Here is a 72,089-nt window from a genome sequence, read left to right on the forward strand (position 1 = left end):
GCTCCTAAAGGAGTCTGGATGTTCAGCCAAAAGCAGCAGCAAGAGGAATCAACTGTTTTGTTTTGTTGTTCCTGACGCCTGCTGCTACTGCCACTGGATTTCTCTATTCTTCTTTGTGATGCTGAGTGGAACAAAACGGGCCCAGAAAGGTGGCTTTTTATTCCGAGGCTCTCCGGAAGTCACGTCTTTCCCAAGACGTTCCTTTCTCAGTTGTCAGCGTCAGGGCGGGCGTCCTCCTTGCCCGGGGCCTGGCTCCCCCGTTGTGGGAGCTCACTTTCCACTGCACCTGCGGCTCTCAGGCCCGTGGCTGCCGTTTGCCCCCATCATTAAATGATCTGCTCTTTTTTATTTGCCTTCACAGGACGATTATATTTTAAACCTTCAATTATTTAATAACAATCACCTGCCTCACTCGTGTTTATCTTTATTCCTTAGATTCACTGAAGGTACTGACAGAGGAACTGGACACTTCCGGTATGGAAAAGGGAGGCATCATGGACAGCTTTTTTTCCCCTTTTTCCTGATTTTTACCCTTTTCTTAATCTGTGCTCCGTGATGTGAGTCTCAGCAGGATTTCATAATCTGAATTATTATTCGATGTGCTAAATATAAGTGCTACCTTTCCATCAGTTTTAAGAGCAGTTTTTTACATCTAAGTTCTTTTTCCTAACTTAATGTTCTCCTCATAAAGAGAACTCATTAGCGCTTAGCCATACTTCTGAATTTGGGGAGCTGCTAGGACAGATCAAAGGCATTTTTGTGAGACCTGGAGCCATCCTGTCCCTGCTGTTTCTGCTCAGAGCATGAGACGTCTATTTAAAGGAGCACACACGGCTTCCAGCAAACCAGGGGAAGTGTAATTAGGAATAAAAGCAGCTACAGCGAGTTCCTCCCCAGGCCGCTGGGAACTGCAGGCTCGTTGGAGACCCAGGAACTGCCTGGCAGACCCTTAGGGCTTCAGCACTGGGGGTGCTGCCTGGGACCTGACGAGCCCCAAAACCACTTCTAAGAAGCAGGGCCTGGAATGGGGCACAGTATGCAGGAAAGAAAGCAAGTGCAGGGGAGGCGCTTCACCTCTGAGTCCTTAAACCAAAGACCTAGTTTTTGTACGACTTAGTTTTACACCTGGAAATGTTGACGATGACATCGTCTTCTCCCTTTCTCCTGAAATGTCGTAAGAAAGAATTAAATCACATATGGAAGGGGGGATGTGGGGGCCCAGAAATTAAGGCACGATAGAAGCCCTTCTCTGCTGGGCGTCCACTGCACCCCAGTCTCCACACGCAGAAACTGCGCCCCAGAACCCCAGGTCTGTGCTCCCAGCTCCTCAGGCCAAAAATTTTACTCCGCCTTGTTTCCTCCTGAATACTGCGTGCGACCCACTGGTAAGGGTCATCCGCCTGGCCCTCAGCTACGCCCAGGAGCCGGAGCCCTCACCGCCGCCCCTGCTTGCCTGGACAGGCCCCCACGCTGCGTGCCCCCGACCCTCAGCCCAGCAGCCACGGGGCTCGGTGGCCCAAACCCTGCAGCGCCGCCCTCTCTCCAGGGAAGCACAGAGGCCCGGCGGAGGCAAACGCGGGTCAGGGGGTCCCCTGGGGCCGGCCGCTCCAGCCTCAGCTTCCGCCTGTCCCCCAGCCTGGACGCGGGGCTCCCGCCTCCTCTTCCAGGGTTGGCGGAGGTGGCCCCTTCTCCGGAGGCCTTCCAGGGACCCCGAGGACATGGCCACCGCCCCCACCCTGGGGGAGCTCGCGATCGGCTCTGTCACCTTCCTGCAGCACTCACCACCTTTCAGCGCCGCATAGTTCACTCCAGCCTGCGAGCCTCTGGAAAGGCCCACGAGCGAGCCGGGAGGCCAGGTGCTGCTCTCTGCTCAGCTCCCGGAGCAGGAGCTGCGAGCAGCGGCGTTGACGGAGCGGTCAGTGGCCCAGGGGCACCAAGATGACTGTCCCCCGGGTGGGGGCAGGACTCCCAAGGGGACGCAGGGAGATGCCTGCGGGGGCATCTGTCCAAGGACGACTTAGATGCGTTTGCTCCGAGCGCATCGGTTCGGAAGGCTTCGGGAGCCAAGGAGCATCAGCTTCCCCTTCCTGCCCAAAAGCCCTTCCCTCCCGGCCTTTCCTGGGTGTTGGCTGGAAGTCGATGGAACTGAAACCACACCAAATTAACAGCTTTATCCTGCCTTATACCTAATACTTATACCTAAAGTATCTAGTATATACGTATATATATACATTACATGTATGGATACTTTATCTTTTAAATTTGACTAAAATGATATTGAGACAGTGCCTCATAGGTACACTTACACAAATTCACTTATTCTCATTTAGTGAAAAAAGAAACAAAAACCGAGAAAGAGAAGCAAGAGAAGAGCGACTCGGGCGTGTGGCTCGCTGTCCGCTGCGGCCCTCGGGTGGACCGGCCCCCTCGCCCCCTCGGCTGCCGGGGCGCCTTCTGCCCGCACGGCTCCTCGTGCTAACGCGGCGTTCTTCCTAGCCCTGGGCCTCTTCACAGTCTTACCTCAGGGCCCAACCGAAGAAGCAGCCATTGGTTTCAGTTCCAAAGAAGGTTTCCGCTGGCTCGGTTTCTTGAGACACAGGGGGCGCGTCACTCTCCCTCACTGCGCTTTTGTAAGGAATTTTCAAGAGTAATTTTCTCGGTGTGTTGACTGCTTCATTCTCCGGCTTTAGAACCTCACGCCGTAAGAACCTGCCCTCGATGTTCCAAGAGGAGCCCCAGAGATGCTTCTTGCTTGTTGGAGATGAAGGCCCGAGGCCCTGCGGAGTGGACTGGACTTACTGCTGGTACAGCCAAGGACGGAGAGGGAGGTTCTAACGCGGCGTCTACGGTGGAAACGGTCACCTGCTGTCCTTGACCTCCACTGAGAACAGAAAATCAGGAGATGGGTTTAAAATGTGGCAAGGAGGGTTATTTCAGATGCAGAAAATTTTCCCTGTTTTGTGGACCCTGAATAGTTTCTAGAGAGAGGTTATAGTCTTCTCATGAAAACTTTTCTTTTTAACCCCCTTTTGTTTGAGGTAGTTTATTACCAGCATTTCTCAAGGATATTAAGAGGGGCTACTTAAAGTAAAAATTCCTTCACGAAGTACATTTCAAAATCATTTGGAGGGGTGTTGACATAGACGTATGAAGATGGGTGGTTAACTATACAGATCCGAACGGCCCTGCGGGGCACCGTTTACAGCTCTGTAGCTCACCTCTTCCCGTAGGAGCAGCCACCCTGCAGCGGAGCTCCCCGCTGTGCCTTACAGCGCCACCTGAGCAAGGCTTCCTCCAGAGCCTTTTCCCTCAAAGCTGTAGAATTTCTAGTCAGGCAACAGTAAGCACAAGGTACGAACAGAAACAGATTCTTAGACCTTTCGTCCTCATGCTGGTTTCTAAGTGGTAGAAACACTATTTTCAGCTCTGAAGGCAGAAGCGAGGACTGGAGTTGAACGGGTTGGGGTTTACCTCCCCAGTAACTGTGTCTGCAAAGCCCTGTGAGGGAAAACAGCGCACTGTGAGCCGCCGGGCCCAAGAGGACCTGCTGCACGGGCAGGAGCACGGAGCTCCACAGGCAGGAGCACGGAGCTCCACAGGCAAGGAGCACAGCGCTCCACAGACAGGAGCACGGAGCGCCACAGGCAGGGAGCACGGAGCTCCACAGGCAGGGAGCACGGAGCTGCACAGGCAGGAGCACGGAGCTCCACAGGCAGGGAGCACGGAGCTCCACAGGCAGGAGCACGGAGCTGCACAGGCAGGAGCACAGCCCTGCACAGGCAGGAGCATGGAGCTGCACAGGCAGGAGTACAGCACTCCACAGTTAGGGAGCACGACCCCGCACAAGCAGGGAGCACGGCGCTACACAGTTAGGAAGCACAGCACTCCACATTTGGGAGCACGGCGCTCCATGGTTAGGGAGCACAGCACTCCACAGTTGGTAGCACAGCACTCTCACGACTGCCCCCACTTCGGACTCCAGCTGCAAGGTCGGGGCGTCCAGGCCGCCCTCACTTCCGACCAACTGGCACAGACTCGGGGATCCCCGCAGACTCTGTCATGCTCAGTAATTCTCTAGAGTGACTCAAAGAACTCAGGAAAGTGCTCCACCCACACTTGAAATTTTATTTTTTTTTAAAAGGACAGAAATTGGAACCAGCCAAAGCAGGACCCACAGGATGAGCCTGGGAGGGTCCCAGACACGAAGCTTCCCTCATCTCAGAGACGCCCCCCACACACACATCGTGACCGCCCCACGGCGTACTGCTGACAAAGCCAGCTCCCCGGGCTTTCTGGGAGGCTCCTGAGCAGGCGTGACTCGCCCACTCAGTGCCCGTGGCTGAAGCCAGCTCCTTCCTCCTGGCTGGCTGTCCCCTTGCTCAGAGCCCCCACCCTCGACCCACAGGGTCAGCCAGACGCCCCGGGTCAGCTCCTCAGTGTAAAACACCCGGGGGGAAGGGGAGGCTGGGCCCCAGGAAGCTCACACGCCCTGCCCTTGGGAAATTCCAGAGCTTTCCAGGCGGGCCCCAGGGGCCCTAGCAAAGGCTCTTGGGGTCAGGTGAATTCCTCACGACCCAGGCACAGAGGCTCAGCTCTTGGAGAGTGTGGTTGCCCTAGAAAAGTTTGCTCATCGTATGTTAAGTGAATGTGTCCCCCAGCAGAGCCAAAGCGCCACCTTACGTAACTCTCCACAAAATGGTCGTTTTCCTTGTCTCTCTAGTAAGTTTTCAAGTTATGTGTGACTCTTTGGGGAGTGTAAGTCGCACAACTGGACGTGTGTCTTGGGAGGAAAGTCATCTATTCACCTGTTTGCTAATTAAAAATGAGACACGAAAGTAAACGGGAAGAACAGAACCACAGCACGCGGCCTTGACTGCGGGACAACGCCCGTAATTCACCAGGGCTGCTTGGTTTCCAGGGCGAACCAGCAGGGATTCCTTTACTCGCTCTTTGGGAGGCCAGCACCGGAAACCCGGGGTGGCAGGACCGCCTCCCCCGAGGCCTGCAGCCCGGGGCTTGCGGGCAGTGCGCAGCTCGGCTCTGCCGCCGTCACACGGCCGCCTGCCCAGGAGGGTGTTCCAAGATCCGGCTGGTAAGACGAGGGCAGACTGAGCCAGGCGGGCCTTCCCCGGTGTGACGGAGTCCCTGTAGGCTGAGGAGGACCAAACACAGGGACAGGAGGGGACGGCGGCCACGGGCAGGAGTCGGCTCAGCAGGGTGCCGATCGCCGGTCACCACCCGAGTGACGCCCTAGGGTGGCCGGCCAGCAGCCGAAGGCCCTCAGCAGGAGCCCAGGCTCTGGAGAAGCCCCGTGAGCTCTTCCAATCCCGCTGCCAAATTCCCATCAGGGAAATACAAGTAGACTAGGGAGATGGAAAAGAACAGCGGCATGCATGGCAGGGGACGCGTGGAGATGGAGGTGACGCGGTTTTTCATTTGTCTGTTTTTTTGTGTAGTATCATTATTATAGGAATAATGAAAATGCTCTAATAACGATTGAAGTGGTGAACACACAGCTATGTAATTATGCCAAATACCACTGATTGTGCACCTTGGATGGATTTATGCTTTATTAATATGTATCAAGAAGACTAGTTTGTTAAAAAATTCCTATCAGGGGTGTGTTCTTCAGTATGAGGCTGTTAGAAAATAATCTCATGTTGGTGCAGTGAGCAGTGACCCCGGTAAGCGGCTGGCTGGAGAGAAGGGGCAGGGCCAGGACCCGCTGTGGCCGCGGCAGCCCCAGCAGCCTTAGCGTCCCCAGCAGCCTTAGCGTCCCCAGCAGCCTCAGCGTCCAAGCCCGAGCGCCATGGTCCTGAGCCCCTGCGCTTCGCAGGCCTCTGAGCCCACCTGCTTGGAACGGGGGCTCCTGCGAATGGCTCCAGTACCCCGAGATGGTCCTGCATGCCGAGGCGTGCGGAGAGTCGAGACCTAGGGGGGCTTCCTGAGCGCACAAGAGCAGGTGGTGAAGAGTCTTGTACTTGCTTGCTAGTGAACGCTTGTACTTCTGAGTTCATTTTACCCAAAACTTGCTTTCACTGTTACAACCCATCTGGCTCTAATCACCAAAGGCCACCAGAATTGACAGAGGACCTTGCAGTCTCTAAGCAGCCAATTCGGCTGAGGTTAATTTCTAAAACCAGCACTCTAGTGTTTGGTATCAAAAGGTGGCCCAAGTTGGGAAACGAATGTGGCTCAACCAACTGGGCTACTGTCTACTATATAGGAGTCCAGGGTTCGATGCCCAGGGCCTCCTGGTGAGGGCAAGCTGGCCCATGTGGCAAGCTGGCCCACGCGGAGTGCTGGCCCACATGAGAATGCCGCCCCATGCGGGAATGCCGCCCCATGCAGGAGTGCTGGCCGACGCAGAGAGCTGGTGCAGCAAGATGACGCAACAAGAGACACAGAGGAGAGAAAATAAGAAGGTGTAGCAAAACAGGGAGCTGAGGTGGCACAAGACAGTAATAGCCTCTCTCCCACTCCGGAAGGTCCCAGGATCAGTTCCCAGAGCCACCTAATGAGAATACAACAAACACAGAAGAACACAGCGAATGAATACAGAGAACAGCCACTGGGGAATCGGGGGGGGGGGGAGAAATAAATAAAATAAATCTTAAAAAAAAAAGTGGCCCAAGGAGAGAAATCTTTTTAATGTTAGCCTCACTGGGATCGCTGGAAAATGCTAGTCATCTAAATCTATCACAGTTCCTTATTACATTAGTAACTTTGACTAGTGGACTCTAATCATCTCTATATAGCTATATATATATGGGTACTTAAATGACGAGGTCTTTTTTTTTTTTTGGTAATAATTTAGTGCCAAATGTTGCTGGAAAACCAGTCCTACCCTCTGTTTTTAGCCAAAAACACTTGTTTCTACCATCTTGAAGGAATTTCTAGGAAAAAATCACTCCCAATTATGGTCTTTGGATTGAATTTTCACTCTGTCTTTTCCACTTTTTCAAGGCTCAAATGGCTCATATAAAGTTTCCTCTCTCTTGGATACACCGTAGAGATTTGGGCTGATGCCATTCAATGGAAAGCAGTCCCTTTATGGATGTATGTCCCACGTCTTGGCGCATGTAATGTGACTATTTGCTGCACTTGGAAAAATACAGGTTTGGTGCCATTTTTAAACACAGGGCTTTTTTTTCTATTCTTTGCTACTTTTCATTCGTCAGTTACAGTTGACCACATAAATGGTGAAAGTAGGCCATTTGGATGTACACTCAGTTCTGAAGGAAGCAAAATATTCCGTCAAGTAAGATACCTGGGAAAGTTTTAAATAACTCTTAAGACGAAAATAATCCACCAAGCTTTTTATCATCATATGCTTCAGAAGTGTGAAATTGGGTCTTATCCAAGAGAAGCAGCATATTTTTTTTATTTCTCTCCGCCCCCCCCCCACCCTGGTTGTCTGCTCTCTGTGTCCATGTGCTGTGTGTGTTATTCTTTGTCCGCTTCTGTTGTTGTCAGTGGCACAGGAATCTGTGTTTCTTTTTGTTGCGTCATCTTGCTGTGTCAGCTCTCCGTGTGTGTGGCACCATTCCTGGGCAGGCTGCACTTTCTTTCGCACTGGGCGGCTCTCCTTATGGGGCACACTCCTTGCACGTGGGGCTCCCCTACGCAGGGGACACCCCTGCGTGGCCTGGCACTCCTTGCGCGCATCAGCACTGCACGTGGGCCAGCTCCACACGGGTCAAGGAGGCCCGGGGTTTGAACTGCAGACCTACCATGTGGTAGGTGGACGCCCTATCCATTGGGCCAACTCTGCTTCCCTAGCATATTTTGATTTTAGAAGATTTTTTCCTTTGCATGAATACAAGGTGGGTAACAGGAGCCAACACTACTGGTAAACAGTAGCTGCTACAGAAGCTGTTATGCGAGTAAATTTTCCTCTTTCTTTTTAGCTGCTAAGATAGAAGCTTACTGAATTTATTGTTATTTTTGTATGTCATGAAGTACACCAAAAAGTTCTCAGCCTATTTGTGTGATGAAGCATAAGGAACATGTGGCTACCTTCAGGAAAAATGGCTCTAAAATACTTGGATCTTCTCCAAGTGAAACTGTAGATTACTTTTGGCTTTTTTTCCTTATTGATTTTGTATTACAGAGCAAGGCTACCGTCTTCTATGTGATGATCAATAGCAAATAGGAGAAGAAAAAACCACATCTTACCATTTTATACATACTCTGATTCTGGCCTGCCTTCACCTGCTCATTCATGCCTCTTGGGGAACAAGTTTTGAATTGGCTGGAGGAAGAAGGGCGGGTTTAATTTCCTCACTTAAATTTTATAAGGGATTTTTGAGCTCATGAAAATGATGAAATGATATCGCCAGCCTGGGCCAAGCAGAGCGTATTCAGGTTGATGTCTGCCTGCCCCCACCCTGCATCTTGTGGCCGCGGTGGTGGCCCCTGCTCTGAAGGGGGAGCAGGCAAGGAGAGGAGGGGACAGCCAGAGCTGGCCCCCACCTGTGGTCACCTAAAGCACCAGGGCGCCCTGCTCTCCCCTCACTGCTCATCCAGCCGCGTGGCTGTGCCCTTGGGGACGAGCAGCCCTGGCCACGCTCCGCCCCTCAGGGACCCTCACGGGGTGCTTGAGAGCAGAAGCCGGCACCCTGGCGGCTCAGGAGGCTGCTTCTCTGTGTCCTCCCAGCAGACGTGGAAAATCCAGCCCAGCAACGCGTGCTCCAAGGAAGAAGTTCCATCACACTCTGTCTGCGCAGGGTTGCCAGGGGATGCAGGAGGGAGCAACACCTGTGGGTTTTTAATACTTTTTTTTTTTTAAAGATACTTAGATTATACGAATGCTACATTAAAAATAAAGGATTCCCATATGCCCTGCTCCCAACTCCTCCCACACTTTCCCACATTAGCAGCATCCTTCATTAGTGTGGTCCGTTTGTAACAATTGGTGAACACATTTTGGAGCATTGCCACTAAGCATAGATTATAGTTTACATTGTAGTTTACACCCTCTCCCGCACAATTTTGTAGGTTATGGTAGGATATGTAATAGCTTGTATCTGTTATTGCAGTGTCACTCAAGACAATTCCCAAGTCCCAAAAATGTCCCCATATTACACCTGTTTTTCTCTCTCCCTCCCCTCAGAACCCCTAGTGGCCACTGCCTCCACATCAATGATAAAAGTTCTTCCATTGCTAGAATCACAATAAGTCTATAGTAGAATTCCAGTAAGTTTACTTTAGTCCATATTTCATTCCCCATCCTGAGGATTCTGGGATGGTGATGTCCACTCCACCTTTAACTGAGAGGGGGCTGTGATCCCATAAGGCTGATGGACGGGACTCTCTTGCTTGGAGTTGTAGGTTTTCTCGGTTCCTTGGGATGGCCATTGTCCATCATCATTTTCTTGTTAGTTGTCCTGGGTAAGTCCAATGAACTGGAGAGTATGTCAACACCTACATTTTTAACTTGTCTTCCAGCTGAAGCACAAAAAGTAATTTTCTTGAAGTGGGCTTGCTGCAGAGGCCAGCGCTATGACCTCACAATTTTGAGAAAAGAGTTTTATTGCAAGGTCGACCAGGAAGGAGACAGGAGGCAGGGCCCAACTCTGTCTCCCCAGTCTGAGAGTTAAGGGGGATTTTATGGCATTGGGAGGTGAGAGGTGGAGACAGAAGAGGGGCATAGCCCAGTTGGTCAGTTGTGGTGTTGTCCATACATGGTGGAGTGGAGGCGAGGCCGGAGCTTCCTTATTGAAAGATCTCACACCTGACTTGCTCCCCGTGTCTCCTTATTCTTGTAATCTTGGTTCCAAGAGAGGTGACCTCTGTCCTGGTGTTTCAAAATTCATCCAAAGGACAAGACTCAGAGTTTCTGCAGATGCTCAGGTTATATGCTCTGCGGTTAAGCTCAAATACCTGCAAAACAAGCTCAGAGAAGGTTTTAGTTATAAGAAGAGAGCCTGGTAAACAGGCTTTGGTCTGATCCTGTGTCTTTGTTGTAGTAATAAGCCATGTGTGACTCCTCCCTTCACCCGGGGCAGCAGGCTCCTGAATTCTGTCCCACCTGTGGGTTCACTCAGTTGACCAGTCGAGTAATGGATGCCCTGAGGAGCTCTACTAGTGGGTGGTTTAATTCTCACCCCTATTCCCTTTCCTCTTGTACTCAGAAATAAGTCCGTTTCCATTGGTCACATTTCCTAAAAACAAAATTAGTCTTTGAAAATTAAAGCACTTATGTTGGAAAATATCCCAAAGTCTCTCCTTCTGGTCCCTCTACTGTGACTAAGTTTCCTCTAAACTTATTTTGCTGAAATAGCTATACATTATTTAACAAAACTGAGCTGTCCTTGAGTTTTTATTGTCCTAATTCAGCCATGTCTTTGTTCTTGACACTACAGGAACATTTATTCATTTTTCAAACAAGTTTTTTCATTCCCAGTATTCTGCTTATAAATTCACTTGTATTATGAAGAAATTATCTTCTTAAATATTTTAAATCTACCTTAGCTGATTGAGAGGGGAAAAAAACAGTACATGAACAAATGAATTTTGGGTTAAAGAATCACTTGGGAATATTATTGTTCTCAAATTAACTGCATGTTTTCTAAATAGTTTGCCATGGTCTTAGGTGGAATATTTATAAAACAAAGTGCACAGTTCTGCCTCTGGCCTTTTCAGATGGTCACTCCCAATGGGGGTGGAGGCCTCTGCTTGTCCCAGCTCAGGTTCCCTCGCAGGCCCCGTGGCCCATGTCCCAGGGTAGCAGGATGACTGGCAGGGCTTTTGGAGCTGGGCCATCGCCACGAGCCCAGCAGCACGGAGCCCCCAGCCCACGTGTCTCGTTCATGGTCGAGGGCCCTAGGGGGTGGGAAGGCCAGCGGGCCCCCAGGGTAACCAACGATGGACCCTCGCCGCCTGGGCCAGGACTGTCCTGCCCCTGCAAGAAGGACCCTCTAGCCGCCCCCGTGGCCTTCAGGCAACGGTGACCCCATGGCATCAAGACCTCGTGGTCGGTCTTCCCCAAGCCTCGTCCTTTCATGTCTTCCTCCCACACTTCATCTCCAGAAGCACCAAATGGCTCTTAACTGCTATGGGGCTTGTGACACCCTCCTGCCTTGTATTTTCAGTACCCTGTGCCTAGACACCCCCTAGCCATGACCCCCCCCCCCAATATTCTCTGCCTTGTACCAGGTATTCATTTTTCAAACCTAGACCATGACCTCCACCAGGAAGCCCTCCACCCTCTCCCACACAGTGTTCTCTCTTGCCTGGCACATTTATTCATTTATTCATTTGCTCAAGAAATGTTTGAGTGCCCACTAAGCACCAGACACCGAGCCGAGCGCAGGCTCTGCACCAATGAGCACAATGACAAGCTGCCTGCCCTCTGCAGCTTACAGTCCGGTGGAGACGATGCTGGCGGGGTGGACAACGTGCCATCACAGTCATCTGTGAAGGAGCAGGACGGCGCCGGGAGCCCAACGAGCTCAGCAAAGGGGCCGGGGAGCACGAGGCACTGTGGGCTTTGGTCCGCACGTGGTCCCTGGAGGGGCTGAGGTGGCGCTCACCCAGCTGCTTATCCCTGTGCAGATCCTGCCAGCACAGGTCTTGGCGCATGAGGAGGGACTCGGGGTCTGTGCCTCGGGATGGAAGTGCTCCCACCCCACGGCTGCTGAAGCACCTGCTCAGGGTCCTTTCAAGGAGAGCCCCCAGTACAGGGGACGGCATGGCCCAGGCTCAGATCAGGCAACCGGAGATGCCGGGCAGCCCCTTCGTGACCAGCAGGAGGGCAGGAGCGGGTGGGTGAGCCAGCCTCCAGGGCCTGGGCTGTGATTAACAAGGGGACTGCCCTGCATTCTCTTTGGAAATCTCTTCAGGAAGACACATGCAACATTTGTGAAAAGTATTATAGTTTTTGAAAAGAGCCAAAAGAAATATTAAACTCTTTCTAAATTATAAGAGCCCTCCTTTAAAAAGAGAACATCAGCCACTAAATAACAGTTTCAGGGTAAATGAACAATGCCCAGCAAGACACTACTAAGGATTTATTTTCAATTTTAGCAGGAAATATTTGCTCTTGACTTTACAGGATTCTTATTAAGTTTCTGAACTGAAAGCTACTTTGTAAGCCCATAGAATAATCTAAATTACAAAGATAGCTAGCAACTTTTACATGAAATTAAGTTGCTCTTTTTTCACTTTTTTCAATTTTCACAGGCCATCGGACTATGTCTTATTGCATCCATTTGAGTTGAAGCCTTGTTATCCTAGCTTTTCTTTTTCTATCATCTTCCTTTTACTTAAAGGATATGATTATTTTAGGTAAAAAATTGATATCAATTCTTACAGAACCATTAATTAAGAGAAACTGTCCAAATTAGAATTGCTTATATGGAATCACTTTTAGAAATTTTATTACTCTATGTTGTAGTAAGTTAAACAAAGATTTTACTAAAATCCAGGTAATGTAAGAGGAGGGTTGAGAAGGACTACTGAGGCTTAATGTATGTAGAAGTGTTAATAAACCTGAGTAAAAGTGTGGAAATGGATAGAGTTGATGGTAACACGTTATAGTGAGTAGCAGCTGGTTTATAAAAGTGATTGTGGCTGAAAAGTGTAGTCCTGGGATGTAAATGTCAACTAACAGAAAGCTAGAGAATAATCCAGGGACTGAACTGCTGGAGTCAACGGACCCAAAGGGTATCAGGAATGAAAGACAAAGAGAGATTGGAATCTGGGGATCTGCAAGCATTGAAGCCTCAAGCTCATCAAGCAAGTTTATTAATATCAGGGGCTTCTTTAGATACCCCAAGCAACCGTGAGAACCAGCAACTATTCTAGCTAACTATTCCCATAACTTCATTAATGAAAACACAGTACACAGTGGATACGATAGTAACTAAAGCCCAAGATGTTCTATTATGTTACTGAAACAAGTATACTCATAAATCTTGTTGCCCAGGTTACTTGAGATATCAAGTCTGGGTTCTGCTGGAATGTTATGTTTCCCAGAGAGATTAGCCACCTGCACGTACATCTCCAGGGACAGCATGACCCAGTGGTCAGAAAGTAACTTGCTACCATGGAAACAGCATGCCTTTGTTTCCCACATTTCCCCCTTTTTGTTTTAGTCAGGGTGACTGTGCCTGTCTTAGGTTGCCCTCCTCTGAGAGTCTTACCCGTCATTGACTACCAGCCTAGCACTCTGACCATGGGGAATTATATCAGGGTTTTAGCAAGTACCAAATTATTAGCTTGTCCCATCGCATCAACATAGTGCAGTCTTCGACATACTTCTCGTCCCAGGCAAGCAACAATGAGCAACAAGATTAATACACAAAATCCTATTCCTAATGCTGATAAAAAATGTTGAGACTTCCACCAATCTACTGGATTAAACTTATTAAAATGAGAAATCATTAAAGATATCTTTATCATCAGCTACATCAATTTAATTATGAGACATTTCTAATATTCTTTTTTGTAATTCTTCTATTTCTAATGCCATATTACCTTTATGACCTATCAAATGATTTTTAATCTTTTCCCAATCAAACATAGAATTATTATAAGCAACTGGAGTAATGCAAAAGTTACTTTCATTCCAATCACATTTCAATCCCCTAAGTAAGTTTAAGTTATATACTTGATCTCCAAGATGTAAAACCGCTGATTCTAAATCATTAACTCTACTGTTTAATTCTCCATCAATATATTCTTGACTATGCCATAAGTCACTAGCATTCTTACACCAAGCATGCACGTATTGTTGAGTCTGCATCATCTCATGCAACGCCACTGTAGCTGTAGTAGCAGCTGCAATGACACCAATCAGTCCTAGTATGTCAGCTATTAGCAGTACCACAAATCACTTCAAGCACTTCAGGATTTCTCGAACCATATGGAACAGCAGTTGACTCTCAGGTGACAATTGCCAAATTCGGTTCAGTCACACTGGAATCCACACTCCCCACCACTTTTGAGCCATTGTAATGAAATCTCCATTCTGTAAAATGTTCTCAGACAAACAGGTAGGCAAAGCCCCACTTTTATAAAATAGAGCATTCTCAGTTATAGTTAATTTTCCAACCACAAACACATAAGGATCTCTTACACACACCTGAAGATGATGAATTTGATTTAAATGCAGATATTGACCATTCTATTATTCCCAATCCATTCTATAGTAGGAGCTATTCCTAGAAAAATGTTCCACAAATACTTTTGTTTATGTATAGATGTAATATTACACCATGGAGAAGGGATCCATTTCCCTTTCTGTTTCTAAATATTATTTTTAGTAAAAATTATTTTTTGTTGTCCTTTACTATTTAGACCATGCCAAATAAATCTGTCATTATATTCAGTGGGACTCCCCATAGGGGCACTTTCCCATACTATTCCAAAAGAATCATTAAAAATGACAGATCTTCTTCCTATATGGCACTCTTGCCATCCTTCTTTATCCCTACTGTTTTGTTTTGGTTTTTTTTGCGGACAATCATAAGTAGGATTTTTGGTCATGATTAAACTGTAAGAGGGAGATAAAGTCACAATAAACTGAGTATTATTATTTTTGAAGATAATTATGGCCCAATTTTTAACATACATACAAGAAGGATGGTTACCAATGCATAAGGGTCAATAATCAAACGGTAATACAAGATTATAGATTCTTTGTCTATTCTCATAGGGTTTAATTGGCAATTGATCATCAATTGGTCCAGGGAATATATGGGTCTTATTCAGATATATATGAAAGAATGGATCTTTCCTGGTTAACACTCTAAGTAATGGGGAGTTAGGTATATAGGCCCAGTAAGTATAATTACCAGCAGCTTCCTCATTACTCACGATCACCATCATCAGAAGCTGCATGAGACCCCATCTCTTCATTCTGGGGTTTAATCCTCTTCACAGGTAACCAAATTTGTTCTACATTTTCTGAAATGACAAGAGCATAGCCTCACCCCCACACTTTGATCCTGCCTTTTTTCCATTCATTACTTAAAATATCTTTCCAGAATATTGGTTGGTCTTTATTTCTAATGTCCACTGTAGATGTTTGACATTTTCCAAAGTGACATTCCGTAGGTGTCAATGAATTATAAACATTAAGAAAATTTAAAGTAAACAAAGCTTTTGCCAATTGATCTTTTGGTGTTATAATACCATCATCTCCCCCTTTTTTGTTTTAAAAGCGTAGTTTTTAGGGTATAATGGCTGTGTTTAACTATGGTTTGACCTGTAGGATTGTAAGGAATTTAAAGATTTAGCAAGATTTAAAACAAAGTGATAGCAACACAGCTGGATATTAACTTCTTGCAACAAACTAGCAGTGTTGGAGATTGCTGCATACTGCAGTGTTGTTATTTTAATCTATGATAAGAGGTTGTTTCTATGACACATACTCTTTTGTAATAATTAAAACCATAATTAACCACATTGTACTTCTCTTTAATATTATGCTGAAATATTGGTAACTTTATACACTCTTAAGCATTCATAGGAACATTTTACTTATACAACTTTAATTAACAGAGGGTTAAAGGAAAGAAGAAACTTGTTAATTTTATAGCACTTTTAAACACCTTCTATTCGACTTATAACATATTAAATGAACTTAACTATTACTTTAATTTTTCTTTCAAGGTAAAAGAACAAATCTCTTATAATTAGTTTGGAATAAAACGCTACTTTTCAGGATTTGATTTTGAGAAAGCAGTTTTGAACATTATGTTCCTTTAAAAGAGATAAGACGTTTCCTTTTTTGAACACTGAGGAAATGATAAGGTTAAAGCATAAAAAGCTATTTTGATAAAACAGACTTTTTTTGTATACTGATTATTCAGGATAAAAACTTTTACCAAAACAGATTAATGATTTGAGAGGCTTTAAGAACAAAATTTTAACTTTGCATTAGTGTACTGCTTAATACTAAACCTTTTAAAATTTTATAGATAGACCCATCAAATTTTACTTAACTTTAATCATAAAAATTTCTTTTCCATGAACCTCTACACTTTCAGTATTCACCTAGGTTTTGTTCCACACTCTACTCTTTCCCAATAATCAGTCATTTTGTCTTAGGACAAAATCATCTGTTTCCTTAATAATAAAAACACATTCCATATAGCCCACATACTAAGTTATCAGGCAAACTTCTTACAACATATAATACCATCAACACTAAACAAGCTTGTTAAAATAATAAACTTTTCTTCACTTTAAATACTTAGTAGCATGCAATATTAGAAACAGTCCCCTAGAAGCAAGTTGGCAGGGGAAGCTGGCTGCTGATGAGTTTTCCTGTTATAAAATTACCTTTTATTATTATTATTATTATTAATTCAGGTTTGTTTAATAATGACTTTTTGGAATTAGCCATTTAAACACTTTAATTTAAACAATGCTTCATAAAACTTCTTATAATTATTTATAACCATATAGACTATAATTATATTATTTTAAGACAAATTTTACCTTCACAGAACACTTTTCCTTACTTAAAGTTACTACAATACTTTCTATAACTTGCCACATGCATTTAAGTTCCAAGAGTTTATGAAAATTAGCCATCCTACTTTAGGACAAAACAAACTTTTTAGAAAAAACTTTTTAAATTTCAGTCAGCATTTCCACAAACTTTTAACCATCCTTAATATTCATTTAAGTTTTACATCCTTCATTTTATCCTGTGAAGAAAAATAAGCTATTCATTTCCATCTAGGCAAGAATAACTTTTTATAAAAAGACTTATAGTAATTTTGTTAATCAAGACTTACAATTTTTATCATTGTAGAGATCTTATTAACATTTAAACTTAAGTATTAATATAGGCACTTATTTAATTTTTGGCCATTTGAATAGAGCTCTTTTTTAAAAATTTTTATTAATTTATATTACCACCCGCAGGTATCAAAATATACACTGACATTGAATGAACCGACAGACACAAAACAATTACAACATGTTAACAGAAACATACAGTTTGCAATTAACTCATAATTCTTATTTTCTTGGTATAGCTGTTTTTAAGTTCTCCATTGTATCACATTTTAGAGCTTACTTTTTAAGATTTCTTCTGGAATCCATGTTGCCTGTAACATGCAAGCTTGTACTTGGAAACATTTTCATTAGTTATCGGAAATCAGTTAAGAGAACTTGAGCAGCATAAATGTAGTTAAGCTCTTCTTTAGCAGTTTAGACAGACCGTTAACACACATTTTGGGATTACTATTCTGTAAGACTATATTGAGACTTGAAGTTCAGGAGTAAACTATTGATTTAAAACTGAAAATTCCTTTTTAAACCTTGATAAAAATTTTGTACTAATTTTATTATCTTGGTTAATAAGCCCAATCAGAATTAGCATGGAAACATGGTTTAACTCTATTACCCCCCACTAGCCCACAGCTACATTGTCATGTAGACAGCAGGGGGTTTGCAGAGTTGCTGCCAGAACAGTTTCCTTATCTTAGTTAACACTTTAACAGAGAGTTTTCTTACAAGCCTGATTTCACTAATGAGGACTTTATTTAGTATTTTTGCCCGTTTTAAATCTTTCAATAGTTTAAGAGATATTGGTTCAAGATGGAACTCAACACCCCCTTGCAAATTATTTGTATCTGATGGTATCGCATGTAATGTTACGGGGAAAGCAGATAATAATTGTTTAGTGAGGGATGAAACGGGGGTCCCTGTTATGGGATGAGTGGAGTCCCTGTTATGGGACAAGTGGGGTCCCGTCGTGGGACGAGCGGGGTCCCTGTTGTGGGACGAGTGGGGTCCCGTTGTGTGACGAGAGGGGTCCCTGGTGTGGGGAAGAAAGCCTCGTACGGCCACTGAGGCTTCCCTCGGGGGCTCCGAAGGCGTGGAGGGCGCACGACCCAGGAAGGAGTCGCGGAGACAGGCTGATGGCACAAGTCTGGTTTATTGCGGAAGGGGACACAGCTTTATAGGGTTAGGGACTGCGTGGAGGGATTTGATAGGTGCGGGCGGGTACTGCTTCCTGATAGGTGATTGTAAGCAGTTGCTAGGCAGAGGGCTGGCTGAGAGGTTTGGAATAGGGGAGGGGAAAGGGGGAGTGAGAGCTGGCCGGATGTTGGGCTAGGCGGGAGATAAAAAGGGGGAGGGCAGCGCCGGCCAGCCACTAGCAGCAAAGGCCTAGTCAGGCGTAGTCACCTTATCTAGGCCCAGTGGGCAGAGGTGGTATCACTTCTTGTCGCACTGTTTGCTACTGTGGCAAGCCGGGCGCCCTTCCTCCCACAGTTTAACATAAGGCAAAGCATTGGCAATATCTGAAAACATTTCTAATTTAGGCTTAGTAACAGAAGGCAATTCAGTAAGTGCAGAGGGTTGTACTGGCTACACAGAAGATATTTCATTAGGACACTTCCCTGAGCTTTTATTGATGAAAGGGTTAATATCAGGATGAGGGGGAAAACCTGATGGTTCCCCATTTGTCTCAAGTTCCTGTTCTTGTTCCAATTTACTTTCTTTCATTTCAAATTTACTTATGGGCTTAGAAAATATAGTAATTTCATCTTTCTCTCCTTCTTTAGACTGTAAAGGAGCTAAGGCTGCTGCAGTTTGTTGTCCTAAAGCCCACACTGACAGGGGTATAGTTTTTCTTTTTTGGTATGCTCTAAGTGGCGCCTTCATTACTTGTTTCCACTGTTTAAGATTTAAAAGATTTTTCCCTTGTGACTGAAACCAATAACAGTGTTTTTGTACTAGAGCAAAAAAGTTGAAGTAAATTAGCAGTTTTTACTGAGACTCCGACAGTATTTAGGAGAGTTTTTAGTACCTATGAATATTCTTCCAGCCGTCCTGGTTGATTACCCATACCCTGATGCTAGCGGAAAACAGGATTAATTAAAATTCTTACCACTGTATGGTCAGACTCGAATCACCCTTTGACGGATGCCTCAACCTTTCAGGAAGGTTTTCAGTTCCGCGTTCCCGATACTGTTGTGGAAGAATCTCTGCTGCAGTCACTGCTTCAGGCCCCACGTTGGGTGCCAGAGGTTGGAGTTGACGGACCCAAAGGGTATCAGGAATGAAAGACAAAGAGAGACTGGGATCAGGGGATCTGCGAGCATTGAAGCCTCAAGCTCATCAGACAAGTTTATTAATATCAGGGGCTTCTTTAGATACCCCAAGCAACCGTGAGAACCAGCAACTATTCTAGCTAACTATTCCCATAACTTCATTAATGAAAACACAGTACACAGTGGATAAGATAGTAACTAAAGCCCAAGATGTTCTATTATGTTATTGAAACAAGTATACTCATAAATCTTGTTGCCCAGGTTACTTGAGATATCAAGTCTGGGTTCTGCTGGAATGTTATGTTTCCCAGAGAGATTTGCCACCTGCATGTACATCTCCAGGGACAGCATGACCCAGTGGTCAGAAAGTAACTTGCTACCATGGAAACAGCATGCCTTTGTTTCCCACACTGAACAACACAGTGAACCCAGAGGTGGGTGAGAATTCTGGTTGACGGTACTGATCCAAGAGTGTCCTTGGTGAGCTAGAGCAGATGTACATCACTATTGCAGGGTGGTGGGAATGTGGAGGAGCATGGGAATAATACAACCAAGGTGACTTATGGACAATGGGTAACACTAATAATGTAATACTCATGCATCTATGCCAAAGATGTACTGTGTTAATAATGGGGCATGTGGAAAAAGTGTGCCAAATGTATGCTATGGACCATGGTTAGTGATAATAGTCTGATGATATTACTTCATAATCTGTAACAAATATTCTACCATAGTGCGGTGTGTTGTTGAAGGGGTGTTCTGTGGGAATTCTTCACATGTGCATGATTGTTTGTAAGTTCACAACCTCTGTAATAAAAATACATTTAATAATAATAGGGTGGGTTGGAGGAAAAATACACCAAATATAAGATATGGACTATATCAATAGTAGTAATATTTTGACAATGCTCTTACATAGTTTGTAAAAAATGTTTCACAGCATTGCAACTTGGTGGGATGGTGTAGGGGACCTCTGTATGATGTCATGCATGCTTGCTTTGTAAGTTCACAACTTTTACTATATACTTATTATTTATGTATGTTCATGTCTGAATGATATACTTCAATAAAAAATATTTTTTTTTAAAACCCAGGTGACGAATATCCCAAGCTGTTTAAAATCTTTTACTTTATATATTTAATGTATTTGTAGTTTGTGTTGGGGAGGCTTACTTGTATTTTTTAAATTATTTTATTACTTTACAATTATTGATAGTAATATGCAATTCTAAATGTTCACAGGAAACATTAAAAATTGAAATATGGAAAGCACAATCATATTTTCTTGCTAAAATTTTTTGTAAAAGAAAAAATAATGCCATCTAATACATTAAGGTCTGTTTTAAATAGGCCCTTCTTCAAATGCATTTATGCCATATACAAACATGGAAACACAAACTAATTTTTACAGTGGCCATTACAACACATTATTAGTAATAAACAATTTTTTCTGCTCATTATCCATGACAGGAAAACATGTACAAGTTAACATCGCCAATATCAGAGATGGGTGGCTTTTCAAATTTAATGAATTATTTAATGTTTTTTTTATTGCAAAACCTCGTGGCACAGGTAGCTGCTTACTGGCTTCATCTGAAGGGGCAAGGGGGCTCTCCAGCCCCATCGACGCCTCCTGAGCGCACTTGCCCCTGGCACGTGGTATCCTTGGGAGCGCGTCTGCCCCTGGCACGCGTGTCCTTGGGAGCACATCTGCCCCTGCACGCGTGTCCTTGGGCTCAGCTCACCTCCCCGGGGCCAGTTCCTGCCCACTTGGAGTGGTAGGGACAGCAGTTCGACCTCCCTGAGCCCTGGGGACCGTCCAGCTGCTCCACTCCTGTGCCAGGCGCTGGGCAGCACATCTGGGGGACCACACCCAGGCCAGGGTCCTGGTCGCGGATGCCCTGCGGATCGGGGTCCCAGTGGCCGTAGGGGCCCAAGTGGGCGCTTGGGCAAGCGCGGCCTTTCTCCTAGGTGCTGTGGACAGCGCGGGGGGAGGCCTGGCCTGACGCAGCCCTCCGGGAGAGCTGGGATGGGGGTGCGCGAGCCGAGCCCACACTGACGCCCCCTCTTACATTTCAGAGGCTGGAGCACAAGGAGGTGCTGGCAGGCCTGCTGCTCCTGGCCATCCCCTTCGTCCCGGCCAGCAACCTCTTCTTCAGGGTGGGCTTCGTGGTGGCCAAGAGGGTCCTTTACATGCCCAGGTAACGCCGCCCGCGGGCCCTTGGCGCGACTGCCCCTCCAGCCTGACCGTTCCGGGACGTTCCGTGGGTGTGTGGCGATCACGTCTGTGGGGCCATGGTGGCCACGACCAGCCTCCATGGCCACGGCCATGGGGTCGAGCTGTGGGCCTGTCCTGGTCACCGCAGGCAGCCCCGGTGGGAGGGTCCTGGGCTAGCAACTGGGCGTCTGCACCAGTCGTGCCCCTCACTCCCCCAGACTGCGCGCCGCGGGGCCAGGGGTGTCAGGGCGCAGTTGTTAGCTGTGCTGGGGGTGAGACCGGGGACCCTCCCACCGTCTCCCTTATTTGTCCTTTTTTTTAAAAGGTTTTTAAAAATTTATTTCTCTCCCCCCTCCCCCATTGTCTGCTCTCTCTGTCCATTCGCTATGTGTTCTTCTGTATCCACTTCCATTCTTGTCAGCGGCACAAGGAATCTGTGTTTTTTAATTGCGTCATCTTGTTGTGTCAGCTCTCCGTGTGCGGCACCATTCCTGGGCAGGCTGCACTTTCTTTTGCACTGGGCAGCTCTCCTTATGGGGCGCACTCCTTGCACATGGGGCTCCCCTACGCGGGGGACACCCCTGCGTAGCACGGCACTCCTTGCGCGCATCAGCACTGCACATGGGCCAGCTCCACACTGGTCAAAGAGGCCCGGAGTTTGAACCATGGACCTCCTATGTGGTAGGCGGACGCCCTAACTGCTAGGCCAAGTCCACTTACCATATTTGTCTTTCTTTTGTCTTTAAAAATGGGAACCCAAGAAAATTTGTTCTCAAGAAAAACTGGTTTAAAATTTACACAGTGCCTTCTGGCTTGTGTGATTCCATGTCCTTTAGGTCTGAATATTTGAACTGTGCTTGAGCGAGGGATTTCACACGTGCCTTAAGGTACCTTCCCGTCAGGCCTTGCAGCAGCAGCACAGGTTGTTGTTTAAAAAACAGTGGCAGGTGCCCCCACCTGGAGAAAGCTCTCCTTTAGGAGAAGACACGCTGGAAAGGGGATTAAACTAAAGACATCATTCAGTCTGAGACTGGCACGATCGCCTGGCTAGGTAAGCTTAGTGTTAATTCACCCCTCTGACGTGCGGACGCGCTTTCCCAGACGCCGCCCATGAATGATGCGCAGCCCTGCCTCGGGCCCTCAGTGTCAGCTGTCCCTCGGAAAATTCCACACACGCCAGCACCCCGAGACTACGGCTAAACCATACATATTCCCTTGTCATTAAAAACGATAGCCCGTTATTCACCGGCCCTCGCCGACACACGGGCACGTGCTGAGCGCCGGGCTCGCGCTGCGGACACCTGCCGCGTGCTGGCTGGAGCGGGCCGGGGCTGGGTGAAGAAAACCAGCACTATTTTGAGAAACCGTGCCGCCTGTCCAGAGAAAACCCTTAGGAATGGAAGGCTGTGAACGCCCTCGTCGCCCCTGAAGGCGGGTGTCTCGGCGAAGGCGCCCTGCTGAATGGCGCGGGGCTGCGGGAGCGCCTGCGCCGAGGGAGGCCAGGGGCACCCGGCGGGGTGCTCGGCGGCCCCCGCGCGCCTCTCGCAGCGTCCCGGGGCTGCCGGGCCGAGGACCGCGGGCCGGGCGGCGCGGCGGGAAGGAGCGCGGGGCCCCCGCTCGGAGGCCGGGGCGTGGGCAGGGCCCCGCGCTCCCTGCGCGGTGGAGGCCGCAGGCCCCCGCCCTCTCCTCACGGGAGGCTCCCGCTCCTGGGTTAGCGGCCCGCTCGGCGCTCCGTCTCGCTGAACTACCCTGCGACAACCCTCTTTCCAAACAAGGTATTCGTCCCACGTCTCGGGTGAGGACCTCAGGCCACCCTTTGCGGGGGGCCCGACTCAACCCAGAAAACGAGGCCCGCGCCTTAGAGCAGCCATTTTGGCTTCCGCTTCTTCATCTGTAGATGGGGCGGCCCGAGGGGAAAATGGGACGAACCGCGCGCAGGGCGGGCGGGGCCTGCGCGGGCCGGGAGGCAGCGGGAGGCGCCAGGCTGGCCTCGCGGGCGGGGGGGCCCGGAGCGCGGTGAGCCGGGCCGAGGACCCCAGGGAGCTTCCTAAGCCTCAGAGGGGGAGTAGATCCCAAGCTGGCCGCGGTGGGCGAGCCCAGGAGGGGCCGTGAGCCCCGGCGGGAGGCCGTCCCCTCGCTCCCTGAGGGCCCGGCACCCGTCCCCCGGGGTCCGCTTCAGCCGCTCAGACGCGTGGCTTCGCGCGGCCGCGGCGTGGGGTGGCGGCTGGTGGCTCTGTTCCCTCAGGGTGCTCGCGCGCAGGCCCGGGGGTCGGGGAGACCCGGCTGGGGCCGAATTCCAGCCGCTGCGTTGCAGCAAGAGGCCGTCCAGGCCGGGGCGTTTTCCCCCGAGGACCAGGCGGCTGCCCCGGGCGGGAAGCCCACCCGGAAGGCCCAGGGCCGGCCTGGCGCCTCGCGGGCGCCTCACGCTGCCTGCGTCGGGGCGCCGTGCGCGGCGTGGGCACGCCGAGGGGCCCTGGGGGCGCCGTGCGCGGCGTGGGCACGCCGAGGGGCGGCGTGGGCACGCCGAGGGGCCCCGGGGGCGCCGTGCGCGGCGTGGGCACGCCGAGGGGCGGCGTGGGCACGCCGAGGGGCCCCGGGGGCGCCGTGCGCGGCGTGGGCACGCCGAGGGGCGGCGTGGGCACGCCGAGGGGCCCCGGGGGCGCCGTGCGCGGCGTGGGCACGCCGAGGGGCCCCGGGGGCGCCGTGCGCGGCGTGGGCACGCCGAGGGGCCCCGGGGGCGCCGTGCGCGGCGTGGGCACGCCGAGGGGCGGCGTGGGCACGCCGAGGGGCCCCGGGGGCGCGGGAGCGGTGGGAAGCCCGGCGGGAGCGGCGGCCTGGCCGGGAGCAGCCCGGGCTTAGCACTGGGCTAGTTACAAAGCCGAGAAGGCGTGCGGTTGGGGTTTGTTGGGGTTTTTTGACATTTTTCCAGCCTAAGCTAGACCAGCGTAAACGAAGCGAAAGTGCCCAGAGCCCTGCTGCCCCGGCTTGCCCTTCGTTCCTCTTAAGGAGTCACAGGCTCCGACCGCGCCCGGCTGCCTTACGCTCGGCGGTTAAAACAACTACTGAGTTAACATAATGGCGCCAACTTTCCCCCAGAGAATAAGAAAAATTAAGAGTAAGAAGAGGTCCCCGGCCCGGGGGGACACCCTCTACCTCTGCGGCGGGCGCTTCTTTCTGCCTCTTCTCCGCTGAACGCCTGTCAGCGAGCGCAGACGTCCCCCGAGGGTGACTTCTGGGGGGTAGAAGTCCAACGCTGCTGCTACGACTGTGCACCTTTAGGTTTTCTGTCACACTGGGACCATCCCAGGGCGTATGGGAGAGAGCTGGACTTAATGGCTAAGGTGTGGGAGCCTTGTTCAAATCCCTGCTCAGCTTTGTGACTTTGGAAAAAACACTTAGCCTCTCTGTGCTTCAGTTTCTTCAGCTTTAAAATGGTAACAATAACACCAGTTCTAATTGATAGAATTAAGTGGGTGAATCCATGCAAATGTTAGGCTTTGCCCAGAGCTTGCTTTATAACATGCAGTTTGTACAATCTAGCTCCTACAGGTGCAAAAACTATGAGCCACGATGAAGCAGTATCCAAAATGCCGAGGGAAGCAAATCCTTCCCTTTCTTCTCAGCCTCTGGCCAAACACTACTATTTTTTTTTTTAATTTTATAAGTTTTGTCACTTGTTATTTGAGGATGCCCCCTGGTCAACGGTTCAAAAATTTATATGTATCTAGTATATTTAAATGAGAAATATATGTTTTTATCAAACTGTGTTTCCTTTTCAGTTTTTAATTGTTTATATTTTCAGTTATTAAATGTACAAAATAAAGTTTAGAATTGTTTTAAAAAGAAGACTTTTTAAACATCGAAGATACAGTTAGGAGAAGTTGGTTTTCTTTTACAGTTCTACAGCAAAGCAGTGTAAGAAAGGTAAATTAAAACCTAAGGTGAAAGGAAGATTTTAATCATAATGGAGACTCTGAAGTCGCTGTAATTATACGTTTGAAATCCAACAAAATAATGTATGACCTTTACTTTTCCTATGGAGTGAAATGTCAAACATATTTCAATTAAAACCCTTGGGAGTATTAACCAAGGACATCCAGAAAACAAACACAGAAGCCTGGCCCTGCAGAGAAAAGTAGCCTCAGAAGTTACAGACACATGGAATATTTTGCACTTATCTCATTTTTCCCCCCACAAACCGCTCATTATTTTTCATTATGAATAAGGTTAGCAGGAGTTACAGAATACAATGGAAAGGCAGTGTGTCCTTGGGATTTTGCCCACTTCTGCTTGGCTATTACATCACTTCCTCCTGCCATCATACAACAGTGTTCTACTCTGTTCAAGGACCATTTGCCTATTCTTCATTTGAAACATAAATTAGAGTAACTGTGCTAACCAAGCAAGAGCTAAAGGATGGATTCCTATAAGAAGCTTTTCGTATCAGTACAGGAGTAAGTGCACTGGGGATCTTCCAGTCTATTTCTCGGCAAACTACCTCTTACAACTTAAGACAGTACCCAAAAAGTTAGCCGCCGAAAACTCCCCGAAGAACACGAGAGTTGCAAGTTCCAAAGGGAAAGAACAAAGTCTCCTGCTTTCACTGGGAGCAGAACAGGCTTAACCTGTATTAAACACTCATATTTCCTGGGATGATGCAGTTTCTCAAAAAGTTACAGCTCTGTCTCGAATTGGTGGGATTATGCTGATTTTTGCATTCTTAAAATGTTCTATTTGGCAAGCAGAGAATGCCATTTAAGCTTCTTGGGCACAGAACAGATATATTTGGGCTCTAACAATGACTAAACATTTAACAATTTTGCATGGCATTCCTGTAAGGAGAAAACAAGCACTAATTATACCTGAAAAATATAGGATGAAAGGAAATGTTTCGGTATTTTATTTTTCACTCCTAAAGTCTATTTTTTGTCAGATACAAACAGAAAAGCAAGGCAGACTTCAAGGCATTTGGGGAACGGCTTTAAATTGAGGATGATTCACTGACAGTTGATTTTAAATGATTAGGGTATTTGGTACTTTGAGCTTATCTCCAGTGAACTAATAATAAATGTTGTTTCATCAGCTTTGCTTTTGCAAGAAGCATGTCTCTTGGGAAATGAAAAACAAAGCAGTTAATATACTACATAGTGACTTGGTGAAATATTTTATTCTCTCTGACCAGGCTCAAAGCACTGGCTAGTTTGAAAGTATCCTCGATATTAAGTGGCAGCCCCAACACTTGTTGGCGTCTTTTGAAATGATAATTGTCACTCTTTATCAATAGAGAGAAGTACCAGATCTGTCTGTCATTTTAATGATTGTCCTAGGTGGCTGGGAGATCGTCCTTATTTTGATAGTGCTAATATTCTATGAAAGTCGCTGAGGGAAGAATTCCTTCCCCTCCCAGGACCTCAGTCCCACCCGCCCTTCAGAATGGCTGTTATTTTCCATATTTGCACACAGCAAGAAAGGCAGTAGTGGGGAAGTGCAGGCTAAAGTGTGTAAAATCAGTTCCAATACTCACCTGCAAATTGTAATGACCATGTGGATTCCCAAAGCGGCATTTGAACCATATGTATTACCAGCCCAATGTTATTGGCACTTACACACGACATGACTGTTCTGCTTCTTTTAATCTTTTGTCTCATCTTTGCAGAATTACCCCTTCCCACTCCTCTTTTGCACAGCTCTTTCCATGTATTTGTGCGGTGTGGAAAAACCTTCCCTGGAAAAATATTGCATCTCAGCTCTGGTCGAGTTTAAAACTTGACTCATGGAAAATAAAAAGGCAGAGCTTCAGTCCTCGACACCACATTGTGAGATTTACTTTGCTGTGCGAGACGGCTCCGTCCTGCTCCCAGGCAGCTCTGTGCCGGGGTCACATGTGACGGGGAGTCAAAGAGGCCCTGGGGGAGCTGCCATCGGCCGTCCGGTGCCACCTTCCACTGCAGGTGGTGAGACCCCCGGCAGCTCAGCTCTCCTGCTTAAGAACTCCCACAAACCACCTCTTCCAGCTGGCCCAGAGAGAGACGGTGACCCTGCCCGAAAAAGTGCGGAAGCAGCTCTTTCAGCGAATGTCTGGTTGACTAATTTTTTTAATTACTTAAAAGCAGGGAATTGTAAAGCACACGATGGATAACAATGAATATTTCACTGAACCTAAAACATTCGAATTAGTTCCTATTTTAGAGTCAGGCCAATGCCTTTTAACAAGAGCCCACCGATTAAAACCATTCTCCCCTAAACCGTACTCCAAGTGCACCCTCTATGACAGTGGTGTTCGCTGATGTGTCCCCGTGGCCGGGCTATGGTGTCCGGCGTTCAGTTGCTGCCCTGGGTGTTGCGTGGTGTTCTCTGGATGGGGCGAGCCTCTGCCATCGTGGACTAAGTGAAGGAGCTCTTTCCATCAGTGGGTGGGCCTAGGCCGACCGATCGGAGACCTCGAGAGCCAAAATCTGAGGACTCCAGACAAGACAGCCTGCCTCGAAACACCCCCTGCGCCCCTGAGCTGCCTCCGGCCGGCTTCCCAAAGAAACTCAGAGTCAAGGCTTGAGTGTCGCTCTTCCTGGCTCTTCCCTGCCCAGTGGAGTCCACACTGGCCAGGCCACAGTCCCATGAGTCAACTCCTGAAGATAAATGTCTGTATATATACAATGTATGTGTGTGTCCTGTTGGCTTTGTTTCTAGGGAGAATCCTGACAAATATGCTGATGAGCACTCTTGGTAACTCTAAGGTAGAATGAAAACTTAAAGGTTCGTGCCAAGTATATTGAATAGAAAAGCCACAATTTTTATGATTTTTTTCCCTCCAATCTTTTACAGTTGTCTTGTTGACATCTAATCAAACAGCAGCTTTGGGGTTTTATTTTTTTTGGGTTTTTTTTAGCAGCTTCTCTTTTATACTCTTTCAAAAGCATTTACTTAGAATAACAAGTCTTTTTACACTCACATTTTTCCATGTACAAAATGTTTTGTTAAATTATTCAATTGCAGTAAAAAGTAAAGCAAAGCAACGTGGCACAAGCACAGCTGACTCTTAGCAGTTGAACCACTCACCCGGGGCAGAGCGCACAGGCTTCGCAGACAGCTTGAGCTCAGGAACCTCCCAGAGTGGCTGGACACGTCCTCTGCCGGCGCCTGATTTAGGTGGACATTGTTTAAAAGTTTCTGGCATAGGGAAGCGGCTGTGGCTCAATCAGCTGGGCTCCTGTCTACCATAGTGGAGGCCCTGAGGCCCTGGGTTCACGTCCTGAACCTGGGGCCTCCTTTTGAAGGCAGGCTCACCTGCACGCCGTGGAGAGCAGCGTTTTTTAAAAAACACATACACAGAAGAACACACAGCAAATAGACACAGAGAGCAGACAGCAAAAGGAAGCCACAAGGGGAGGGGAATTTTTTTTTTTTAAGTTTCTGGCATAGGTAAAATAGCAGAATCTGTGGTTTCTTCTCTCACTCAGTGCATGCCAATTGCTGCTTGCCATTTTCGTCTGTGTCTAGGAGCGCAGGTGGCCCTGCGCCAACGGCGTCTCCTGCCACCATCACCCCGCGGCACTGACCGTAACCACCGCCGCTCCAAGGCCATCGCCCAGGTCTGCGGACGTGCCCAGGAGTTTGACTCAGCCGCGGGTAGGCTCCATCCTGGGGAAGGAGCCCTGATCCCAGGACCCAGAGGCTGCTTCTCCATAGGGTAGTGTCGGCACAGAATACGTGTAAATCAAGCAAGGCTTATCCTCTCCCCAGCACTGGGTCAAAGAGAGCTGCAGTCCCCGCCCCGAGGATTTGCAAGTGTGCTCCTGAGCCCTGGCCCACAGAGAAGCCCCATCCACTCCAGATATGTTTGTTGACGTATTAAGTGGAAAATCTGAAGGGAAAGAAAACTTCATGTTACTGACCGTGTTTTCTATCAGCATGCTAAAAGGGGAAGGGTGGGTTTTCAATGCTTCCAAGCAAGAGACACCTTGCCCCACTTTTCAACCTTCTAAAATGTGGAAAAGGAAAGGACTGAAATTGTTTCATTAAAATTCACTTAATGTGTGCAGCAGAGATTGTAATGATGATAATGCCCGTGGATATACTTACTCACCCTGTGTGGACAGCTGCCACCTCACAAGGCAAGTCTGAAAGACTTAGATGTGTATCTTTTCAATATGAAAAGTATTTACTTCAAAAAGAAATAAGTGGGGAAGCGGCTGTGGCTTAATCAGCTGGGCTCCCGTCTACCATATGGGAGGCCCTGGGTTCGCGTCCCGGGGCCCCTTGTGGAGGCAGGCTCGCCCGCACGCTGCGGAGCGCCACCCAGCCCTCAAGCACCTCAGAGAGCCAACTCAGCAAGGTGACGCAACAAAGAGACAAGTAAAAACACAGAAGAGCACACAGCGGATGAACACAGCAGACAACAAGCAAGCCACAAAGCAGAGGTGGTGGTGGAATAAATATAAAAATAAAAACCATTTTTAAAAAATAAATAAGTGGAGAAGCAGATGTGGATCAAGCAATTGAGCTCCTGTGCTCGAGCTCCCACCTACCCATGGGAGGTCCCTGGTTCAGTTCCCAGGGCCTCCTAAAGAAGACAGCGAGCTGGCACAGTGGGCAGGTGTGGCAAGCTGACACGAGACACAAGAAGAAAAACACAGTGAGAGACACAACAAAGCAGGGAATGGAGGTGGCGCCAGTGTTTAGGTGCCTGCCTCCCACATTGGAGGTCCTAAGTTCAGATTCCAATGCCTCCTAAAGAAATAAGGAATACAAACAGACACAGCAAGTGGAAACAGCGAGGGGGTGCAGAGAAATAAATAAATTTTAAATAAAAAGGACGAATATTGACAAAACACCTTAGAGTAGTAATGAAATATTTAAAAAAGCTAATTGCAGGTACAAATTAACCTGCTGTTTGGTGATATCTTAAGTACATTCCAGAAGATTATTACGTTTTCCTAATGAAAAGTATGTTCAGTAAAGCTTGTGCAGTTTGAACATTGTGAAAAATTAGGACCCCCTGAGTGGGGAAAGACCACTGCCGTACTTACACAGCTTATTTTGAATGGACTTTTTTTTTTGAGGGGCTGGAGATTAAACCCCAGACCCCTTATGTGGGAAGGCAGTGCTCAACCACTGAGTCACATCAGCTCCCCAGAGTTGTTTTTTTGTTTGTTTGCTTGTTGTTTGTTTTTGTTTTAGGAGGCACCAGGGACTGAACCTAGAACCTCCCATGTGGGAGGCAGGTGCTCAACGGCTCGAGCTACATCTCTTCATTTGAATGGACATTTTAAAGAACTCTGGTAACCACAGGTGGACTTAGATCCCAGCTGCCATGTGTTTATGGAAAGAATTAGAATCCCAATGCCATTTGTTGACTTGCTTTCACAAGTGGAGATGTGCTCCTCTGCTGGAGCAGGGTTTTTACAAAATTGATACTGCCGTTTAGAGCCCTGTTAGATATCTGTTAGAAACTTGAAGATATTTTTATCTTCTTGATGCTTGATGATAAACTTATATTCTCACTAAATATGTTGGGTTAACTTCCGAGGGTGTTGTTCATTAAATCCAAGATGCATTATTTTAAAAATAAACTCAATATGGACTTATTATTCCAGCAATGGAAGAAGTTGTAACACTGATATGAAGGCAGTGGCCACCAGAGGTTCTGAGGGGAGGGAGAGGGAAGAAGAGGCGCAACGTGGGGCATTTTTAGGACGTTGGAATTGTCTGCATGACACTGCAGTGATGGATACAGGCCAGTCTACGTTTTGTCAAAACCCGTAGACTCGTGTGGGGCAGAGTATAACCTGCCATGTAAACTGCAGTCCATGGTTAGTAGATGCCTCAGTAAGTGTCCATCAGTCATAACAAAGGTGCCACACTAATGAAGGATGTTGTTAATGTGGAGAGTGTGGGAGGGGGAGGGGTGGGGCATATGGGAAACCCTATGTCTTTTATGTAACATTTGTGTCATCTAAAGCTTCTTTAAAAATAATAGAACCAAACACGAAAAAAACAACAGCTGGAGTTTAGTCATATAGCCATATCCATAGACTAAATAATGAAATCAAAGCCCTATAACTTTTCTTCAAAAAAACACTTTTTTGCCTCATGACATGCTTGCACATCAAAAACGAGCTTAACTGATGCTCAGTTATGAATCAACGCAGCACTTTTGACAGTGCTTAGAATCTCTGTTAAAACAGGGTTGTGGTATCGTATATTTCAGAGCTCTCGTGAGAATTAAATCAGTCACTTCACGTTAAGCACTTGGAACCGTCAGGGATTGCCTGGTAAACTCTCTATAAGAGTCAGCTCGTCCTGCGCTTAGAGGCCAGCCTGTCCCCCACCCCAAGCCGCCTGCACCCCACTTGACCGCGCTGGTGCACCCCCTCCGGCCTGGACGTGCAGTACCGGGCGCGGCCCTCCTGCTTCCACTGTGCCTCCTTCCATCCGTCCCCCACGGCTGCCCGGGGACCCTCGTGCAGGCCCCTCCCCACGCAGAGCCCCCACAGCCCACCTCGTCCACAGGAGGCAAGGCCTTTCCATGGGCAGCCCGCTCTGCCCGGCTGGCCCGTCCCCTCTGTCCCCATGGTCAGCCCACTCTGCACAGCTGGCCCGTCCCCTCCCCGTCCTGTGGCCTGCTGCTCTCCTCTCGCTCCCTCAGCTCAGCGCCCTTGGGCTCCTCGCAGCTCTTGGGGCAGGACAGGCCCAGCCCTGCCTCTGGCTTCTGCACCTGCTGTTCCCCCACCCAGAATGCTTTTCCCTGACGCCTGCAGGGCCCACCTCACCCCTCCTTCAGGTCCTGTCACCCCCAGCACCTTCCTCCCGCTCCCCACTTGTTTTGTCCACAGCCCGGTCACCTCTGAAGTGCTTACTTATTGTCTGTGAATCGCTCCTCTGCTAGCGGGTTACCTCCACCAGAGCAGACGCTCTGGTTATACCCTCCGTGCTGAGCACGTGGTAATTTATTAATTCCTTGTTTTATCTGTTAAGTGTCTTACCTTATTCCTTCCGTGTCTCCTAAGGCCTTACCTGTTGTGTTTACTTGACCTTCGCTCCTTCCTATTTAGTCTCCATTTCTACACTGAACTCTTCCTTGAATTCGGTCACCCTATTTCTGTGTTTTTCTAATTTGTTTTTTCATGTTTTGTATCTCTTTATTTTTTAATGTCTTTTGGTTCATTTTGAAATAGGCGTTTCCCTGGTTTGTGGGCACATCTTGCTCGTGTGCTTTCATTGTCTCTGCAGATGTAATTGTGCTCATTATTTTCTAAAGCAGCGCAGCACCGCTCGCCCTCAGCGCGGTTTGTTGCTCCCTTTCCCGTGAGGCTCGTTGGAGCCCTTGGGACGTGGCGTCCTTCAGGCCTGCTCGCCTGGCCGCGGGGGGCTGTCCGTCTGTCCCTTGTGCGCGTCGGGACCCGGCTCCTGCCCCTTGCTGTGCCTCCCCCTTGCCTCGCCGTCGCTGTCCTGCCCCACGCGTTCCAGGTGCCCTCCCAGGACTTCTCCAGGGACAGGCCCTCTGGGCCGAGGAGGTCCACTGCGGAGCCGGGGAGTCACAGCCCAGCCAGGGGCGGCCCCTAGGACGCCTCTTCCCGGGACCCCGCTTCCTCCTTCCTGGCGTAGAGGCCGGTACCACGATCGGGCGCTCGGGGACCCTTGTCACCAGGTCTCGTAAGCGCTGCCCGTGGTTTTGTTTGCTCCCCAGCTTCTGTTGGGGTTTAGAGGGACAGAGCAGCAGGGCTGCCCCCGGTCCCCCCGGGTCCCCAGAAGAGGCCCGAGCAGGGTCCCCTGCCAGGGCGCGGGCCACCACCTGGCGGCGGAGAGGCCAGGCCTTCCCGCTCCGGGGGCCTGGGACCCCGGGGAAGGTGGCCTTTGGGGTGAGCCCACCCCTAAGCCCTTTCCTCGGCACACGCTTTCTCCAGCTGGTTTTCTCGTTGAAACCCGAGGCCTCAGGGAGGACGCGGGCGGCTGCTTCCCGCGCCCCCGAGCCCTGGAGGCAGGACTTCCTGCATGTCGAGGTCCCCGGGGTGGTCAGTCGAGAGCCCCTCGGACCCTGGTTGTGTCCCCGCAGCGGGTGATTGGCAGCGGAAGGGCCCCCCGACCGCGCTGCAGGGGAGAGAGCCCCCGGCCAGAAGGTGCTTCACTGGGACCCCCGAGCAGGGGCCGGGGGCCTTCCCCACCCGGTCTACGTGAGCAGGGCCTTGGGCTCTCGAAGGGGCGGAGGGCCGAGGCTCAGGGGTGACTGAGGATGCCACGGGGGTGACAGGCCTCCTGCAGGCAGAGTCCTGTTTCTCCCCCGGGAAGTTGCAGGTCTCCTGGCGTTGGTTTCTCCTGGCTCTGCTCTCGGGTTTTGCTGAGATGGGAGCTTCTTCCTGCCTTCCCTGGGGGTAGAACGGGAAGGCCGGGCGATGGTCCTTCTAGGAACCAAGAACGAAGAGTAAATTACTAAGGTCAGATTACTAGGAGGCCAGGGGAGGCGTCTGAGCTCCTCAGGTCTCCCCGCTCTCAGGTGGCGCTCCCCGCCCGGAAGCAAGGACGTGCTTCCTTCTGCTGCCAGGTGTCTCTTCGCTGAATTGATTTGCCAACCAGAAAGCTTTTCACAATACAGAGTATTACCATAAGGAAGTCCCTAACCCTGACCAAAATTATCATAATTTCAGACGTAACTTTTAAAAATATATGCATGCTTGGAATTCTCTTTGTTGAGTCTGATGAAAAAACTTGGAGAAAAATCGGTTTGCTTTTGATGAGAGTCACCTGCTTTGTATGATAAATGCCTGACTGACTTTGGAATGAGCACTCGACCAAGAGCATTCCAACATTTTTGAAATGGAGAAGGTCAGTCATCCTTCACACCCGAGATGCCACGCCATGGAGGGAGCAGGTGGATGGAAGATGGCTTGGTGCTCACTGTGTCAGTGATGAGGACATAACAGACGATAACTGATGGAACAAGTTGAAGACCATTGACAGTGATGAAGAAAGTTAGTTTTGGGAAGACGAGAAAATTACGGGCGAGATGGAGAGCTCTATGCTTCAGCCCAGCTCGGGTTCATCCGGCTTGTGGTGAGCACAGCCACTGCTCAGAGCCCCTGAGGCTGTGTGGGCTTCCCTCCATCTCAGCTTGGAAGAGCCAAGGACCCTAAAACACACCAGGTATTGGAAGGGGTGGGTTCAGAAGAGAAGAGCCACATCTGATCCACAGCGGGCATGGCTACGTTTTACACACGTCTCAGTGGTTGCCACAGCAGCCTGGTGATGTATGCTGTTGGCTCCACCTTTACTGAGAAAGAAATGAAGGCACAGAAGTAAATCCAAGCCACACAGCCTGAAAGAGGATAGCCATAATGTAAGCTAGGACTTCTGACTCCCAATCCAGTTGTCTCTGCACATCACCAGTTTCCCATCCATCCTGCCACAAAACAAGAAAAAGGTTGAATTACATTTACAATACTTTGTTTTAAAAAAAATGGAGAAGGGTGATAGTGCCTTTAAAAAAGACTGTCATCAACACGTATTCTATATCTAACCTTTAAACCCATCGCTATATGCCATCTTACTAGTAAGGGAACCTGACATTATATTGGCCTTCAATTTTCAGGAAGTTTTGGATCACAGAGTGGTTCAACAATGGCAGCGGAGGAATACTGGTATAGGATACTATCGACAGGTGATATACAGCTGACAGGGAGCTGTACAGGGCATATGTCCAGGGTGCATGGTAATGTTTGGATATACTCATAGTGGCAACAATTAAAAACTACAGCTGGGGGGGGTACTGAGTTCCTGGCCAGAGGTGCTCTGTCGTGGTCCCTAGGGGAACAGTGGCAATACCCCAGGTGCAACGGTAAGGACCAGGAAGAAATGAGGGTCCAACAGGGAGAGCATGATACTAATGACTATGCTTGTGAGCCTATATGCCTGAAATAAGAACAAGGCCTAGAGCAGCACTGTGCCTGGGAGTTTCCTCCTGACAGCCTTCATGTTATTCAAATGTGGCCAGTCTCGAAGCCAAACTCAGCATGTAGATGCAGTGCATTCCCCCCAGCGTGGGACATGACACCCGGGGATGAGCCTCCCTGGCACCGAGGGATCACTGCCAAATACCAACTGAAGATGGAACTAGAAAATGACCTTGAATTAAAGGTTCAATGCAGATCAGCAGAATATCCCTGTCTACATATAATAACATGACTTTAAAATGCTGTTTGACCTAATGTAAGGGGGAAATGGAAAGCAGAAATTAGTTAATATGGCTATGAGTCTCTAAAAAAGAGTCTGGAGGCTGTCAGAAGGATTGCCCCTGTGCACAGCTGAGCAGAGTCTGGGAGACAGATGGAGTGGATGCAATCCCCAGGTGTTGGTTCCTTTGAGGGCTAAAGAGACCCACGGGTTCTATGGTCATGGCAGACGGGGTTCACTGCCATGTCAGATGGCCCTTCTTTGGAGCTGGTGTTTCTGCGTGATGGAACTGGACACAGATGGGATCTCTTTTCATAAGACTTTCATCCTACTTTACTGGAATTGTAGTTGGTGTTGGGGTTTAAGATATATTTAGGGGATTTGAATCTCTGGACTGACAATAGGATAGCCAGGCCCTGACCATCAACAGACTCCAGCTCCTACAATCTGATTTATTGGACTCACCTCACTCAGCTAAGATGGAGTTGAAGAAGGACAACCACCACACCATGGAGCCTAGAGTGCCTACAACTGAAAGCAGGAGGATTGCATCCAGTATCCATGTGGAATCTGAGCCTCCTCCTGACATAGAGGTGCAACAGACACAACCAATCCAAGGCCCACAGAGAAAAGGTGGCATTGGAATGGGAAAAGTGGACATGGTGGCTGATGGATATGGGGAATGGCAGGAAGAGATGAGATGTGGAGGTGCCTTTGGGACTTGGAGTTGCCCTGGATGGTGCTTCAGGGGCAATCACCGGACATTGTAAATCTTCCCAGGGCCCACTGGATGGAATGTGGGAGAGTATGGGCCATGATGTGGACCATTGACCATGAGGTGCTGAGATGCCCAGAGATGTACTTACCAAATGCAATGGATGTGTCATGATGAAGGGAGTGAGTGTTGCTGGGGGGGGAGTGGTGGGGTGGGGTTGAATGGGACCTCATATAATTTTTTTTAATGTAATATTTCTACAAAATCGATTAAAAAATAAATAAATAAAAATAAAAATAAAAAAGGCTGTCATTAGATAAATTCCCCACCTTCTGGAACTACAGGGTTAAGCCTCAACAGTCAGAACAGTTACTTAGGACCCATTTCCTGGCTCACCGTGGTTTTACTGTAATCATTTTGGCAAGGAAAGAGGATGGAGGTTTCCTGGCTCACCAGCATTACAGCATGATCTGTGTTTGGATTGAGTTTGTGGTCATTACTTCCAGGGAAAATGGAGAAACTGGCACCAGAGACTAATGTGAGCGTACGATGCCAAGGCCTGAGACAGAGTTCACTCGAGGTATTTTTTTAGTTTTGAAAATTTCAGATTTTATGGGTGTCTTTTGTTTTTGTTTTGATTTGCAGTAATGTCTTTCTCTTTGGTTATTTTTCCTCAACAGGAAATAGAAAATAAAATTCTAACCTTAGGCATAGTTAACCTCCAATAAACAATATCTAAGAATGAAAATCAGGCAAGTAATCAGGGTGTGTGCACTCAAGAAAGGAAATTGCAAACTAGAGCACATTATGTGATTTTACTTGAACAGGGAAATTACTTACGAATCACTTGAACAATGAAAAATTGATGGGAATCCGTAGCATTTGAGCAGGTTGTGCAAGGTCTAAAGGAAATACTTGAAACCAAACATAGATCTAACTTCAGCTGTGTAACTCTCACCAGCAGCTCTCCTGTGTACCTGCTCAGTCCTTCCTGCTCTCCTGTGCACCTGCTCAGTCCTTCCTGCTCTCCTGTGTACCTGCTCAGTCCTTCCTGCTCTCCTGTGCACCTGCTCAGTCCTTTCTGTTCTTGGAGATTCAAGCCTGGGGTCTTCCAAGGGCAAAGCTTAAAAATAGAAGCACCGAAACATATCGTATCTTAGTGTATTTTTTATATAAAAACCTGGTGATTCAAGCTTTGTTCATTCACTTGGTGTTATTGACTCAAAATAGGCTTTGATTTTGCCAGAGTTTTCAGAGATGCAATGATCATTTTGTGAAAAAGAAAACAAACTTTTCCAGTTCCAAAAGAAATCTGATTGGCTTAGTTTCTTTAGAAATAGTTCCCTTCTCTTTGCATTTGGTTGGTGGAAATATTATAGCTGAATGCATTGGCCAAGGAACAAGAAAGCAGCATTAGGTAGTCATAGAGTTCAATGGGCTAGAGTCACTGCTATAGGATATGGATTGGGAAAACAAATATATTTACCAGAATCTTCCGCCCCTTACAGCTTTAGGAACATGAGTGCTTCCAAGGTACTGGTTATTTTGTTTATTTATTATGATTCAAAATTTAATTAAATTCCACTAAGTTTGGTTTCCTCAAGATAGGTAAAATAATGATTTTTCCTGAAAAAGTTGGGAACACTAAATGAGATGTACAGGAAAGCACTCTATATATTACAAAATACAAGAAAACTGTAACTGTCATTACCAATATTTTAGATCATTTGGACTTTTATTCTTGCCTTCCCTTTCACTTAAGCAAATAGAATAGCTAGAAAGGAAAAGAAATACTTTTCTTTACTCCCTAACTAGCCCTGATTGTTGAAATGCTGTTAGATTCAAATTAAGAACCCCTTAAATGCTTATGTATATGTAGTGTTTATCAAACATTTAAACTTCCCAATGTTGGAATTAAAATTTTCAATTGATGAGAGATTTTTCCTTGACAAATAATCTCTTCCCTATCTCTTCCTTTAGTTCAAACTCTCTCTATATATATATACACACACATACAGAGAGAGAGAAATAAATATATGTATGTATTCACACACACACACATATATATGTATATTTTTAAGGTGGTACCAGGGATTGAACCCAGGACCTCATGCATGTGAAGCAGGCGCTCAGCCACTGAGCTCCACCTGCTCTGCATCTGTACTTACATTTATCTTTTTACATGAAAAAATAATAAGCTTTATTTGAGGATATTACACTTGCAGTTATAATTTTAAAAATTTAATTCATCTCATGGGAAAGAAACAATATAAAAGTGGAACATGATTGTGGGAAAGAAAATGCTGTGGCTGTTCAAACTGGGGCTTAAAAAATGAACTACAATTCACCAGTCTTTTCCAATTCAGCAAAACATGTTTTCTATATAAATGGGACTCTAAGTTTCTTTAGCTGGGGTTAGGAATAATTACAAACAGAACTTCTGTGTCATATACCTATAGAAGTCAGGATCAAGATATGCTTAAATCGATGCTGACAACTGATGTAGAAACAGGTATCTCTTCAATTATTTTTCTTTCCAATAAAAATCACCCCACTTATCAAAGACCTAAATATAAAAGGAAGTACAATAAAGCTCCTAAAAGAAAATGTAGGGAAACATCTTCAAGACCTGGTGGTAAGTGGTGGATTCTTAAACCTTATACCAAAAGCACGAGCACCAAAAGAAAACATGGATAAATGGGACCTCCTCAAACTTAAACATTTCTGTGATTCAAAGGACTTCATCAGGAAGGTGAAAAGGCAGCCCAGTCAATGGGAGAAAATATTTGGAAACCACTTATCCGATAAGGGTTTGATTTCTTTTCTATATAAAGAGATCATACAATTCAACAATAGAAGAGCAAGCAATCCAATTTAAAAATGGGCAAAAGATTTAAATAGACATTTCTCCAAAGAGGAAATACAAATGGCAAAAAAAACACATGAAAAAATGCTCCATATCACTAGCTATTAGGGAAATGCAAATTAAGACAACAATGAGATATCATCTAACACCACATAGAATGGCCATTATAAAAAAACAAACAGCAATAAGTGCTGGGGAGGATGTGGAGAAACAGGAACACTCCTTCACCGTGGGTGGGAGTGTAAAATGGTGCAGCCTCTGTGGAAGACAGTTTGGCGGTTCCCCAGGAAGCTAAATGTAGAACTGCCGTATGATCCAGCAATTCCTCCACTAGGAATATATCCAGAAGAACTAAAAACTAGGACACGAATAGACATCTGCACACCAGTGTTCATAGCAGCTTTGTTCACAATTGCCAAAAGATGGAAACAATCCAAGTGTCCATCCACCAGTGAATGGATAAACAGAATGTGGTATATTCGTATGATGGAATACTATGCTGCAGTAAGAAGAAATGAAATTGGGAGATATGTGATAACATGATGAGTCTTGAAGACATTATACTAAGTGAAGTAAGCCAGACACAAAAGGACAAATATTGCATGGTCTCATTAATATGAACTAAATAAAAATAATAAACACATGGAATTAAAACCTAGAGTATAGGTTATAAGGAGATAAGAGGAGGGTTGAGAAGAACTATGGATGCTTAATATACATAGAAGTTTTAGTTAACTTGACTATAAAAGTGTGGAGATCAATAGAGTTGATAGTAACACATTATAGTGAGTAGCAACTGGTTTATAGATGGGATTGTGACTGAAAAAGGTAGTCTGGGGAAGTAAATGTCAATAGAAAAAAAGCTAAAGAATAATCTAGGGACTGAATAATACAGTGAACCCAGAGGCAGCTGAGAATTGTGGTTAAGGGTACAAATGCAAGAGAGTCCTTCTGTGGGCTAGAGCAGATGTACATCACTATTGCAGGGTGATGGGAATACAGAGAAACGTGGGAAAACTACAATTGGTGTGACCTATAGACTGTGGTTAATAGCAAGACTATAATATTCTTGCATCATTGCCAAGCTATACTGTGTTTCTAATGGAGGTATATGGAAAAAGTGTGCCAAATGTGTGCTATGGACCATGATTGGTGGTAATAGTCTGATGATATTATCTCATAATCTGTAACAAATGTTCCATCAGGGTGTGGAGTTGTATGGGAAATCTACACATCTGTATGATTGTTTTGTAAGTTCACGATATCTGTAACAAAAAATATATATTTTTAAAAATAGAAAAAAAATAATATGGATTGGGGGAAAAATACACCAAATGTAAGGTAAGGACTATAGTTGGTAGTAATATTTTGACAATGCTCTTGCATAGTTTGTAACAAATGTTTCACACCAATGCAAAGAGTTGGTGGAGGGGTGATATATGAGACCCTTGTGTGATGTTATGTATGTATTTTGTAAGTTCTCAGTCTTTACTACGCACTTATTGTTTATTTGTGGTCATGTATGAATGATATACTTCAATTTTTAAAAGTATTTTTTTGAAACTAGCCCACTTGAGTTTCTGGAGACCTTAAGTTCCACAAAATTCAAATACATGTATTTAATTAAAAACGAAAACACAAAATAGATTTTATCCTCACATGGGTCTGTTGTAAATAGGAGAAAAGTATATGTTTTATAAAGCTAAATTTATGGAAAAAATCAAAAGATTGTCTTTCACCTGATTGTCAAAGAATATTTTTAATGAATTCCATTTTCTTTCATAAATAATGCAGTATTTCCATGTGGCTGGGTAAACCCTGGAGAATATTTTTACCACTCAGACACCCAGAGAGAGAGAGATGTTGCTTGCAGACCTTTGTCACTCCCAGGAAAGAAAAAAAATTCTGCACCTTATCCAGATGGGTGCTGTGCTTGGTGATGGGATCAGTAAATTACAGTAAATGCGAACAAACCTGTTCTAGTTCTGGGCTATTTGTTAAAATCTCCCCTCTGCTTGGAGCGCGATGTGCACTGAGCAGGCCTCTCTCCCCAGGGGGCTCTTTTTTCTTTCTCCTCCCCTTGTTGATGTCGATTTCTGGTTTTGAGAGCTCAGGAGTAAAGTTATTTCTTGTGTCTGATTTATAAAAAAACAAAAAGATGAGAGGAGTCAGTACAGTATTTGTTTTCGCAGCAGGGAAACTAAAACATGCATCTTCTAGTATTTGTATTAGTATGTATTTTGCCTGGGTTTTTATGTCATAAAGTACATTAAGTGAGGGGAATCTAATGACAGAAGGAGGAGGAAATAAACAGAGTCCATTTTAGAGGTACAGTTTATTTGAATGGACATTACTGTTGTATATTGTCCCTTCTCAATCAGGCTGGCTCTACTGATACCCTGATCGAAACACTGTATTTACTCCCTCACTTCCAAACCAGGGGTTCCGCCATCTTGGGTAAACAGAAGGCGCTTAATGCCTGGTAGTCAGCAGCCCCAAGCCCAGGAACTCAGCACCTCACACTGCGAGGATGGGACGCCCGGAGCACCTGCAAGCAACTGCTCAGGCCGCGGGGGTTGCAATCACTCACTCCTGCTGGCTTTGATAATATTTCTAATTCTTGCATTATTTAGGGATTATGTTTACATGACTGTGTCAAATGCACATATCTCTAGAACAAGCTGAAAAAAACCGCCAGTTTAAACCGCTTTTCTCTCGCTCACGCGGGCAAAGAGAAGCCGACGGTGAAGACTGGCAGACTGACAGAGCTACAGCCTCTCTGAGAGGACGTGAAGGAAGAGCTCGTGTTGCGCTTGGCGGGGAAGCCTGGGGCTGCGAGAGCGAGGACGCGGGTGAGCGAGGACGCGGGTGAGCGAGGACGCGGGTGAGCGAGGACGCGGAGAGCGAGGACGCGGTGAGCGAGGACGCGGGTGAGCGAGGACGCGGGTGAGCGTCAGGGAGTTTGAAGGGCAGGCTCGGCGTTTGTGCCGGGCAGTCGAGTCCCAGCCGAGCCGGCCCGAAGCGCCGCGGCCGGGCAGAGGAGGCGGGCACGGGGCCCTGGGGGCTCCCGGCGGCCCGCAGCGCCCCCGGCCGGCCCTCGGGGTTCCCCCAGGGCAGCACCCTCCACTGACGGGGCCCTGGGGGCTCCCGGCGGCCCGCAGCACCCCCGGCCGGCCCTCGGGGTCCCCCCAGGGCAGCGCCCCCGGCGGGTCCTCGGGGTCCCCCAGGGCAGCACCCTCCACTGACGGGGCCCTGGGGGCTCCCGGCGGCCCGCAGCGCCCCCGGCCGGCCCTCGGGGTCCCCCCAGGGCAGCGCCCCCGGCCGGCCCTCGGGGTTCCCCCAGGGCAGCGCCCCCGGCCGGCCCTCGGGGTCCCCCAGCGCAGCGCCCTCCACTGACGGGGCCCTGGAGGCTCCCGCGGCCCGCAGCGCCCCCGGCCGGCCCTCGGGGTCCCCCAGGGCAGCACCCTCCACTGAGGGGGCCCTGGGGGCTCCCGCGGCCCGCAGCGCCCCCGCCGGCCCTCGGGGCCCCCCAGCGCAGCGCCCTCCACTGACGGGGCGGCCCTCGACTGAAGAAACCTTTCCCTCCCGCTCTGGCTGCTCCCAGCCCTTCCTGCAGCTGATCATCCTCGAGCGCGGGGAGCGCCCAGCCCTGTGCCTTAGTCCGCCCTTGCCGGTCTGGGGAAGCGTCTGCCAGTGTCCCCTGGAAGCGCGCGTGGACAGGGACGTTCCTAGCTGCTCTTCAAGAGCAGAGCTCGCGGGGATCCAGTGGGCAAACACGCCCCGGACATGCGGGTTAAGCAAGGATCACGAGGGTCTTTTGTTGTGGAAGCTCTTCGTGTGCTACTGCATCTTGTGAATCTTCAGGAAGGGAATATGATATACAGAATTTCTAAGAAGACCTTTTTAGGTATAGCTTTCCTAGACAAAGCATTCCATGGATATACTTTTAGACAAACCACTGGTCTATTAAAAAAAGAGGTGTGTTACTGTGTAATGGCATGATTACAACTCTTGACTAAAACAATTTGTACTAGAAATAGGAAACAAAGTGAGATTTATCTGCAATTAGCAGTGGTAACCTTTGCTCTTAAAAATTATTCCTAGACATAACGGTGTTAGCTTTTCACTCAGTTGTCTAAGGTTGATTTTTAAAAGTGGTGTCATTGAAGGCTGGGTGACAAGTGGAGTTGTGCATCTTGTATTTAATTTAATTGTAATGCCAGGCACATTGATAATGGTGGCCATCAGTGGTTATAGCAGAGATTAGATTGGGAGAGTAGTAGCAGAGAATGAACTTCTGAACTTGAAAATCTTGTTGAAAACAGCATAAATGGAAAAACAAAGGTAAAAATGGTAGAATAAAAGAAAATAGTGATATATTTGTCTCTACTGGTTAGAGCGACAGCAATTCACACAGATACTGAAGTGGTTTCCATGTTTATAAACTCTGGACGTCAAAGTATATACTTGTTCATTTTTGCATGCCTTAAAGTGTTGCCATAGTGCCTTTTTAAATAAATTGAATAAACTGATCAGAAGTTTGGTCGTCCCCATCAATCTACTATAACACCTTATTTTATCTACAAAGATGAAAAGCTATAATTAACATTAAATTTTTCTCTTAAAATGATTTAAAATGCTTTCCTGTAAAAATCAAAGTTTAATAAACTATGTTGAATGTGGTGATAAAGTCAGGTTTGCTTTTTTAGGTATAAATGTCTATGTCTCATCTCAATTATTATTCTAGAATTCCTAATTTACCTAAGAATAATTTTCCTATGTATTTACTTGAGTTTCTTTAGGGAGCTCTTTTCTGACTCAGTCCATTCCTGTGAAAGTCATGGATATGTAGCCAGATTTTGTCTAGGTTCTTGACTATGCTACAGAAATGAATTTCAAGAGCTCATCGTGTGAGTTAGGCCAGTAATTTATTCAGGTAGGGAGGGAAGAGAAATGGGAGGAAATAACAGATCATGGGTCCCAGGTAGGGAGCAATGGGCAGAAAAGTGGTAAAGTGGACTAATTTACAGACTACAATTTCCCATTATAGATTATAAGTGCCCAGGTTTTACTTGCGTGGTCACCATGGCAGGGGAAAATGGCGAGAGCAGGGGGCAGAGGGCAGGAACAGGCATATGGACCTGCACAAGGACGGGCAAGAGGAGAGGGCCAAAGCAAGAGAGAGCAAGAAGTGTTCGTGCTTGCTTTTCAACCACTAATTATTCCGCCCCTTTGCTAATGGCATGGGAGGAGTCCCAGCTGTTTGCTATTTTGTTTGACTATCCCACCCATCAATCCCCTGGGAGGGCTCAATGATAAATTCCTTGGGGATATCTGGGGCTTCTTCTGGCTTCTGGAGGAAAACTCATTCTGAATGGCAGAATCTTGTGAGGGTCTTCCAGCAGACATCTTGGGGGTAGCAAATGACACGTGGACTTCTTGCCAGGTTCCAGATCCGTATATTGCCTATCTAGTCTGCTTCATTCACACCTCAGAGAGTTTACACCTTTATTCTTAAAAGGGTGCTGAAGGATGATGATCACTCTTCTGTAGCTACTTCCTTACTTCTTAGGGGCAGTAGGTCCTACCTGACAAGGTGTAAAACCTTCTGGCTATTCTATTGTGGTTGGAGGAAGATGGATCTGGCATCCTGGGTGAAGATGGATGAATTTCCCATATGGCTAATAAGATGTTGATTCTGGAATAAATAAGTTTGATTAGAATTTTGAGGTTATATGTTCCCACTAAGAGGACACTGGGCCACAGAAGTAGAAAAGTTCAGGTGCCTGTAAAGGCTGCGTTTTCCCGAAGTTGATGGGAAACAGTGTTCTTCTTTCAGTTATGCTATTGGTTAACTCTAGGGAGACATTGCAATAGGCAATGAGGTTAGATATAAATTGCTAATTCCAGTTACAGAAGAGGAATGAGAAGAGGCATTTCCTTTTTAGTTATAGGAGATGAAAACATAAAAAGTTTTTTAAAGGGAATCTGGTTGCCCTCCCCCTAACAATAGATATTTGGGTTAGTTAGAGGGAACTGCTGGCTTTGACAGACTACTTAGCTTTGTCTCTTGAAGAGCTATTTCAGGCAGTCCAATGATTGGCACCCATCAGATGCTTCTGGTGAGCTGGTACTTTCTTGGGCAGCTGGCTTCACTAGGGCTTAGGGCACCCAGCTGGCAATTCCTTTAACTTTAAGGTTAAAGTGTGTCCTAGCCACCTCATTTGCCATTTCCCTTCTGGTAGGAAATGCTTCGCCCTTGGCAGGATGTGGGTTTGACAGTCCCCCCCAGGGTATGAGTGGGACAGGGGGTGGAATAAGGGCCAGGAGAGAGATCTGGCTTAAGCATGTCTTCTACCTGGTGTGGGGCGATGACTGAGAGGTCACCCCCAAGTTAATTTGGTGGCTTTTTAAATTAAAAGGGCTGTTGTCCCCACTGCTCTTAGGCAAGGTGGCTATTCCTTTATCTTATAGGCACATTCATTAACTACTTAGAAAATGAAGTTTACCAGGACTTTCAACATGTTCAGTATTTCTCTGCATATGGTCTAGAATAGAAAAGATACCACCATAATCATAAGGCATATATCTAAATTAAGAGATACAGGTACAGTGCTTAATACTAATTAATGCACTATTCAATATATAAGTTTTTCTTTGAGCTGCAATTAATAGACATAAGTCCCAGGTTCGCCATACATGTTATCTCTCCATGGGAGGAGGCCATAAAGCCAATTGTGTGTAAGTTCTACTCACAGTACTCTGATGATCACTGCTCCATGGAGCACCATTGGCCCTAGAGAGAAGCTAGGAAGGTAGGCTCCAGTATTTCACCAGCCTGGTGCATAGCACCCTTCAGCACTATGAAACAGTGCCAATCTGGAGGTGATATCCATTGTACATTTAGCTATATCAAGCCATTGTTGGCTGCTGCAGGAGTTTGAAACTGCAATGCAGTCTCCATCAACTTCAGGGGCACAGCCAGAGATGTAGTAGATGCTGTTATTGTTTTAGGGGTCAGTGACCAACCTAGCCAATAACTCAAATGGAGAGGCAACCTGCAGTGTACTGAAGTCTTGGTTTGAATGCACAAGAAAGTTTGACAGTGCTGAAGTCTATCTCTTGAACAACTTTACAAAGTTTCTCTGCTTTTCTAGCAATTGAATATTTGTTCATTAAATCCACTAGCAAGACAGTATTGCCATTTAAAGACTTTTTTTTTGGTTACCTTTCACTGTTATCCAATTTGTAACAGGTGAACCCCAAATCTGATTTCCTAAGTACAAGCAAACTGACAAAGTTAAAACAGATTTCAAAGTTGAACTCAAAGTTAATCACAGATTAAAACAGAAAGGAAGGACAACAACAAGATGGAGGCAGAGTAAGGAACTCCTAGAGTCACTCCTGCTACAGGGCAGTTAGTAAACACCAGAGCTCTCTGGAGCTAGCTGAAGCACCTGTTTGGGGGCTTCAGGAGGCCATAAGGGCATCCTGCCACATCCTTGAAGGAATGGAAGGAGGAGGCTGCCCATCTGCAGAGAAGACTCAGAAGTAGAGTGCTCCATGCCCCAGAGGCCAGTGCACATTCTCCACTGGTGGCACAAGCTGCCTTGGAAGCTGTTCCGTGGCTGGAATTGAAAGCTCCACTTCCCAAAAACAGGGGAGAAAGTGACAGTTGGGCACCAACTTCAGCTACTGATGAGTAAAATTCAGCAGACCAAAGTATAATCCTGAGAACAGCTAAAGTTTGAGCCTGTCCAAGTCAGGAAGAGGCTGGGAGCCACCATCTTAACTCCACACCTGGCATGAAGGGAAATGGGGCGGATTTTCAATTCCAGTGCTGGTGGGGAACAGCTTCTTTCCATCCAGGTCAGATTGCAGCTCTAGCCTAAGCCCAGTGCCACCTCCGACAGGGAGGAAGCTTTAGGGACCTGCACTAGCCTCTCCAAGAAATTGCCAGCTAAACCACAGAAGGTGGTGATTGTCCTACTCTGGCGGCATGAGCTGCCCAGGAGCTGTTCTGTGGCTGGAATTGAAAGTTCCAATTCCCAAAAATGGGGAGAAGGAGATGGTTGGCTACTGATTTCAGCTACTGATTGGTAGACTCAGATGGCTAAGAAATAACCCTAGGAACAGCTGGGGTGTGAATTTGTCCAAGTGGAGAGAAGCTGGTGGCTGCCATTTTTACTCTGTCCCCAGCCTGAGTGAAAACCAGCCTGACCAAATATCACAGTGATGGTAGGAACTGGTTTCTTTCACCCAGGTCAGATTGCAGCCCTAGCCTCGGCTTCAGTCCTACCTCTGACAGGGAGGAAGTGGGCTAGCTCAGGGCCAGCCTATCCAGGTAACTGAGGGTGCCTTTGGCTGGCACAAACTGAATAATCAGAAGTCAACTAGGGCAACTGTGGTCATCTTGGACCTGCACTGCATAGACTGCTGCCCACACCTGCAGCTCCATCTCCTTCCCAGGCAGGGGAGAAAGGGGCATGAAGCTAATCAGTCTCTCTGGGCAACTACAGTCTAGGCCTGCATGACTTGGATTATTCCACACAACTGTTACTCTGTCCCTACCTCTGGGGAAGGAGAACACTGGGAGTAACTTCATCAGTCCCCGGGGCAATGAGGGTTGCTTGAGCCTTGACAGTTTATAGCACCAATTACATCCTTGGTTCCAACTGCACAACCAGCAAGGGAGAAAGGGCAAGAAGCTCTAAACTAAAGAGAAAAACTGTACCCAGAATAAATACCCTAGTAATCCAGATGCAAAGACACCAACCAAAAATTACATCCACACCAAGAAACAGGAAGATATGGCCCAGTGAAAGGAAAAAGATAAGCCTCCAGATGACACAAAGGAGTTGAGACAACTAATCAGATTTTCAAACAAATCACCTTAATAAATTCAATGAGATGGCTAAAAGATTAAGGATATTAAGAAGACACTGAACCACCACAAAGAAGAATTTGAAAGCATGCATATAAAAATAGATCTTATGGGAATGAAAGGAGCAATAAATGAAATTTTAAAAACATTGGAATCATATAATAGCAGATTTGAGGAGGCAGAAGAAAAGATTGGTGAGCCTGAGAAAATGGCCTCTGAAAGTGAATATACAAAAAACAGATGAAGAAAAGAATGGAAAAAATTGAACAGTGTCTCAGGGAACTAAACAACAGCCAGAGATGTACAAACATACATGTCATGGGTGTACCGGGAGAGAAGGGAAAGGGGGCAGAAGGAATAATGTTAAAGAAATAATGAAATAAAGAAATAATAAAGAAATAATGTTAGAAAATTTCCCAACCCTATTGAAGTACATAGATATCCATGTCCAAGAAGCACATACTCCCATCCAAATAAATCCAAATAGACCAACTCTGAGACACATACTCATCAGAAGGTCAAATGCCAAAGACAAAGAGAGAATTCTGAGAACAGCAAGAGAAAAGCAATGCATAACAAAAAAGGGATGCCCAATAAGATTAAGTGCTGATTTCTCACCAGAAACCATGAAGACAGTTGTCTGATATATTTAAGATACTACAAGAGAAAAACTTCCAGTCAAGAATTTTATATCCAGCAAGATCGTCTTTCAAAACGAGGACAAGATTATAATATTCACAGATAAACAGAAACTAGAGAATTTCTAAGTGAGAGACCAGATTTTCAGAAAATGCTAAAGGGTGTGCTGGATCCTGAAAAGAAAAGACAGGAGAGAGAGGCCTGGAAGAGAGTCTAGAAGTGAAGATTATAACCATAAAAGTAACCAAAAGTGTCAAAAGAGTGGTGAAAATAAAATATGACAGATAAAACTAAAATAGGAATAAATTTAACCACTGATATAAAGCACTTGTATTCAGAAAACTGCAACCCAATGTTAAAAGAAATCAAAAAAGTCCTAAATAACTGGAAGAACATTCCATGCTCATGGACTGGAAGACTAAATATCATTAAAATGTCGATTCTACTCAAATTGAGCTATAGATTCAATGCAACCCTGATATAAATTCCACCAGCATTAAAAAAAATTGAAAACACAATATCAAATTTATTTGGAAGGGTAAGGGCTCCTGAATAGCCAGAAACATCATAAAAGGAACTGCAAATCCTCATCTCCAAACTTTAAATCATACTACTAAGCTGTAGTGGTAAAAACAGCATGGTACTAGCATAAAGACAGACACATAGACCAGTGGAACCAAAATGATGGTTCAGAAGCAAACTCTCACATGTATGGTCAAGTGATTTTTGACTAGCCAGTCAAGCCCACACAGTTCAGGCAGAACAGTCCGTTCAGCAAAATGGTGCTGAAAGAACTGGATATCTATAGCCAAAAGAAGGAAAGAAGACCTCTATCTCACACCTTATCCAAAAATTAATTCAAAATGGATCAAAAACCTAAAAATAAAAGCAAGAACCATAAAACTTCTAGAAGAAATTGTAGGAAAATATCTTCAAGACCTGGTGGTAGGTGATGGATTCTTAATAGAGATAAGAAAAGGACCAAAATGAACTACTGACATTTAATGTATGTATAAGTTTTAGTTAGCTTCAATGTAAAAGTGTGGAAATGTATAGAATGGATGGTAACAAATAGTGAGTAATAGCTATTTATAGATGGGGATGTGGCTGGAATTGGTGGTCTGGAGATGTAGATGCCAATTGACAGAATGCTGAAGAAGAATCTAGGAACTGAATAGCACAGTAAACCGAGAGCTCGATGAGAATTATGGTTGATGGTACAGATGCAAGAGTGTCTTTTGTGAGCTAGAGCAAATGTATATCACTACTGCAGGGTGTTAGGAAGGCATGGGAAAAATATAACTGGAATGACCTATGGACTGTGGTTAGTAGTAATAATATAATATTCTTGCATCTATGCCAAAGATGTACTATGTTGATAATGGGGCAATATGGAAAATGTGGGCCAAATGTATACCACGGACATGGTAACAATCAGATAATATTATCTTATCTGTAACAAATGTTCCACCACAGTGCGATATGTTGACAGAGGGTTATTGCTTGGGAATTCTGCACATGTGCATGATTGTTTTATAAGTTTACAACTTCTATCTTAAAAAAATATATTTAAAAAATAATAATAGGGTGGGTTGGAGGAAAAAAACACCAAATGTAAGATAAGGACTATAATTAGTAGTAAGATTTTGACAATATTCTTTCATAATTTGTAACAAACATCTCATGACAATGCAAGATGTTGGTGGAGGGTTGATGTATGGGGCCTCTGTATGATGTTATGCATGTTTGCTTTGTAAGTTCACAACTTTTACTATACACTTAATTGTTTATGTATGTTCATATATAAATGACATAAAAATAACAATAGAGTTGGGGGAAAATACTTTGGTTAGTAGTAATATTTTTTTTTTTTTAAAGATTTATTTATTTATTTAATTCCCTCCCCTCCCCCAGTTGTCTGTTCTCTGTGTCTATTTGCTGCATCTTGTTTCTTTGTCCGCTTCTGTTGTCATCAGTGGCACGGGAAGTGTGGGCAGCGCCATTCCTGGGCAGGCTGCACTTTCTTTTGTGCTGGGCAGCTCTCCTTACGGGGCGCACTCCTTGCGCGTGGGGCTCCCCTACGCGGGGGACACCCCTGCGTGGCAGGGCACTCCTTGCATGCATCAGCACTGCGCATGGGCCAGCTCCACACGGGTCAAGGAGGCCCTGGGTTTGAACTGCAAACCTCCCATGTGGTAGACGGACGCCCTAACCACTGGGCCAAGTCCGTTTCCCAGTAGTAATATTTTGACAGTGCTCTTTAATCATTAGTTAAAAAGGTGGTAGGGTGAGTTATGAGAGTCCTGTTGATGTTGGCTATGGGTGGGAGGCTGTTCGTCCCTTTGTGTCCTGACTTGTGGGTGTGGGAGAGTGAAAGGTGGCAGTCCTGCCCTTGGTGATCATGGCAATGACTCCAGTCCTGGGAGGCAATTTAGCAAAGCAAACTCTATATACATACCAGTCAGTTCAGGGAAACTCTGATGTTGGTGATGATGAAGCTTAAGGGAACTTGGACGTGGCCTCTAATGGGAAATATAATATAGCCTGTGCATAAATTCAAAATCATCTAATTCTGTATCCAAGTGTGCCTAGTCTCTAGAAATCCAGGTAAGTGATAGGAATTTGAATGTTCAGAAAGGATGTTGTTGTAGAATTTGAGAGAGGTTCAATTATTTGCGAATAGAAAGGCCAGGACTCAGGAATGATTTTGAGAAGGAAAAATGGTTTATTGATGGCTGGCTGGACTTGGGAGCTTTCTGTTTTGAACCCGAGCCCCAAACAAGATTTTTAAGTTCCTTTTATACAGAGAGGAAGGGTCAATGGTTCTTTTGTTTCAGTTCGCAATAGGCTTGAATTAGCATATATCTTCCACATCCTAGGTAAGCTTTTAGCATGGACTTTATACATTCTAGATAAGCTTTTAGCACATTTGGTTTGCATTTCCCCTGAATATTTAAAGTTTATAGAGTTTGCAGTGATAAACTGTTTCCTGGGACTGGAGTCGTTGCCATGGTCACCAAGGGCAGGGCTGCAGCCTCTTACCATCCCACACCCACAAGTCACAGACAGCTTAGGCTAAGGTTATCTCCAAAGAGACAAAGAGCCTCCCACCCATAATCCACATCAATGTAAGACTGAATGTATATTCAAAGTTGCATCCGGACAGAATGTGGGCAAGATGCTAATTCAAGCTCACCTGAAATGTGGGTGATATGTTAATTCAAAACCTACCTGGTACTCAAGCAAACACTTAACTAACAAAGAAAATAGTTTTCTTTGATAAAAGCACCATTTGACTCCCCACCCTGTATAAAAGGAACTTAAAAATCTTGTTGGAGGCTTGGGTTTGAAACAGAAAGCTCCCGAGTCTGGCCAGCCATCAATAAATCATTTTTCTTTCTCAAAATCATTCCTGAGTCCTGGCCTTTCTATACACAAATAATTGAACCTCTCTCAACTTCTACAACACTGTATGATGTTATATATGTTTGTTTTGTAAGTTCACAACTATTACTATACACTTATTGTTTATGTATTTGTGTGTGTGGGTGATATATTTCAATAAATTAATTTAAAAAAAAAAAAACAACATCAGGGAGACTTTTATACCCTTAGCATTTCTAGGAACTCTTTGATCTTAATTGATGGCACATGAAGTTTCTTATTTTCCAGGAGAGGTTTAGTAACCAGTCTGGATCTTGATCCCTATTCACACCTTCTATAGGCACATCTGAGTTTAAACTAATGGAAGTTTGAGATATATTTCCTCATTTCTTTAAGGAGACATAACATGAGGTTTCTGGCCCTTAGATCTATCTGTCCTCCTAGATCTGTCTGTCCTCCTCTTTTACACTGATTTAACTGAAATTCAGGGTCCTATACAGAGGCTGCTCTTGGCTTTTCTGTGACCACATAGATAAGTAGTAGGCAGAATTTCTTGATCTCTGAGAAGACACTCTATGGGGACCATGCCCATTATTCTAAGAAGAATGAAGAAGTGATTTTTAGTTGACTGATCTGGCTTTCCAGAGTCCAAGCCTGACTAAAATATTTATCACTCCAAATAATTAGGAACACCCACAGATGTTCCCATGACCAACTTAGGTCTTGGGGGATGCCTGAAAACTCCGAAGTTCAGGCCAAAGTGCCCAAGATGGATTGGTGGGAGACATTCTGAGCAGTTACCCCAAAACAAAGTGCCTGAGATAAGTCTCAGGGAACATTTGGATGCCCTCTGAACAGAGGGGCCCAAGGAATGGGAGCTGTTCAGAGTCTACTGCTGTGTTTCTCAGCACCTTACATTCCAGGGCCTAAGACTGGCTGCACTGTTACCCAAACAGAAGCTCCTGAGCTAAAGCTCAGGGAATGTTTAGCTACTTCTGAATCAAAGTGCCCAAACCTTCAAGATTTAGGGGACATTCAGAGTTACTTGTCTGGCTCCCGCCACCCCAGGAATCACAAAGACCCTGCCTCTGGGCATTTCTGGGGCCATTCGAGACTTGGAAGACAGACCAAATAGATTGGATGCTTTTGAAGCCAAACATTGCTCCTTCTTGGAGAAGGGGCAGGAAAAAAACATCTTCCTATTCTTTCAGAGGTTTCAAAAGCACTCTTACTTGTATGACTTTACTGTCTGGTAGTTTCCCAGTTAGACCAGTCATCAAAAGGTCATTAAGTGATTAGAGATCAATTGTTCTAGCTAACAGGGCTTGGGGTCCTGAGGCACTAACTTCCTCACTAGGAAATGCATTTTCAATTTTACAGTTTCTAAGATATTCCAAAGCATTTTAACACAAACCTGTAATGAGAAATTCAGTAGTAGGAAGTGGGAAGGTAAAACATGGGCCAAGATTAATTATGAAGGGAGCCCTGGTCTGTGATCCCCCGGGAAAGAGGACTCCCGCAGCGTCCATTTTGGCCCTGCTGTCCACTGCCCTCCCACCCATTCCAGACCAGGTAGCCAGGTAGCCAGGTGTGGTTGTTAGGAAGGTGGGCCTGCAAAGTCATGGACCCATGGGGCCAGCCCTCCATCACCACCGTGCTGCCACTGAGGGGAGAGGGCAGGAGAAGGCAGCAAGTCAGCACCAAGGGCAACGCCGGTGGCTGCTATAAGGGATTGAAAAGGCGGCTTCACAGGGCTTGGGGCTCTGCTGGGGGGACTCTCCCTTGGCAGGGCCCTGCTTTGAGCCCCTGCCCCGTGCCCTTGACCTCCCAGCTGGGGTCAGACCTCTCAAGCCTGGGCTCATGGCATGGACACAGACTTCCTGTACCCCAGCCTCTTTTCTCCTGGGATTACATCCTGTGGGGGCTCTTAGGTGAACCCATTTGAAATGGATAACAAAAGAAGGCATTAAGCAGGCTGTAGGCCATAGTTTCATTCACCAGTAAAGTCCTGGCTGGCTCACCAAATACGTAACTGGATTTTGTCTAGGTTCTTGACTTTGGTGCAGAAATGAATTTCAAGATCACATCAGTTTAGTTATCCCAGTAATTTATTAAGGTAAGGAGGGAAGAGAAATGGGAGAAAGTAACAGCTCATAGGTCCCAGGTAGAGAGGGACTGAAAAATGATGAGGCAGGCTGATTTACAGACTACTATGTCCCATTATAGATTATAAATGCCCAGGTTTTACTTGCATGGCCATCATGGTAGGGGGAAAATGGTGAGAACAGGGTGCAGAAGGCAGGAATAGGCACACAGACTGGCCCTGGGACAGGCACTGGGACAGGGTGAAGGCAAAAGAGGGCAAGAAGTCTTTGTACTTGCTTTTTAAACCATTAATTATTCCACCCCTTTGCTAATGGCATGGGAGGAGTCCCAACTGTTTGCCATTTTGATTGATTACCTCACCCATTAATCCCCTGGGAGGGCCCAATGATAAAGTCCTTGTGGAATATCCAGGGCTTCTTCTGGCTTCCGGAGGAAAACTCATTCTGAATGGCAGAATCTTATGAGGGTCTTCCAGCAGTCATCCTGGGGGTCCTGAACAACATGTGGACTTCTTGTCAGGTTCCAGATCCATCTATTGATTCCCTATCTTACTAGCCAGCTTCAGTTGCTCAGAGGAGCAGAAATATACTTTGGTTTACACAATTGCCTTCAGTCTCTTTCACTGATGCTCCATATATGACCTCTTCCCTTTCCTTTTGAAAATAAGGGCAGGCCAAAACTGGTCTGGGGTCTGGGGAGTGTCCTCTGTCCCTTTAACCTTTTCTTCCACCAGGAACAGAGATCATCTCCCTCAGAACCAAGGTCGCAAGGACAGAGACACATCAGGAGCAGATCAAATGCGAGAGGTCCTTCAACGAAGAAGATCTGGACTAACAGCCACTTTACCATACATGGTCAACTCCATAATTAACCATTTAGACTATGCCAAGTCAAACTTCCCCTCTTCTGTCCCACCTCCCACCTCCCATTCCCATAAAATCCCCTTTAACTCTCAGATCGAGGAGACAGATTTGAGCCCTGCCTCCTGTTTCTCCATGCTGGTCAACTCGCATTAAAGCTCCTTCTTTTCTCAAAATCCCAAGGTCAGAATACTGGCCTCTGTGTGAATCCTTGCTCAGTAACAATTTGGTGACCAGGGAGGGACATTTCTGGTCTCAAGTCCACCTGCCCGAGATACTGCAGCCCTGGCAGGGCACAGACTACCCCTGCACAGTCCCTCAGTGGCCACTTAGTCTAGTTTGTCCAGGGACTTGATGATTGGGGTCACCTCCACGCCTGCCAGCCTGCCAGGTCCTTCAGCACTTCCTGCTATTTTGAGGAAAGAAACTATTCTGGAAACAGACGTCTTCTGGGTGAGTAACTTTCTATCAGTCCTTGCTGTCTAGTTCAGTTTCCTTTCTGGGAGTACTGACATTCTGGTTTTCTAGGTGCACACATGTTCTACTTTTTTGGAAGCATTAGCATTCTGGTTTTCTAGAGAAATCACATTCTGGTTTTATAGTACTTACATTCTGGTTTTCTAGGAGAACTCACATTCTGGTTTTCTAGGAGAAATTGCATTCTGGTTTTCTAGAACTTGTCTGCCAGGATTGTGAGTTGAGTCCTCCCCTAGAATCTGTTATTGGGAACAAGCCTCAAGACTTATAAGAACTACCCATGGACAGTACTTAACAGTTTCTGGATCTGGTTCTGGGTAAGCTTACAAGGGTTAGGAGTCAGGCTCAAGCCCTTCCAGGCAGATCTAACCCAGGAAATCTCTAGTTGGTGTGGGAAAATTATAACCATGGGAAATATTAATGGTACATTTGACTGCAACCCTTTAAAATGTATTTTGGATAGTTGTCTATGTTCATTTATGAACACACAAAAAGGGAAAAAATGATCTTATTTTGCAACACAGCCTGGCTACAATATTCATTGGAATCTGGGGAATGATGGTCAGAAAATGAGTCTATTAATTACATTACCATGTTATAATTACATGTACTGTAAAAGGGAAGAAAAGTAGAATTAATACCATATGTTCAGTCTTTTATGTCTCAGTAACAGAATAAGAATTTACAGAAGTACAGAATTAGAGTTTAAACTAGTCATCAGTTTTATGTATCTGTGTGTTTGCATCTAACTCATGGCTAAAGACTTTTTTTTTTAGTTTACATTATGGTTTATATTTTTTTTCTATATTTTCTTTTAAATGTTACATTCAAAAAATATGAGGTCCCCATATACCCCCCACCCCACCCACACCACCCCTCCCACATCAACAACCTCTTCCATCGTTGCAGCACATCCACTGCACCTGGCGAATACATTCTGGAGCACTGCTTCAGTGCTCCACATTGGACAGTGGTCCACATTGTAGTCCACACTCTTCCCCAGTCCACCCAGTGGGCCACGACAGGACACACAATGTCCAGCATCCATCTTCAGCACCACTTAGGAAAACTCCAAATCCTGAAAATGCCCCCACACCATATCTCTTCTTCCATCTCCCTACCATCAGCAGCCACCATGGCCACCCTCTCCACATCACTACTACAATTTCTTCCCTTATTAATAACAATAGTTCCCCAACAGAACACCATTAAGTGCACTCTAATCCATACTCTATTCCTCCACCTGTGGACCCTGGGATGGTTATGTTCAGTCACCCTCTACATCAAGAGGGGGCTTAGATTCCACATAGATAATGGATACAATTCTCCTGCTTGCAGCTACAGGCACTCTTGGCTTCCTGGTGTGGTGGTTGACCCTCTTCACCACCCTGTCAGCTGGCCAGGGTAAGTCCAAGAAACCAGAGGGTAGGAGCTGCAAGTCTGCTGAGGCTAGGCCAGGCCATCACATGGACAGTTCAGAGATTCAGGTCTCCTGAGTATAGTGCAAACTCCATCACACTCAGGAACACAAACTCCAAAGTAGGACCAACTGACATGGCCCTGAACTCCAGAGCCATCTGCCATGACCATAGAATCCATGGATCTCTGCAGCCCTCAGGAGAACAAGCACCTGGGTTTCCATCTACCTTGGCTGTCTCTGGTACCCTGCTGAGGCATGCATAAGCATCACCCCTCTGATGATGTCCTGACTTTTTTGGATTCTCATAGCCATATAAACTCACTTGTCCTTTCCATTTCCCCCTTTTATCCAAAGTCAAAAAGCAGTTTTTAACACCTGATATTACATGTAGGCTGAGATATTCTGCCGGTCTGAGTTGACCTCTTTATTCAAGGTATTTTTCTGGTTATGTCATCAGTTGGTGCTTGGTAGTATTCCCTCAGCGCCAGGAAGGCTCATCCCTGGGAATCATGTCCCACGCTGGGGAGAAGGCAATGCATTTACATGCTGACTTTGGTCTAGAGAGTGGCCACATTTGAGCAGCATGGAGGCTCTCAGGAGGTAACTCTTAGGCACCCTGCAGCTCTAGGCCTAGTTCATATTTCAGGCATACAGGCTCATAATCAGAGCCATCAGTATCAAGAGCTCATTGTTGGACCATCCATCTTTGTTGGTCTTTGCCATTGCACTTGGGGGATTGTTGCTGTTCCACTAGAATGTGATAGGGCTCCCCTGGTCAGGAACTTAGCACTCTCTCATCTGTTGTTTCCAACTGAAACCACTACGAAAATATCCAAACCTTTCTATGTACCCTGTATATGTGCCCGGGAGAACTCCTTCCCAACCGTGTGCCCCTCACCAATAACACCCCCACAAGTGCTCCTCCCCCACCATAGTTGAACCCCTTAAAGACTTTTTAATTGAATCTATAAGCTTAATATCTCTTTACATTTGTGTCTCTATTTGTTTAATATATGTTTTCATACCTCTGGATGGTAATACCAAATTAACAAATAAAGAATTCTTAGGAGAGCTCCATGCAAATTACTCAAAGACAAATAAGCACTTATATATAAGTTAGCACTCCTGGGTCCCAGGAATTAAAGAAGCCAAATTGCTAATACTCTTTAAACCTTCCTGTCTTCCTCCTCTATTTCCTCGCTTAGTCTAACTTCCAATCTATAGTAATGAGGTTTCCCAAATCCTACTGAAGACACAGTGGGTTTTGTAAAATAATTCAATCATATTCAGATTTATGAGCCTGGACCAGTTAATTTAGAGGACGGTTGGTGAAGGCCACACAGAAATCTGAATAGACAAAACTATTTGGGTAAAAAATGAGGAAAAATAAAGAAATCCTCCCAAGCTAAATAAGGGTGCTGGTACTCATAATTACTGTAAACAACCTGAACATTAGAAAAGAAACTACCTCAAAACTTCCCCAAAACAACAGCAACCTTCCCCCAATGCTCGTTGCCCCCTAAAAGAAGCAAAGGGTCTTTCAATGTGACCATTTGGGCTGCCTCAGGAAACGGCAGGGACTTTCCCATTGTGCAGGTCACACCTTCAAGGGAACTAGCTCTGAGCACTGGGAAATTAAAACAAGGACGCCGGGGCTCCCCGCACTACCAGGCCACCTTTTCTGCCTTACACCCCGACATCCTCAGGGTCAGCAGAGCAGGCTTCACTCGTCTTGCTCCCCCACCCCTCATCCAGGGCTGCTGCTAAACAGTGGCCGGTAGGAATGGGCCACCAAAGGCAGCAAGGGGCAAGGGCTGGGCGTGGGAAGTGGGGAGCGGTGGGTTTATTTAGGATTCTTTCTACTGGGTTGAAGAATCAGAGCTGGGCCCGGGAGAATGTGCAGACAGCCACGTTTGGCTTGGTGCATTCTGTCAGGTGGTTTCCCAGTTGCTGTGGAATCCCAAGGGAATTCCCCAATTTGAAGTTATTTTTTTCTAATAGTACCTTTGCAATGGTAGCCATAGTAGACAAATCATCATTAAAGCATTTATAGGCGGCGGACTTGGCCCAGTGGTTAGGGCATCCGCCTACCACATGGGAGGTCTGCGGTTCAAACCCAGGGCCTCCTTGACCCGTGTGGAGCTGGCCCATGCGCAGTGCTGATGCGCGCAAGGAGTGCCCTGCCACGCAGGGGTGTCCCCTGCGTAGAGGAGCCCCACGCGCAAGGGGTGCGCCCCGTAAGGAGAGCCCCCCAGAGCCAAAGAAATTGCAGCCTGCCCAGGAATGGTGCCACATACACGGAGAGCTGACAGAGCAAGATGACGCAGCAAAAAGAGACACAGATTCCCATGCCGCTGACAACAATAGAAGACAAAGAAGACGCAGCAAATGGACACAGAGAATAGACAACCGGGGTGGGGGGGAAGGGGAGAGAAATAAATAAATGAATAAAATCTTTTTAAAAAAACATTTATAGGCTTGGGGTGGGAGTAATTGAATGAAGTACAATTGTCAAATTTCAAAAATTCCATTAGGTAAAGAAAGGTCCTTGAGAGCTTTGAAAAAGTTTTCCTGAATTATGCTTGGGACATATGAAACAGAGTTGTTTTCTATAGACTGATCATCAATATGCTTTTAAAGTTCATAATTCAGGGATGTTACAGAAACAAAAGGTTTTTACCCTTCAATGAAAGAAAAAAAAAAGAGGAAAATTGCTAGTTGCTTTTATAAGCCGGCAATTAAATCATGGCTTTAAACCAGTCCTCCCTACTTGCCTCCAAAAAGCTGTTGCAGAAATTATTCATAATATATCTCGCTGAGATACTGATGAATAGGTAAACTGAAGAAAGAAATACCTCTGGAAACCATCCCTAAAATAGCTATGTCCTCTGAGCTATTAATACTAAGTGCAATACAAGCATGTAAATTTACTCAACTTGGGTATGTTCCCTCTAAATATATACAGGCTTACTGATAAAATAAGCTAGCATTCTATTAGATCTAAGATAATAACTGTAAATTTGCATTTTACAAAATTGAGTTATTTTGACAAACTTTATTCTAAGAAAAATTGTATTTTATATGTTTGAAGACAGTTTCAAAGATCTTTTGGTAACTTAAGATATGCAGGTATGTAAAGTATGCAGGGTGTGCTTTGTTAAGGAAAAGAGTAGCTTTGTCCTAAAGTAAAATGACTGGTTTTCACAGAATGAGAAGCAAGAATGTAACCAGATCATCTAATTCTTGAATATACTGCAGAAATGAATTTAAAGAGCACGTCAGTTTAGTTAGGTCAGTGATTTATTCAGGTAGAGAGGGATGAAAAATGGGAGAAAATAACAGATCATGATCCCAATAGAGAGAAAGGGCCCAAAAAGTGCTGAAGCGGCCTGGTTCACAGACTGCAGTCCCCATCATCGCTCATAAATGCCTGGTTTATTTGCATATTGGTCCAGGCCGGGATGAACAAAGCCAGCACAGGGTCCCAAAAGCCAGAGAGCACAAGAGAGCGCAGAAGGGCTCCGTGCCTGCTTCCTAACCGTCAACCATCCCGCCCCTTGCTGTGGCACAGGAGGAGCCCGGCTGTCGGTGGCTGCTTGGATGGATGGCCCCGCCCATCGGTCCCCCAGGGGGGCCCAGCAAGGCCCTTGCCATGATGTGGACCAGTGACCATGATGTGCAGAGATGCCCAGAGATGTACTTACCAAATGCAATGGATGTGTCATGATGATGGGAGTGAGTGTTGCTGGGGGGGAGGGGTGGGGTGGGGGTGGTGAGGTTGAATGGGACCTCATATTTTTTTTAATATAATATTTTTACAAAATCAATTAAAAAAAAAAAAAAGCAGGCACAAACCTGAGGGCGGCTTCTCGCCCTGCTCTTTAGCCTCTGCACCCGTCCCTGTCCTCTGTGCACCGCCCTCCCCATTTTCCCTCTTGGTAACCCTGGGGATTTATCATCTACAACGGGGAATTGCAGCCTGCAAATCAGCCCTCTTCACCCCTTTTCATCCCTTCCTCTCTATCTAGGACCCCTGCTGTTATTTTCTGTTATTTTCTCCCATATCTCTTCCTTCCCTACCTGAATAAATTACTAGCCTAACTCACCCGATATGCTTTTGAAATTCATTTCTGCAGCGTAGCCAAGAACCTAGATAAAATCTGGTACCAAACTCCATTTTGCATGATTATACAGTTTGATACAAAAGCTCTTAAATTATTATAAATAAGCTTATCAATCCTATTCTGTACTGATTATGACAACTAAAATTCATTTCCACAAACCCTCCATGACTTTTCTCCGTATCCACCCAGGCAAAATGGAGTTTGGTTTTCTCTCTGTTAAAATATTGAAATTTTCTCAGATTATTGGTCTGCTCTTAAGGAGCTGTTATAAAACACTCTTATTAACCATCTGAGTATTCTGCCTAGAAGACAGATTCTTTTTTTTTTTCAAATTCTACTCAATTTATTCATTTTTTTAAAAGATATTACATTAAAAAAAAAATGTCCCCATTCGCCCCCACTGCCCCCACCCCACCACTCCCCCCCAATAACACTCTCTCCCATCATCATGTCACATCCATTGCGTCTGGTGAGTACATCTCCGGGCATCGCTGCACCCCATGTCCCGTGTTCCACACCATAGCCCACACTTTCCCACGTTCCATCCAGTGGGCCATGGGAGGACATACAACATCTGGCAATTGTACCTGGGGCACCACCCCGGACAACTCCAAGTCCCGAGAATGCCTCCACATCTCTTCTCTTCCTCCCCTTCCCCGCACCCAGCAGCCACCATGGCCACTTTTTCCACATCAATGCCACATTTTCTCGATTATTAACCACAATAGTTCATGAATAGAATATCATTAAGTCCACTCTGATCCTTACTGTATTCCTCCTTCCTGTGGACCTTGGCTTGGTTGTGTCCATTCCACATCTTGTCAAGAGGGGGCTTAGATTCCACATGGATATTGGATGCAATCCTCCTGCTTTCAGTTGTAGGCACTCTAGGCTCCATGGTGTGGTGGTTGGCATTCTTCAACTCCATGTTAGCTGAGTGGAGTAAGTCCAATAAATCAGAGTGTAGGAGCTGAAGTCTGTTGAGGTCAGGGCCTGGCTATCATATTGTCAGTCCAGAGATTCAAATCCCCTAGATATATCTTAAGCCCCAGCACCAACTACAATTCCAGTAAAGTAGCATGAAAGGCTTGTGAAAAGAGATCCCATCTGAGTCCAGCTCCATCACGCAGAAACACCAGCTCCAAAGAAGGGCCAACTGGCATGGCAGTAAACCCCATCTGCCATGACCATAGAACCTGTGGGTCTCTTTAGCCCTCAAAAGGACCAATACCTGGAGCTGTATCTACTTTATCTGTCTCTGAGACTCTGCTCAGGTGTGCGTAAGGGCAATCCTTCTGACAACCTCCAGACTCTTTTTTAGAGACTCATAGCCATATAAACTCATTTGTCCTTTCCATTTCCCCCTTAATTTAAGTCAAACAGCATTTTTAACTCCTGTTATTATATGTAGACAGGGATATTCTGCTGGTCCGCGTCGAACCTTTAATTCAAGGTCATTTTCTAGTTGCACCATCAGCTGGTACTTGGTAATGACCCCCTCGGTGCCAGGGAGGTTCATCCCCGGGTGTCATGTCCCACACTGGGGGGAAGGCACTGCATTTACATGCTGAGTTTGGCTTCGAGACTGGCCGCATTTGAGTAACATGGAGGCTGTCAGGAGGGAACTCCTAGGCACAGTGCTGCTCTAGGCCTTGTTCTTATTTCAGGCATATAGGCTCACAAGCATAGTCATTACTATCAGGGGCTCACTGTTGGACCCTCATTCCTTCCTGATCCTTACCGTTGCACCTGGGGGACTGCCGCTGCTCCCCTAGGGACCACGACAGAGCCCCCCGCCCCCAGTAACCCAGTAGCCCCCCAGCTGTTGTTTTTAATTGTTTCCACTATGAGTATATCCAAACATTTCCATGCCCCTGGACATATGCCCTGTATAACTCCCTGTCAACCATATATTGCCTGTCCATAACAGCCCATACCAGTATTCCTCCGCTGCCATTGTTGAATCACTCTGTGATCCAAAACTTCCTGAAAAGTGAAGCCCAATATAATGTCAGGTTCCCTTACTAGTAAAATGGAATATAGCGATGAGTTTAAAGGTTAGATATAGAATACATATTGATTTGGAAAAATTCTACGTCCCATCTTTTTCTTTTCTTTTTTCCTAATTATTGAGCTTCTCTTCACAGGAGCCTTAGATCATAGTAATTCATATATACAATATACAGTACTCCCACACATCCACCATAAAACCTTTCCCTTCCACAGTGATAATCTTTTAACTTATTCATATCCTATTTATTAAAACTGATGTACAGACTCCGAGACAATAGCTTTCAAACAAGGTGACATCTGTGCTTACATTGTGATCCATACTTTAGGATATACAGTTTTCTAAATTTTTTAGTTATCCTATGTTTTACATTATGGTTTACATTATTAGTCTGTCGTCCCTATATGTTTTTGGTGTAGAATTACATGTTTTATATGCATCCTTGTGTACTCTCACGAAACTCCTCTCTTGCCCCCACATTTACCTTGGTTCCATCCATTCAACATCCATTTTCCCCTCCCCTTGGGGTCCATCTCCATTTCCCAAGGAGCCACGTCCAGAGATACTTGCAACAGTGTTCAGGGCCTGACTTGCTCAACTGCCCTAATGCCCTAGGAGCCACCCTTTCTCTCGAGAGATACAGTTCCCTCTATTTGATGGCATTAGTCCTCCCCAGGATGTGTGTCCACCCCCACTCTCACTACTTGGGTCTCTACCCAATGGTACAACCCACCCTGGCAAAATGAGCATTCAGACATTCCCCAGGAGTCCATACTGCATCAGACCATCCCCTCCGAGCATCCTAAACAGGTAACCTTCCTAATTATATTTTGATACGGTTTTCTCAGCATTTTACTCTCAACCAACACCTGACACTCTCCTATGTTCGTATGTTGCCCCTCCCTCCCCCCATCCCCAGCCCCCCTCAAACCCGCAAAGCCCCATCCAAAGGCAACCCCTTGCCCCCATTTTATCTCTTCTTTGTGCTCATACTTACCGCCAGCTCATCATAGATTCCACCCCTGCAGATGTCAGCTCACATCCTTCCTCCACCCCCCGATTTCCTGTAAGCCTGTCTTCCAGTCTCTAGCTCTGTGAGGCAGCTTGCTTATTTCATATCATTGAGGTCATGTAGTATTTGTCCTTCAATGCCTGGGTTGCTTCACTCAACATAAGGTTCTCAAGATTCATCCATGTTATCACATGTGTTTTTAGTGTATTTGTTCTTAAAGCCGAGTAGTATTCCATTGTATGTATATACCACATTTTATTGATCCACTCATCTGTTGATGGGCATTTGGGTTGATTCCAACTTTTGGCGATAGTGAACAATGCTGCTATGAACATTGGTGTACATATATCGGTTTGTGTCCTTGTCTTCAGTTCTGCTGGGTATATACCCAGCAGAGGTATTTCTGGATCATATGGCAAATCTATGGTTAGCTTTTTGAGAAACCGCCAAACTGTTCTCCAGAATGGTGGTATCCTTCTGCATTCCCACCAGCAGTGGATGAGTGTTCCCATTTCTTCACATCCTCTCCAGCATTTGTATTCTTCTATCTTTTTCATAGCTGCCAATCTTATGGGAGTAAGATGGTATCTCATTGTAGTTTTGATTTGCATTTCCCTGATAGCTAGAGATTTGGAGCATTTTTTAATGTGCTTTTTAGCCATTTGTATTTCTTCTTTGGAGAAGTGTCTGTTTAAATCTTTTTCCCATTTTTTAAATGGGTTGTTTGTCTTTTTATTTTCAAGATATATGAGTTCTTTATATATGCAAGTTATAGGTCTCTTATCAGATGTATGGTTGCCAAATATTTTCTCCCATTGTGTGGGTTCCCTTTTTACTTTCTTGACAAACTCCTTTGAGGTGCAGAAGGCTTTAATTTTGAGGAAGTCCCATTTATCTATTTGCTCTTTTGCTGCTCGTGCTTTTGGTGAGATATTCATGAAGCCATTTCCTATTACAAGGTCCTGTAGATGTTTCCCTACACTGCTTTCCAGGTCTTTATCGGTGTTTAAGATAACCTTATCATCCTTTATTGTTTTGGAAGACAAGTCTTCTTGCTTGTAAAGGAACTAAGTCTTTTTCTTACAATCATATTTACTCCTACTTTACTCTTTTATTGTCGCTTTGGTTAAATAGAAAATACTTAACTATTTAAATATTTAAATGACCCATTTTCCTGTATAACATAATGTTCAAACCTGACAATTTTTGACATTTTGCCTTCCTAAAACCAAGCCCTAAAGATATCTTTTTATTTCAAACTGTTACAAATGAGAGGTGCTAGAAATAGGAGGTTCGTTTGATATATTATGAGTTGCATGGGATGCATTGTTAAATTAAAAGGTATTTTCCAATCTTCTTTTGGTTGAATTTGTAAAATTCAATTACAATAAATGCTGTTCATATTAATATTTAGAGATTGTATAGAATTGTAATATTTAGAGATTGTATAGAATTCCTAGAGATTTGACAGTGTTCTCACTGTCCATGATATGTTCTATGACTGATCTGCATGATATCAGACAATAGTATAGTGTTATTGGTCATAATTTTAGTTGTTTTTTTTTCTTAATTACATGTCATAGAAATAACCAGATTTCCTCGTCAGTTACATTGTTTTACTCTGATGCTTCTCTAAAAGTGCATACAGTCAGCTACAGGTCAGAACTTTGTCTTCAACAAAACATGACTTCAAAAAAGAAGCAAGGCACATATATAAATTATGTTTCACCTGTATTTAACAGGTAGAAGTGTGAGGTGTAAAGATGAGGCACACACAGAACAACTTCTGCTATGGTCTGTTGTTGATGACTTCAGTGTACGTTAATTGTCAGATGTTTTTGTTTCTGGGAAGAACTGCATTTGCACCTAAGGAAATTTGGGTCTAGATAGTAAGCTCCTGCTGTCACATGTGTTCCTGGGTTTTGGTTGTTATTTCTAAATTTTGAGGTGCTTTGCTCTTTGAGTATGATCTCATTACTCCTGGAACTTTGAGTGTCTGTGTGACAGATGAGACTCAGAGCTGGGTTCTCCAGCTCAGCAGGTGCGGAAGGAGCTGCTTTCATTCTAGAAGATGACTTCATGCAGTCGCTATTGAAGAAGCTGCATATGGGATCAGACTTCAGTTAGGGACGTGAATGGCGCTGATCTTGGTAGGGCTTAGGTGACTCAGAATGCAGGGTGAAGGGTAATCTTATCTGTATTTTGGGACTTTAATTTCTGTGTGAAACCAAAGGAGGAAAGATTTATTTTTTCCAAAATTTAAACTTTCTGTGGCACACCATTTAACCTGTCTTGCCAGTTTATTTGGACAACCTAACTCAGCTTTACTTGACACGGACCCTAGAATACGGGATGCAAACATGACATTCTGTGCAGGTTGAGGTGCTACCCTGATGCATTTCAGAGTGTTCTGGGCATAAAATGAAAAAGTATTTCCCGGTCTCTTGAGGTACTGGGGAAGGGGAGCATGGTACTGTAAACTTCCCCACATGGGGAATTCCTGCTATTCTCTCAAGGAATGGGGGCTCCCAACTTACTAAAACTATAAACAAGAAACTGCCAGGTCTAAATCTAAAATCCACTCCTTTTGGGAGACATAAATTATCTCCATTTGAAGTTATAATAGGGGGCACCTATGAAAATAAACTCTGGAATATATGACCCTTGCCTCAAAAAGGGAACTATGCTTATGTGCCAAGTCCTTGATCTTGAGGTTTGCAGTTAGGAAATTTATTTTTTTAATGATGAAGCTAAGCCTAATTATAATTAATGCAGACAGAGAGCACAAACAATGAGTAAATTTATTTAATAAAAAGAAAATCTAAAGAAGGTTTAAAAAACAAAAAAAAATTTCAGAGAGGCACTGAAACTGTGGGCAGACCAAAACTGACTTGGGGGTGTCCTCTGCTCCTGTAACCTTTTCTTCCACCAAGAACAGAGGTCACCTCCCTCAGAACCAAGGTCACAAGAGCAGGGAGATGTCAGGAGCAGATCAAATGCGAGAGGTCCTTCAGTGAGGAAGAGCTGGCCTAACAGCCACTCTCCTACATAGGGACAACTCCATAGTTAGCCTAATGGACGGGGCCAAGTCAAACCTCTCCACTTCCATCCCTACCTCTCACCCCCCATTCTCAGGAAATCTTCCTTAGCATTCAGATCAAGGAGACAGAGTTGAGCCCTTCCTCCTGTCTCCATGCTGGTCAACCTTGCATTAAAGTCCCTTCTTTTCTCAAAACCCCAAGGTCATAGTATCAACCTCTGTGTGAGCCCCTGCTTGGTAACTCCTTTTTTTTCACAATAGCCTCTTTTAATGTTATTGTTTTGCTTACATTATCTCAACTCACCATAATAGAATTGACTTAATATTTCAGTGTAATATGCCATCTTTTCCTGCCTCTTTATTCAATTTTTACATGGCAGCTTTCCTTCTTACTAATGTGGGTGTGTAATGTTCGGGTGTGCATGTTTATCTCCAGCCCCATGTTAAGAGAAGCGTTGATGTGAATTAATCATGGAATAACCACAGCATAGTGCAAGGTGCTGGATACCATCATTAATGTTTAAGAATGGCTTCATCCGTCTTGTTGAAACACAAAATCAGGAGGATATACTACATAAAAATAGATGCCAAAAAATACAATTAAAGAAAGTGAAAAAATATTACTCAATACAAGCTAAATAAATTTGAAGATCAGGTAATTTATTGCTATAATTTTGTATAAATAAAAAATGATGAAATTGAACAAAGAAGTATATGCTCTGAAAGCTATACCATTTTTGCACCAAGACGCTCCCTGAGAGAAATAAAAGGGAATCAAATATGGGGGAGAGAGGGAGGCGTGCTAGTTATTATACAGTGCTTAGATTATAGTACCAAGTGAGGCTTATTACTTTATTCTGCTATTTTTAAGTTTTTATGGCCACTTAATTCTTTATTTTTAGAATCATTGCCATATTTCAATATGTCTTACTTAGAAGCCAAATAACAGGTAACCTAGAAAATTTGTTTTCAGTGCCTTTTTGGGTCTCTGGACCATATAGTACCATGACAATGTGATTTCAAGACATGTGTGTGTAATGGCCTGGCTTCCAATGCCATTTCATTGTAATGGAAAGTTCCCTTTTAGTTATGCTTATAACCCTGTGCCAAATGTGGCTCCAAATGAAAGTGATACCGCAGATTCTTCTAATTTTAATTTTGTCAAATCAACAGCAAGAGAATAATACTATGAGCATTCCTTCTAAATCCATTGTAATTAGTACACATGAATTAAATATAAGGAAAAAGCATATTTTTGGAACATAAAAATGACTACTTTTTACAATAAAGGATATTTATGGACAACCAATAAAGGAAAACTTTCACTTACTCCATTTTAGTAAAATCAACTCCTGATGTTTATGCAAGCTAAAGAAAATGTTTCACTTTGTATAGTATGTTGTAGTTTTGTGAGTGCCCATCATTATTTCATTAGAACCTCACAGATAGTCTATGAAATAAGAGGACAAAGAGGAATGACTTGTTTAGGGTCACACAGCAAATTCGTTTCCGGGCTGCAGTTGCCAGCCCGCTTTAACAACCGCTCCTTGCAGGTAGAGTGTATCTCAGTGTAAATAATCCAATGCAGTAGATTAAAATAGTCATCATTAATATTTAAATATTTTCCAGTTTACAAATTCTTTCATATTCATCACTTAATTTCATCTTTCCAACAACCTTTTGAGAGTGGGGTTATTACATCCATTCCCACTTAAAAACATGGAAACCAAAATTCAGCAATATGTGAGACTTTGGCCTGGGGTGTGGAAGGCCCAGGCTTGAACCTGTGCCTTTCGATTCCTTGTCTAGTGCCTTATCCCTTCCTCCACACTACTCAAATAACTCTCCAGTGCAGACCTTTTTATTTAACTTTTTAATGATGTGTTTTTGCCTCTTTGAAGGTGTTTTCCTATTACTTTCTTACAGAGACAAATTTAGTTTACATTTCCTGATCTAGCGACCCAGAGTGACAGGGAGAGGTGAGCCAGAAAAAAGCAAGGCCATTTTAATACACTTTCCTTAAGATAGAGATGCTATTAAATTTTTTAGCTTTTATTTTTATTTTTTTTATTTGAGACACTGGGGTTGGGAATTGAACTGGGACCTCGTATGTAGGAAACCGGCGCTCAACCCTCGAGCTATATCCACTCCCAATGCGCTATTAAATGTTAGCAATGGACCTAAGGCAGAAAAGGAAAGACTATTTTAAATTAGATTTTTAGTTGACCAGTGGCCCCTAGTTTCTGGAAGTCTCTCTTTGCTTTTTATCTTGCTCCTTCTGTATCTGAGAGCTGTTCTTTTTCCACCCTTCCTCGGAACATCGGTCAATGATTTTCATTGGTTATCCATTGCCGACACATATGTTATCTAAACTTTTAGCATGTGTGACTTTCCCTGATCCAGTTACTTTTCGCCTCTGTCTTCTTTTACTTTCTAAAAAGGTGTAAACCCAACTCTCCAGATAAAACGATCGCTGATCAATGAATGGGAACTGCAACTCTACCCAACTACGTTTTGTAGTATTGAGAAACAACTAATATTTTCATGTGTTTTGCAGAGTCAGGGCTTTCTGAGCAAAAACTACTGGCCCCTGGGTTAAAGGATGACGGGCAGGTCGCCAGGCCTCGGACGTTGGAGAGGATGACCGCTCCTCAGAGATGCGCCATTGCCCCTGGAGCCGCTGCCTACGTTTCAGAGGGCAGCAGGCTCCTGAGCCGGGCACTGCCGCGCCCAGGAGCCCCAGCCCCGCCCCGGGAGAGGGTTTGCTTCCTCTAAAAAGGCCTCCCGCCCGTGGGAGAGGCTGGGGCGGTGGGCATCGGTTCCTCCCACCCTCCCCGCGTCAGAGCCTCGGGGTCCCTCTCCTCGGGCGCACATGTCTATCTGCAGGGCGATGTCTGTCCTTGACGATCCGCTCGTGGCGGGGTCTGCCTGCCGTCTGGAACCCGCAGGTTTGCTGTCGGGAAAAGAGAAACAAATGCAGGTGTTTAAAATCTACCAAATATTACAATAAACTCATGGACGTGTTCTGGGTTTTGAAGCAAGCGCTCTTTCAGCCCATCGAAACGTGCTTCCAGTTGTGTCCCTCTGACGGAGGTCGGGTGACCTGTCCTCGGTAGGCCAGGGAGAGGAGCAGGCATGCTTTAGAATAATGTGACGAGGGGAAAACAAAACCGGCAAGTGCAGAGCCCCGCTGGGACCCGTGCCTGTGGCTGAGGGTCTGCCGACCCCAAGTGGCAGCAGCCGGCCTGGTGGGCGCCCTGCCCTGGCAGCCGTCAGGGGCTCTTCCTGCCGGCCCCCCGCGCCGCGTCATCGCGGCCCTCATCCAGGAACTGCCCCTCCGGCCGGGGCCACATCTGCTGGCCCTACCTTCTCCACATGACAAGGACAACAGCTGCTGGCCCCTGGGTGCCCACAGGTCCCTGGGCACCTGCTGGCCCCTGGATGCCCACTGACCCCCAAGTGCCTGCAGGCCCCAGAGTACCTGCTGACCCTCGAGTACCCACAGGCCCCCGGGCACCCACTGACCCCTGGGCACCTAGTAGGCCCCTGAGCACCCTCTGGTCCCTGGGTGCCCACAGGTCCCTGGACACCCACTGGCCTCAGGGTGCCCACTGACCCCCAAGTGCCCACAGCACCTGCTGACCCCTGGGCACCCACTGACCCCTGGGCACCCACTGGCCCCTGAGCACTCTCTGGCCCCTGGGTGCCCACTGGCCCCTGAGCACTCTCTGGCCCCTGGGCACCCTCTGACCCTTGGGCACCCACAGGCCCCCGGGTACCCACTGACCCCTGGGCACCCACTGGCCCCTGGGTGCCCACTGGCCCCTGAGCACTCTCTGGCCCCTGGGCACCCTCTGACCCTTGGGCACCCACAGGCCCCCGGGTACCCACTGACCCCTGGGCACCCACTGGCCCCTGAGCGCCCGCTGGCCCCTGAGTGCCCGTGTGCAGAGCGCCTCCACTTCTGCGAGGGGTGACGGGCAGGTGGCACAGTCTCAGCTTGCAGGGAAGGAAGCGGCTGGAGAAGGCCCTGAGCAGGCAGCCTGCAGCGGGCCTGGCCTCAGCCTCTAGAACCAGAGCGCACACGGTGCCCCCACTGCCCACGGCCCGACCTCGGACAGCGGGCTGGGAGGCGAGCGTTAGAGCAGACATTACACATCTGCTCCGCCACTTACCCGGCTGTGGCCTTGCGTAACTGATATTCCCTTATCTAGCAAATAAAAACCAGGTGTTAATACCAACCAGAAAGAAAGGAAAGAAAAAGGAGAGAAAAGCTGGCTAGTCAATTAGGGGGGAAACCACATAAATCACAAGTGTATCAGCAATTAGAGTAAATGTAAATAAACTAGATGCTCCAATTAAAACATTAAAGTTATCAGTCTGGATTAAAAAGGAAAAAACTGAATGCATGTTCCATATAAAAGCCACTCCTCAACTATAAAGACCAGGGTGGTTAAAAGGAAAGAAAATGATAAGCCACGCAAACACAAACCAGAGGATGGCCACGTAGGACCTAAGGCGAGAAGCGTTCTCAAGGTCACGGGCGGTGCACTCAACCATTGAGCTACATCTGCTCCCCTCCAATACTATTTTCTAAAGTACAATCTTCAATGCCCTAGCACTCAAGGTGTGCTTTGCTTTCAAAGACCCCAATATACAAAATTCCAGACTGAGAAGGTGATTAATTAGGAAACGATTCTTCAGTTTTTAAAAGAATTTTCAAGAGGTTTTACTTAGAGAGTCAGGCCCCCTGATGCACTGGAAATGCCTTCAAAGCTTCTATGTATACCCAGTTTTTGAGAAACCTATCTAATGGTGTATAAGATGAGTCCCTGTATCACTCTTCCTCCTTGGGGTAAGGGAGCAGGTGTTCGTATATAAAATCATTCTGGCAGGTGTTTCCGCCATTCTGATACAACGACCTCAGCCCAAAACGGGCTTCCCCCCGAGGGTGCTGGGCGGAGGGGCTGAGCTGCTCCCGAGCTGCCCCAAGTGTGGCTCGAGGGAAGGTCGGGGCGTCTTTACTGTGCCGGGAGCTGACCTGATATTCACAGCCATATCTGGACATTAGAAAGTTCCATCTGCAACGAAAAGGGAAACCACGTGCTAGGCGTAGACTAGAAAGGTGAAGAAGGGGGGAAAGGGCAA

The 72,089-nt window shown here is 45.9% G+C and overlaps 1 protein-coding gene across 1 annotated transcript; it reads right to left on the reverse strand.

The window, feature by feature from the left end:
• Positions 1 to 23,287: 23,287 nt before the first annotated feature.
• LOC139437103 (basic proline-rich protein-like) lies at positions 23,288 to 42,608 on the reverse strand. The gene is made up of 3 exons (XM_071210254.1): positions 41,796 to 42,608; positions 23,623 to 24,074; positions 23,288 to 23,543 (listed from the first exon to the last, which is right to left on the reverse strand). Exons 1-3 carry the CDS (start codon positions 42,606 to 42,608, stop codon positions 23,288 to 23,290), a joined length of 1,521 nt encoding a protein of 506 aa, XP_071066355.1.
• Positions 42,609 to 72,089: the final 29,481 nt, after the last annotated feature.

This window comes from Dasypus novemcinctus, chromosome 20, assembly GCF_030445035.2.
Source record: "Dasypus novemcinctus isolate mDasNov1 chromosome 20, mDasNov1.1.hap2, whole genome shotgun sequence".
Lineage (NCBI taxonomy): Eukaryota > Metazoa > Chordata > Mammalia > Cingulata > Dasypodidae > Dasypus > Dasypus novemcinctus.

Coding starts and splice junctions, on each gene's coding strand:
- LOC139437103 (XM_071210254.1), bottom strand. CDS start 42,608: ATGATCAGCTGCAGGAAGGGCTGGGAGCAGCCAGAGCGGGAGGGAAAG. Junction 24,075..41,795: donor CCCAGGCTTCCCCGCCAAGC/GCAACACGAGCT, acceptor GCTCCCGGCCAG/GCCGCCGCTCCCGCCGGGCT. Junction 23,544..23,622: donor GCCGGCCCTGGGCCTTCCGG/GTGGGCTTCCCG, acceptor GCTGCAACGCAG/CGGCTGGAATTCGGCCCCAG.